This window comes from Papaver somniferum, chromosome 3 (assembly GCF_003573695.1).
Source record: "Papaver somniferum cultivar HN1 chromosome 3, ASM357369v1, whole genome shotgun sequence".
NCBI classification, from domain to species: Eukaryota; Viridiplantae; Streptophyta; class Magnoliopsida; order Ranunculales; family Papaveraceae; genus Papaver; species Papaver somniferum.
Window position 1 is genome coordinate 204,925,061 of NC_039360.1, and position 72,089 is coordinate 204,997,149.

Consider the following 72,089-nt stretch of genomic DNA (forward strand, 5'->3'; position numbering starts at 1 on the left):
ACCAGCATCTGAATGCGCCAACGAGCATTTCAGAACACGAAGGAATGATGAACCTATGCAAGATAGGAAGAAAAATAATAATAATAAAATATTTGCAAAGGCGCCAGGGGACTGGGCTCACCAGTCTGCCAGTCACGCCTTGACCAGTCCCGCGCCTAATTTTATATTTTATCATATTTTATTATTTTTCTCTGATCTCATGAAAATCCTTTCATTTGAGCAAATTTCCTTCGTTTCAAGGAAATTCCCTAATCTCATGATATTTCCTTATGTCACAGAAATAATAAAATTAGGAAAAGTGTCGCGGGACCAAGCCCACTAGCCGGTCGACCATGCCCTGGCCGTGGCGGTCCCACACCTCACGGTTCCTTATTATTTTATTATTTCCCTCATCCCATGAAAATTCCCTGATTTCATGAATTTTCCCTAAACCCATGAAAATTATTGTAAAATTAGGGAAACCGTGGGACCGGGCTCTAGCCGATCGGTCATGCCCTAGCCGGTCCCACACACCCCTTATTTTATTATTATTACTTGTTTTGTTTTCCACATTCCATGAAAACTCCCTGATTTCAACAAAATACCTTGGTTTCAACAAATCTCTTTGATTTTATGAAAATTCCCCAAAATCACGAAAATTACATAAAATTGGGAAGAATGCCCTGGGACCGTGCCCGTTGGCCGGCCGGCCATGCCCTTGGCCATTGCCGGTCCCACACTCCATCATTTCCTATTTTATTTCTCTCATCTCATGGAAGTTCCCTAATTTCATAAAACTCTCTAGTTTCATGGAATTTCCCTCAATTCAGAGAAAATACATAAAATTACATAAAACTGGGAAAAATGTGAGGGACCGTGCTTGTCAGCCGGCCATGCCCTAGCCGTGGCCGGTCCCACGCCTTGAAATTCCCTGTTTTATTTATTATTTTTCATCATCTCATGTATTTTTCCAAGTTTCAGCAAAACCCTGGATTCTGCATATTTTCTCAAAATGTTGCTCAAACGCGCATCGGAAAATATTGAAACCCTCAAGACTGAGACATGGACACTATGGTGACACGGGCACATCCCCTTGACCGACCAAGGGTGGCCCTAAGGATTGCAAACATCCGGTCCCACATGTTTTAATGATTTTAACCTAATTTTCTCAATTGCTCATATTAGGTTCAAACTCTTTTCAAACAATTGAGGGTTTGCTCAAACGACCATCAATTGGTCACACGGCCACCAAGAGACGGTCTCATGACCTCTTGGTCGGTCCCTCATCTTCTCATGACTAGGTTTTATTACAAAACAGGCTTGGGTAGGCCATGGGTACTAACTGTAGATAAATAACCCTGCCCGCCCGGCCCTTTTAATTTCATGGATAAGAGATGTTCCAGCCCGCCCTATACCGTCCCATTTAATAAATAGGTCGGGCTGCCCGGACCGGCCCAATTTACACCCCTAGTGCCATCCATGTATGAATGATGTTGCATCTGCTTCAGAAGTCTTATAATGGGATAATGAAGACTTATCGATTGTAGTTTAGTTACACTTTGATCGTGTTGATGTTGAATCAGTGTATCATCGTCGATATATTTGTGATGAAGCTGTACTCTTTGATTGGGAATTTTGGAGTACAATTTGATGGCTTCTTAGATATTTGAGCGTTGAAGCATATATTCCTTAAGCATCAAATGTCTTAGGTTTGATCATTTCGACCCTGAGTATCTTCTGTTGATTCAGCATTCTTGTCATTGCGGTAGTGGGATTCAACACTTGTACAGACATCAAAGCTTTCTAATTTTGTGGTACACATGAACACTCCTGCAAGGCTATGGAGAAATATCCAAATTTTTCTTTGTCGTGCTTGAACATCATCTCGGTAATGAATGTCTTAATGAGATGCTCGATTCGGAGAAATGTCGGATTCAACCACTTGGTAAAATATTGCTGAAGTGTGATTACCCACTTATAGCGTCTTGCAATAGCAGAGATGCTAGTAGAATTGAGTCCCCATGCTAGAATAGCATGTGAGGAAATAAATGACATGGACATGGGAGGAATGAGACTTGCCTGAGTGCAGGACCTTTTAATGAATGTCTATGCATCTTTTGCAGGTTCTTGTTTCAACCTCGTTAAAGTTCGAAATTCCTCCAAGTGCTCTGATGAAGGAACGTCCGCCAAATCTTCTGGATCAGAACTTTCTTCGTTGGAGAGATGTGTAACCAAAGGCGCTTTGTAAGTACCCATCTTTACAGCGTGGATCCACACTCGTTTGAAGGACATGCCATATCCTGGATCTTCCTGATTATGGGAAACTTGGTTTCTGTCTAGGTTGAACTTATGTTCACTTTGAGAGTGATGTAGCCATAAGTATTTCCAAGCGTTCCTTCAAAGTCTCTGATTGAGATGAGAGCATGAGTAGATTCTTTTCGAGTGATTCCTGTGGATCCGATGGTTTTCAGTGTAATGTTGTTGAGGGTGGTGCCAGCATCGACCAACGTTCTTCCAAATTCGTTTCTTCTGAGATTGACTGTAGTAAGCAGTCCCCAATCGTACATTTCTTGGTATGTGGATGGAGGCTCAAGAAGTATTTCAGGAATGGACTTCTTGACACGATGTGGTTCAGTGCTATGAACATGTCTCTCCTTTGTGCCTTCGACAGATAGAGCAATTCACGTTCGACCAAGGATTGAACTGCCTCTTTTCCGAGAGTGTAAAGGTTCTGATTGGGGAAGGATTCTTGTGTACTCCTTCAGTCCCCAGTTGAATCTATTGAGGATCAACCTTCTATTTGAAAATGTGCTTCAAAATATTGCAGTTGCTTGTTGGATGATTGATGAATCTATGAAGGCGACAGTACCTGGGATTCTCCATTTCTTCTTCAGTTGGCTCTCTCCCGATGAATGAAAATTTGATTGCACCATCTTGAACCCAGACTTCTAGTAACTCGATCACTCATTCATGAGAAGAGAGAAGTTTGAGTCTGTCCGACCATTTCCCTGTTCGTTGATGTTGGGTCAAGGTTTGTGCATTTCAAGATTGATTATCTTTCTTTGGTGCTTTCAGAGGAGCCGGAGAAGTGTGCTTGTGTTGTGACTTTGATTTCCATTTGCTCCCTTCTGCGATAACATTTGTGGAAGGTTGGAGGTTGTACTGTTTGTTGATCAGACGTCTGCTACCTCGAGTGTCTCACGGTTCTTCAGCCTTTGTAGCTTTTGTTCTTTCCAGTATAGCGGGTGCAGTAGTTGCCGATCTCTTTGACGCTTCATGAAGCTCTGAGAAGGTCTGGAAACGAATATTTTCCAATAAATCTCTGTAGACCGGGATCATGTCGTTGATACACAAGTCTACCAGTTGTTTCTCCATGACGTTTGGATCATGACAGTCCAGGGCCTGGACTCTGAATCTTTTCACATGGTCATTGGGGTGTTCATTTCTCCTCTGAAACATTCTTCAAAGATCAGAGAGAGTAATTTGCTCCGACACAAAGAAGTACTTTCTGTAGAAGGCGTTAATCATTTCTCCCCAATTATTGAAAGTTCCTAGTGCGATGTTGTTGTACCAGGTGTATGCTCTGCCTTTCAAGGATTTTGAAAATTCTTTGAGGCGAACAACATGGTTATGTTCATGTTCATGCTCACCCAAGGCTTCCAGGAACCGAGAAACATGCTCCCGAGCATTGCCTGTCCCGTCACACAAAGTGAAGGTTGAAGAGATATAACCTTTTGGAAGAGGAATCCTTTGTGTAGCAGCAGGGTATGGAGGCTGGTGACGATAGACATGTGATGTCTTGTCTTTTCCATGGTTCTCCAAGAGGCGTTCCAAATCCGAGTAATGAAATTTGATGATTCCTTCGCTGATGGATCGTCTGCATCTTTGCAGACTTCGCTGTCATCCACTGTATGAATTGGAACTACTTTCGGATCAGCATCTGAGGATGTTTCCTTTTCTTTTCCTTTTTATTGAGTCTTCTTTGACATCTTTTCAGTGAGAGTCTTGAGATAATTGAGTAACTTTTTTTGTGTTGCAGCCATGTCAGTTTGTTTCTTTGCAAGAGTCTCTTGCACCTTGATGAGATCAGCCATGGTAGGTGGTGGATTCCCCCTGACTTCTTCAGGGTGTCGGCCGAACAAGAGATGACCTTCCATGTTAGCGTGAGAATGAATAACATTACCACCGTCAGTATTAGAGGCCGGAATGGTATCCGGGATATCCTCATTGTTATTGTTGCTAGTGCTAGCGTCGTTTGTGTTGGAACCTGTAACTAACCCAGACCTAAGACCAATCATCTTTGTGAGAATGTGAGATTGCATCCGAGAGATTAATCTCCCACTGTGGTCGCCAATCTGTAGATGGGGAAAAACGATTTGCTGGTTTTTACGGAATTGAAGAGACGTCTGTGTGGAGACTCCTTAAACCGAGCGAAATATTGAACCTCACACAAATGCACTGCAAAAAGGGAGTGCTTTAAGTTCGAGAGATAAATCTGTAGGACTCCGGCCTAAACCAAGAACAATGGTCGTTCCAGAGTCAATTCGGTCACAAGAGAGGATGGGTTGATCTGTAGGAGGGAAGCTGAGGAATATGTGAGATCAATGGTGATCTGAGATTGTAGGTGTATTGTGAATTCAGCGGAAAAACGCTCTGAATGATTGAATTTTACTCAATTGAGAGTAATTGCTCAGACGATGAGTTCGTGTAGACGAAAGATTTTCTGTATGAACTTGCCGAGAAATTCTTTTTTTTAGACGAATGTTTGAGTATTCGAATCTTGTCCTTTCAATCAGGATTCAGAAACATCTTATAATGCCGGAGTTGAAAACACCATAATCCCATGAAGTGTGACAGTTGCTGGAATCAGAGAGTGGGGAAGTGGGAAATCATGTCAAAACCAGTTGCTCATCGTGCGGAGACTTGGTTAATTTTCCACCCACTACTTTGCTGACTCTTCCAACTGATTGCACGACTTGCTCACATTCTCATGGTGTGTATGAACACACGTGCCGAAGACCGCCAGACCAAAACCTTAATTAATATCCCCCCATGTGACACGATTGTTGTCTCGTGATTGTGGAGTCAGTTGCTGATTTTATGGGACGATGAGTCCTTGTATTGCTTAGTTGAACATAATTTGCAAATATTATGAGACTCATGAATTAAACGCATGTCTGCTGAGACGAGGCATCATTGAATAAATGTTGATAATTTAAGACAAGCAAACTGTATTGCTGAATTGATGGTCGAACCAATATCTTTAATATGGGCAAATATTGCTAGTTCGAGCAAATATTGCCGGTTTGAGCAAATATTGCCGGTTTGAGCAAATATTGCTAGTCTGAGCAAATATTGCTCGATGAATTGTTGGTAGCAGGACCAAATAAAATATTAATTTAAGATATTGACAGCTGGGTCGAGTATAATAAACAAAAGTGTTGATCGTAGGATCGACATAAAATTATCAGCATTTGAATCTGCTCAGAATTATGTTTTTGCAGAGCTCTGGATTCAAAACATTAATTTTAATGAATTAACGATTTATTGAAAATCAGCGAAGCAGGGACTGCAGAGACCGGCTACATGGGATGATGATTCGACCATGTAACACCCAGATGCTCGAATGAGCAAAATACCAAAGTCTCTTGAAGACCAGTCGGTGAAAGAATGATTAAATGCTGGTTTAATCATTTATTCAAATAATGCCCGTGTGAGCGTCAGATAATTTGGTCTCGGGCGGGTAGGGCCGGGAGGGCCTTGAATATTACAAACAAATATATATATTATACATATATATTGTTAAAAATAAAAAGAAAGTAGTAATAATACACAAGTTTTACTTAAAATTAATAATCAAATACGAGAATTGAGATGGGAATAAGATAAACCAAACTTCCTATAATTTTTCCTGAATTGAATCATCAGAAAAGGAAACTGCCTTAGATTTTGCTCAATATTTTCTCTATATGGTTAACAAAATTAGACTCCAATGGAATAAAAGTTAAGAAATACATATGAAAACTATGAGGGTTGACTATATTAAGTATATGTACCAAGTATACTCTAGGATAAAACAAATGAGAACAGTCACTTAGGCTAGGTAAATGGATAACACTAGCGGGCTAACATGGCGGGTAGCATTGACGGGATAATAGGGAGGGTATTGGGCCGGGCAAGAAAATTTGAATTGTGGCCTGTGCCCGCCCTCTTATTTAAATGGGCTAGGTCGGGCCAGCCCGTAAAGGGCCACGGTCACCCATGGGCTGTCATGGGACAGGGCGGACAGTACTGGGCCCCGGGCTGCCGGGCAAAATTTACACCCCTAGATGGCACTAACTCCCCCAACATACACTGGAAAACCTGAGGTGATTCTGTGAAACTTCATCAACGGAACTTCTCTACATCACGAACCTTGCACGACCAAGGAACTTTTCCCCTCACATCCAGAATGGAGACTGTCGCTGCTATCTGCCACAACATTATTGATTCCATAACGAAGCCACTGTGGATAATTTGGGTTGAAGTCCTAGTACACCTTCATCTTAGGAATGCTCAACTCACCAATCAGTTCGTGCATATAAAGGAGGAGCAAAGACTATGTCGATAATCTAGCCTTTTCGGTCTCTGGAGCAACTCCAATCATAGTATCAGCATCAACAAGGATATGTGGAGCAACTCCATTCATATTCTCAACATCAACAAGAGCATCTGGAGAAAATAAAGTCGTGATCTCAGCATCAACAACGGTCTTAGGAGCAACATCCTCATGACATGGCTTCATCAACTAACCATTCTCTGAAGTGTTACACATGAAGCGGACTTCTCCAAGAACTAATGATTGATATCAAGATGTGTAGACATGATAATATGTTCACATGAAAGTTTTTCCGGAGCTTGCACAACAGGCGGGCACAATCCCAAGTCTTCTAAAAGAAGTTCTCATCATCTCTACAAATGAGATACAACATACTTCAGCCCATGGGTTTACAAAAACGTACCAATGAGTGAGGAATGGGACAATACTTCCTCAACAAAATATGTTCGTCTATGTCTCTTCTACAACATACCAAAAGGGCGCATCAATCGGACATACGAGCTGAAAGATATGGCCTTTACCGTCAGGTCTACGAAATCTGAAAAATTTGTAGGAGATTATAAATTACAAATGTGCACGCTTCGTTGGCTGACCTCTACAACTCCAAATTGAGTGATTCTTTTCTCATGTGATAACTCAGTCTCTTATCTTCAAAAGTTTGGGTCAAGCATCGAATTCCGACGTCGTATGAGGTTCCTACAGCTTCCAGAGCATACAACATACATGCAGCAAATCTTGGACGGGATTCATAACTTCCACAGTCGATCGATGTCCACCAGGTCTTTCCATCAAGTCCTTAATCAAGGTACCTCCAACTTCGACCACCTAGGTCTTTGCATCAATTTTTCTACCCGGCTCCTCTATCTAGGTCTTGCCGGAAGAAGGGAAAACGAAAGGGAGAGATTTAACAAAATACTGGGGACTGGCGGTTCACTGATCATGACGATCAACTTCACCGTCCAAGACTCGTAGCGCCGGACTCTCCAGTGCTAATAATTTATCGTAAAAGGGATTCTGCCACCGGGACATGCAACCATGATCATTACATCATCTTCTCTTGAGAGAAACCTCAGTTATGGTCCCGTGACCAAGGTTTCAAAAGTGATGTTTCTACGACTAACAGAAACAAGATGGCACTGCAAGCACCATGCTCATGTATCAATCAAGATGTCCTGATCTCAAATGAATCAATGACATTAAAATCCTTCACCAACCATTCAAGACACAGGCGAATGGTCTAAAGACACAACATGAATGTTTTACAACAAGCTCGTCTGAGATGATTTTACACTATCCCGCACAAAGCATCGAGCTGGGAGAAATTGGTGAATAATCTAGGGATGGGTCATATACAATTCTCTTCGTATGTATGTCATATACAACATATCCAAAATTCACAGCAATTGGAGAAACGAGCAAAAAGATGTGGCCAAAATTTTAGATTACATGACAGCTGAAAATTTTCTGAAAACCTCCTGGAAGTTTACTATTTCGTCAATTTCAACCCTTAAACGTGCTCAAAAGCCGAAAATCTTCTTAAATAAAGCTTGGAAATTTTCTAAGGATGAAGAAACATGGGTAGGTCACGAAAATCTGACATCGAAAGAAGATTCTACAGCATTTTCAGTGAAGACCTGACTTCTGAATTTTCTGATGAGGAAATTCTTCATTCATATACATCCGAATCAAAAGCTACGCCTTCCGCGCGAGATCGGACTTCATCTTCAGCCGCTAGTTTCATTTGCTGAAGTCGGCGGCGTTTTGCTGATAAGCTGCAAGCCTTTCATATTCATCTTTCCTTTTCAGTTTTAACTCATCTCGTCCATACTTCTCTTCTGCATCCGCTAAGGCAAAGAAAGCGTTGATTCCACCACGGACGAATCCCAGATGATCGAGAGACATACAATGCATCAGCTTTCTAGCGTCTCTGAAAGGTTGATTCACCTCGGCATGAACATCTGCAGAAGTCTTCATCTTTGACTTGATATTTCCGGAGCATTCCCGGAAGGGCCAGAAGAGTGGTTGTAACCAGAAGTCACCACTATCTGAGGCGAAAGACATGGAGTCATGGATATACCAATAACAAACGCGTAACAAAATGGTAACAATCCAACTCTTACCTATTTACAATTTCACTAGCTGTAGTGATTATAACGTCAGTATTTAGAAAACTTGCTCGTTCCCCCAAACCTGCAAAGACGAGCAAAATTCATTATTCAAAATCATGACTTGATTTTCATAAAACCGTGAACAACCCACGTGAATTTTAACATCCGCTGGTTTTTCAAAAACTAGACAGACGTCCATTCTACAATTGTGAAAACTCACATACAGACATTATTTCCCCATGCATAATGGTCTACTTTCAACAATTGTTCAAAATCAAAACATGATTTTACAAAATATATAAATATTTAACGTGAAACTCACGTAAATTTGAAAAATATATCTATATATTTTTGCTCCCTAGCACGAGCATCTGTCTTTGAAGCGAGAGTATATTTTCAAAGATTTCTGAAAGCTCGAAGATAAAAAAAATTCATGAAAGCTCATAAACACAATTTTATTACTAACAGACGCACGTCTATTAAAAAAAAAAACTTTTCTCTCGTACGAGCATCCACCTTTGAAACGAAAGTTTATTCAACTTTGTGAAATCTCACATATTTTAAAAAATAAAATTTTGGTTTTCGTGAAAGCTCATAGACCAAAATTTTATATCATCAGACTGAGGTCTATTTTGTTTGTTCCTTAAACTAAAAAACGAGCGTCTGTTCCTAAAACAAGGGTTTCTTTTTTTGGGCCCGGACCCGTGTCCTAAAACGACCAAGGACCCGTCATCAAATCAGCGGTTCTATACCAATTTATGCTCTCTGGATGACGCTCTATTATGCCATTGGGGTTTTGCTCAAACCATGGTTCGCTCATTTATTCGAAATCCGGTAATATCTTATCTTTTAAGTTCAATTACTTATTTTTGTCAGTACCTAGAAAATCACCATTCAATGCTGACTGAGGAACAGTCATGTTCCTCACTAAGCAGAGGACTTAATGTAGATGGTGGATTTTCGACAAGGGGCAAAATTGTAAAACCAAAATTATACATACTCCGGATCCGACAATCATATGAGTATTGAGACTCATGTCTCTCAATAAAGCGTGAAAGCCCATGCCATAAAACCTCTGACTGAGAAGGATGTCTCTCGGAGTATATGTAGATGTGTAGTCTCCCAGTTGAGGACGCGGGACCTCTCATGAATACTGAGCAATTTCAGTAATTATTTCTGTATAGAATCGAAAGATTGGACGGCTCCTAGACAGCATGCCTGCTAGTATATAGCAACAACGTCTTCAGGATGCAACCAGGTTTTCCCTGACTATATGGGAGAAATATGACACTCCAGTAAGTTCATATTGCTCAACTCTCAGATAATTAGTGCTCCTAGATAGGAAGCCCTTCTAGTATTGAGCCATCAATTAATTATCTCTAATCGTAGATGAATATTCAACTATATTCTACGATTCTTTGAATGTTTCGTTACTTCAATTTATGGTTTTCCCAGCAGAATTCCATGGGTTAGTAATAAATATTCAACGTGCAGGCATCTGATCATCGAATAAACCCTGACTAAAATGGTGCAAGTGTGTTTAGCAATAATGCACATACCAGCATCTGAATGCGCGAACGAGCATTTCAGAATACGAAGGAATGATGAACCTATGCAAAATAGGAAGAAAAATAATAATAAAATAATTTACAAATTCGCCAGGGGAATGGGCTCACCAGCCGGCTAGTCATGCCGTGACCAGTCCCGCGCCCAATTTTATATTTTATCATATTTTATTATTTTTCTTTGATCTCATGAAAATCCTTTCATTTGAGCAAATCTCTTTCGTTTAAAGGAAATTCCCTAATCTCATGATATTTCCTTATGTCAAAGAAATAATAAAAATAGGAAAGGTGTCGCGGGACAAGCCCACTAGCCGGTCGGCCATGTCCTGGTTGTGGCCGGTCCCACACCTCACGGTTCCTTATTATTTCCCCCATCCAATGAAAATTCCCTGATTTCATGAATTTTCCCTAAACCCATGAAAATTATTGTACAATTAGGGAAACCGTGGGACCGGGCTCTAGCCGGCCGGTCATGCCCTAGCCGGTCCCAACCCTTATTTTATTATTATTACTTGTTTTGTTTTCCTAATTCCATGAAAACTCCCTGATTTCAACAAAATACCTTGGTTTCAACAAATCTCTTTGATTTTATGAAAATTCTCTAAAATCATGAAAATTACGTAAAATTGGGAAGAGTGCCCTGGGACCGTGCCCGTTGGCCGTCCGACCATGACCTTGGCCATTTCCGGTCTCACACTCCATCATTCCCGGTTTTATTATTATTTTATTTCTCTCATCTCATGGAAGTTCCCTAATTTCATAAAACTCTCTAGTTTCATGGAATTTCCCTTAATTCAGAGAAAATACATAAAATTACATAAAACTGGGAAAAATGTGTGGGATCGTGCTTGTCAGCCGGCCATGCCCTAGACGTGGCCGGTCCTACGCCTTGAAATTCCCTGTTTTATTTATTATTTTTCATCATCTCATGTATTTTTCCTAGTTTCAGCAAAACCTGGATTTTGCATATTTTCTCAAAATGTTGCTCAAACGCGCATCGGAAAATATTGAAACTCTCAGGACTGAGACACAGACACTATGGTGACACGGTCACATCCCCTTGACCGACCAAGGGTGGACCTAAGGCTTGCAAACAGCCGGTCCCACACATTTTAATGATTTTAACCTAATTTGCTCAATTGCTCATATTAGGTTCAAACTCTTTTCTAACAATTGAGGGTTTGCTCAAACGACCATCAATTGGTCATACGGCCAACAAGAGCCGGTCTCATGACCTCTTGGTCGGTCCCTCATCTTCTCATGACTAGGTTTTATTATCTGACGCTCACACCGGCATTATTTGAATAAATGATTAAACCAGCATTTAATCATTCTTTCACCGACTGGTCTTCAAGAGACTTTGGTATTTTGCTCATTTGAGCATCTGGGCGTTACATGGTCGACTCATCATCCCATGTAGCCGGTCCCTGCGGTCCCTGCTTCGCTGATTTTCAATAAATCGTTAATTCATTAAAATTAGGGTTTTGAATCTAGAGCTCTGCAAAAACATAATTCTGAGCAAATTCAAATGCTGATAATTTTATGTCGATCCTATGATCAACACTTTTGTTTATTATACTCGACCCAGCAGTCAATATCTTAAATTAATATTTTATTTGGTCCTGCTACCAACAATTCGTTGAGCAATATTTGCTCAAACCGGCAATATTTGCTCGAACGAGCAATATTTGTCCAGATTAAAGATATTGGTTCAACCATCAATATTCATCAATTCAGCAACACAGTTTGCTCGTCTTAAATTATCAACATTTATTCAATGATTCCTCGTCTCAGCAAACATGCGTTTAATTCATGAGTCTCAGAACATTTGCAAATTATGTTCAACTTAGCAGTACAAGGGCTCATCGTCCCATAAAGTCAGCAACTGACTCCACAATCACGAGACATCAATCATGTCACATGGGGGGATATTAACTACGGTTTTTGTCTGGCGTTCTATGGCACGTGTGTTCATACACACGATGAGAATGTGAGAAATTCGTGCAATCAGTTGGAAGAGTCAGCAAAGTAGTGGGTGGAAAATTAACCAAGTCTCTGCACGATGAGCAACTGGTTTTGACATGATTTCCCACTTCCCCACTCTCTGATTCCAGCAACTGTCACACTTCATGGGATTATGGTGTTTTCAACTCCGGCATTATAAGATGTTTCTGAATCCTGATTGAAAGGACAAGATTCGAATACTCGAACATTCGTCTAAAAAAAGAATTTCTCGGCAAGTTCATACAGAAAATCTTTCGTCTACACGAACTCATCGTCTGAGCAATTACTCTCAATTAAGTAAAATTTAATCATTCAGAGCGTTCTTCCGCTGAATTCACAATACACCTACAATCTCAGATCACCATTGATCTCACATATTCCTCAGCTTCCCTCCTACAGATCAACCCATCCTCTCTTGTGACCGAATTGACTCTGGAACGGCCATTGTTCTTGGTTTAGGCCGGAGTCCTACAGATTTATCTCTCGAACTTAAAGCACTCCCTTTTTGCAGTGCATCTGTGTGAGGTTCAATATTTCGCTCGGTTCAAGGAGTCTCCACACGGACGTCTCTTCAATTCCGTAAAAACCAGCAAATCGTTTTTCCCCATCTACAAACTTTTATTAATTTAATAATAATAATAATAAAAAAAGGGGGTTGACGAAGACACTATTTTTTTTAAAGCGATTGACAAACAACCTTGTTAGATATGATGCCAATCATAAAATTGGTGATAGGTGTTGTAAACATCTTAATATTTATCTCTTATTTATGCTTTCTTCGTGAGTTTTCTTGTAAATTATGTATCTTATGTTTGATTTTTGATATTATCAGGTGCAATGGAGTCATTTGGAGCGAAAGAAGAAGAAAGCATTCAATTAGAGCAAAAGTGCATAAAGGTCATTTTACAGGAGAACACTATCTGTAGTTATGCAAGCGTTAAAGGACAACCTTGTTTATGTTTCAAAAATAAGGGCTGCTATTTTGGTGTCCTGTATTAGTCTGCATGGTGTCTATAACAATTGTGGTTCCTACCTAGCCCTAGACTTCAGGGTTCTCAATCATTCTCTTCAGTCTCTTCTCAAATTCAGAGAAGTGAGAAAACGGCTGCTGCTGCAAAGCCGAGAGATAGCTGAGAAGAACTATGAATTCTGATGATTGAAGAAATCCAGACCAAGAAATCAGTAAAGAAGGAGAAGATGAATCTGTTCGATCCATGGGTGTTAGTGAAACAGAGATGGAGGTTCAGAGAGATCAAGAAATGCAGAGTTAGGGTTTCCGTTGGATTTTGCTGCTGCTCTCGATTGAAGATGATGGTGGAGAAGTTGAATATCTACAATGAAGAAATTAATCGTTGTGTTGATGAACAAAGATGGGTTGGTCACGAATTAATGATTTAGACAAATTTCACAGGGAATGAAGAATCGTTGATGCCGTGAACCTGAACTGCAATGGGGTTTTGAATTGGATTTGATGGTTGAGAACAAATCAGATGAATTTCAAGCTACTGATAAAAGGTGAAGCCGCAATGAGAGTAAGAGAAGATGTTCATGGGTTTTCGCCATTGATTCAAGTCACATGAAGGACATTACAGTGTAGGCTTGATGAATTATGGGTCACTGGTGTTGCTATTGTGGGCTTGAGGAACTGGTGATGTTGTGTGTGTTGCAGTTGGAGCTATTGATGCCATGGGTTGTGTCTGCCGATGATTTGTGTGGAGGAATGTTGAATGAGGATTTTTGTTGTGCATTGAACTCTATAATGCAGGTGGACTTATGAACTGTGAATGAGCTGAATTGAGGTTAAGAAGATGCAAATGGCTCAAGTAGTTATGCAAAGTTGCAGATGAGTACATGAAGTTGCATATGCAATTAAAGCTGAGATAGTGCTGGTCTGTGTTGAAGGGAACTGCGAGTAAAAGTATTGGAGTCGAAATTGTAGGTTATGGAACTGGTGGTTATGACTGAGCAGGTACTAGTTCAGAGAGCCTGAGATGAAATAATGTAGATGAAATTGATATGTTGAACTAATTGCAATAACTAGAGTTGAAGCCGCAGGATATTGGTGCAGTTGAACAGCAAAGGAATAAGAAATGTTGATGGGTATGAGCTGCTGAGGCAATAAATGATAAATGTTGTTGCAGGTGGTTTTATTTGTGACAACTACAGAAGCAGATGAAGTTGAACTGAAATGAAAAGATGATGTTGGCTGTGCTTGCAATGGAGCGATGGGGTTTTTCTCAGGGTTTGAGTAGATGGAGCTGGTGATTGCGTCAAGGAGTTATGTGGTGTTGGTACTGAAACAACAAAGAAGATGTAAATAAGATGTTGGTTTGATGGCAGAGAAGCTGGCACTGTGGATGTTTATGCACGGGTTAGATGAGGTTTCTGTAGAAGATGGGATTGAAGATTACATGGTTATGATGTTGTTGATTACAGGGTATGCAGTTGTGAAATGCAAGTGTTGATGCTAATGGAGTTATTATTTGTGAAGGCACTGGTGAGTGAAACTGACTTGGGGTTGTGGATTGTTTAGTGTTTGAGATGAAGCTACAGAAGAGGGAGATGCAGATGCAAATGGAGTTAAAGCTGCAGTCGGTGAGAAATGATGCACAATCATTGTGAAACATAGAGTTTAGGCCGTGCAACAGCTCAGGCCTGTGGCCAAGACCAGTCAGATGCTGACTAGTAATGATTCAGCTGAGTTAGACTCTGACTCAGTGATATTGACTGAGTTGACTTCACGTTTGACCGGTGACCGGGTGGATTTTTCCGGTCACCTGAGCTGCTTTCCGTCCAACTTCCGGCCACTTTACCAGTTTTCCGGCGATCACTTTTGGGACATATTTTCACATGGGTATTCCTTGCATATGGGCTTGGTGGACATCTTTCTATTGGACTTTGAAGACTATACCTAATTTTGGAGAGCTATAAGAGAAAAGACTTCTATAAATTTCATATCACGTATTTTATTACTTGGAATTTTGGAGGAGAGCGACGATTCTACTAGGGTTTTCTTTCGTATATTTTTCATTTATTTATTTTATGAAAATGATTATGATGAACTCCATTAATATGAGTAGCTAAATACAATTATTGGTTATGGGATAAAGTTGATTTCTCAACATGATATTTGATTCAATGCATTAGTTTTGTCTCACTAATTTATTGTTTATGATTCATGGTTTATATTGTCATATGATTTGATTGATTGTTTGTTTGGTTGAGTCCGGAATCAATCCGATTTGCATTCATTTCTAAAGCTATATTAGGTTTCAATACGAAAAAGTTGTTTATCCCTGATTCTAAGTAGCATAATTATGGGTAGTGCTTGTGGTGATATATCCTACTAGTCACAAATGAATCATAACCTTGGTTAAATCGAATTAGTGCTTTTACACGTTTGATTGTCTTGATTAGTCTTATTCCATAGAACTTAGTGCTTTTAGGGAGTTAAACTTATTTGTGCTTTTACACTTTAGGTTGCTTTCTAGGAAGAATTCACATATGCATCTTTTAATGTGGTTGTGATGAAATCAAGGAATTAGCGGGATATACTTGCGATCAAGGTATCCTAGGACTTTTAGTAAATGAGAGATTAAAATACCAATTCTAATCATTGATGAAAATACATGTTTGTGAATGATACTATCCTGTGGCCAATATCTTCCTCTTATTGATTATTTTCATTTTTTATTGCTTTCAATTTCTTTTTATTATATTGATAAACAAAATCCCCCTTGATTACTTAATAATCTGAAAATTACATAACAACAATTGCCTCTCTGTGGAAACGAACTCTTTCTTATCACATACTTCATTTATTTTAGTTGAGTGAGAAAGTGAAATTATTTTTGACACATACGACTGCGATCAAATTTTGGCGCCGCTACCGGGGAGGCATACGGCTTGTTATTAAGTTTTTAGTTTCTTATTTTGATTTTAATTTCGTTTTAATAATTGTGTTTCAGGTACCTTATTGAAATACAAACTGGAGGAAGCAATGGGTGATGCAAATCGTACACTCAAGGAGTTAGCTTCCCAGAAGTTGGATCAACAACAGTGGTGTATTGAAGCAACTTCCACTTTTGATATCAAGCCAGGGTTGATCAGTCAAATACCAAAGTTCCGTGGATGTGTATGGGAAGATCCGAACAAGCATCTTATGGAGTTTCAATGGTTGATGACAAGCATGATACCTAATGGGGTTAATGCAGATGAAGGAATGTTGCGTGCTTTTTACTTACCGCCTGGTAGTATTACAACATGGAATGGGTTGAAGAAACTTTTCTTGGAGAGATATTTTCCTGCGTCGAAAGCGACTCAAATTCACAAGGATATTTGTGGGATGAAACAAAGTGTGGGGGAATCGTTATATGAATGTTGGGAACGGTACAAGAGATTGGTAGCAAGCTTCCCTCATCACCAATTTAGTGACGCAATGATTATCCAATACTTCTATGAAGGTATCCAAGAAAGTGATAGGAATCTTATTGACGCTGCAAGTGGTGGTGCACTTATGAACAAGACGGGGACACATTCTAGAGAGTTGATTGAGAGTATGGCAGCAAATTCTCAACAATTTTCAAGTCGTGGATTAAAACCACCTACCAAGGGAGTTAATCAAGTTGACAAGATTATTGAATTACGTCAACAAATGAGTAATATGATGGCAATGATGCAATAAATTACAGCAGTGGTTGTAAAACCATCACACCCAACTTATGAGAACGTAGAGCATGTCAATGCTATATTCTCAACTCAGCCATATGGTATTTACTCCAACACTTACGAGCAAGTTGCAAGTACAAGTTCTATTTACAACCATCCGAGTGAGTTCCAACAACAAGTGCAACAACCGCAACAAGCCCAAAATTCAGAATTGGCAAAGATGATTGCTTTGGTGGAGGCTCTAATGTCCGTGGTACAACAAAATCAACAACTAGCGAATTTAAATCAGCAGAAAACGGATAATGCAATTAAGGAGTTGCAATCACAAGTTGGTCAACCACAACAATAACAACCTCAAAATCAAGGGTCCAATATGGAAGAGTTTTTGAAATCTATTATGCAAAGAACGGAGGGTGCGGTCAAGGACTTGCAAATACAATTTGGTTCGATGGCTGAGGAGATTAATCAGTTGCATGCACAAAATGGTGAGAAACTTCCTTCCCAACCTCTTAACCCAAGAGATGGTGTCAATGCTATTACGTTTGGAAGTGGTACACGACTTGTGCAACCTGAAATTACTGATTCGGGTAAAGAAGAAGCTCCAAAGGAACCAGTTTTGGATGAAAAGGATGCTGATTTTCCCCAAACTTCCGAGGTACCTATTTCCAACTCTAAAACTCATATTCCTACTTATGTTCCTCCTCTACCTTTTCCTGGAAAGTACGCTAAAGCTAATAGAAAGGTAGAACAAGATAGGGATATTTGGGATGTTTTTAAGAAGGTCCAAGTGAATATACCACTCATTGAAGTAATTAGGAAATCTCCTCGTTATGAAAAGTATGTAAAGGAATTGTGCACTAACAAACACAAGCTAACGGGTAATGAGGTAATGAGTGTGGGGGAGAATGCTTCGGCATATTTTCGAAAGAAACTCCCACCTAAATTGAAGGATCCCGGTAGTTTTACTATTCCATGCACAATTGGTAAAACACGATTTACCAAAGCTATGCTAGATTTAGGAGCTTCCATTGATGTTATGCCTACATCAATTTATGATGCTTTAAATCTTGGTCCTCTTAAGAAAACCAGTATAGTTATTCAACTTGCCGATAAATCTAATGTTTACCCGAAAAGAATTGTTGAGGATGTTTTGGTGTAGGTAAAAAGACTAATATTTCCAGTGGATTTCTATGTTTTAGACATGAGTGATGTGAATTCATCCTCGTCTACACCTTTACTGTTGGGTAGACCATTTATGAGTACCTCTAGAACGAAGATTGATGTCCACAATGGAACCTTGACTATGGATTTCGACGAAGAAGTCATACACTTCAACATATTTGAGGCGAAACACCCAATTAGCATTCAATCATATTTCCATAATGTGCTGGAAGATGGCTAAGGCGTAACAAACAAGGAGATAGTCGGGCTGACGACTTTAAACCAAGCGCTAAATGGGTGGCAACCCACATGATGAGTATTTCTTGTCTTATTTTTATTTTCTTGTCTTATTTTTATTTTCTTGTCTTATTTTTAGTTTTTTTTTTCTTGTCTTGCATTTACTTTTTCTGATTTCTTGTCACATTATCATGTAGGATTTCCCACCTTGACTTACTTTGGATGACTCAATTTACATTGAGGACAATGTAAAGTTTAAGTGTGGGGGAGTGGTTAAGCATTTGCATTGTAAATTTTTCATGAAATTTTCAAATTTTGTGTAAAATAGTGAATAAAAAACTTCAACTTGTGGTTAGTTTAGAGTCACATAGTATACATGTCGCTAAGATTATATTGAGATTCTCATAAGAGTGACTGAACTTAGAGATGACAGAGAATGTGATCAGGTTTCTTACTTGTATGAGAGTTAAAGTTGGATTTAATCATGCCAGTGGCAAATGACGTGCAGACTGATTTCGGTATTAGAATTGTGGTCCCCTATAGTGAAGACTACCTATGTTACATCATGAGAGGAACCGATCTTCACTTCTTTGTACCTGTCTAAATTTGTGCTTTTAGAGTGTGTGTCATCGAACATAAACTCCGGGTAGAATGGTGAGCTACCCAACCTCCCACCAATAGAAGCACTATTTTGATCTCTTGAGTGTTATTTTATCAATCATGATGGTGACGTCGAATTGATAACTTACATACCACTTGTAATCTTGTTCGCAGTTAGCACCATCCACTTTATCTCTCTTTACACCAACAGGTCCATAGAAACACCATCATTATCAACAAGGGTAGCATCACAAATTTGAAGGAAAGTTGAAGACGTTCAAGGTTTACAAGCAACGGTACAGAAATGAGAAGATTTCATATTCAAGTAAAGCAAAAAGACAAGGAGCAGAATTCTTACGAGTTGAAGACTTATGTACAAGAGCGAAGATTATCAAGATGAGAGTCCAACAAATTTATGATATCGAGACAATACACGTTGTGAAGAATCAAGTGGTAAAGTACTTACACCATGACCTTTGTACTTGCATTTTTGTTTTATCTTTATTCTTATTTGTTATTTTATTTTCTCTTGTCAAGCAAAAAAAAAAAAGAGAAGAGAAAAGAAAATTTCATTAGGTTCATTATTTTGTTGTATTTTTTGTTGTGTTTTTTTTTTGTTTTTTTTTGTTTTGTATTTATTTTATTTTTCTGGTCTCAAAAACAAAAGGAAAAGAAAAAGAAAAAAAGGAAAAAAAAAGAGACAAGAAAAATCCTTTGCATCATATTTTTGTTTGTTTAGTTCATTTTTGGTTTTGTATTCATTCAATAAATCCAATGGAAGAAGAAATATACATAATGAAGTTTCAAGCAACAAGGAATTAGAAGAAAGAATCACATTGTCAAGATTCTATGAAGTTCAAGAGTTATCATCAAGAGTTGAAGACCGAAGACGAAGATGAAGACGAGGATTGAAGACCGAAGACGTTTCTATGGATGCTGTGAGAGTGGTGCTAACTGCAGGTCGAACGGATAACGAGGTAAGTAAGCATATTCCCACCTTCGTTAAGTGGTTGATTTCCTTTCTTAGAGATTGTCAGAAAAAAGGGTTTTCAAAATGAATAAAAGATGTGGTTTTTCAAAATATTTCGTAGGGTTTGGCCTTCCTACCATTCAACGTGTCACATGATTCTCTCTTCATTCCTACTTGGACACATGTGTGACCCATGAAAAGATATTTATTATTGAGAGCAACTTCATAAAACCCTTTCTTGTGAGGCAGAGTCGAGACTTTCGATCACTCCGAACCCGAATTTCTTTCGATAAGGGATGGTTAGTTCTCTCTCAACTTTTAAGGATGAGATTGTGTTCATATACGTGTCTAACTTCTTATTACTAGTGTGCAGAATTTCTATGTCTTCTTAGGGCGTTGGATGCTATCATTACAGAGAACTTGTAAGTTGGAAAAATAGGTTTTGTGGGTATATCTCTAGTAAGCCCTCACGAGACTATAACTCGTCAACTAAGGACACCTAGGGGTTTAAAGGCTTGCTATACATGATAAGCGTGACCGTAACCTCAACGACACGGAGTTGTATGTATGTTTTAGAATTGTTTTGTTTGATTTGCTCAAGGACTAGCAAAGTCTAGGTATGGGGGAATTTGATAGGTGTTGTAAACACCTTAATATTTATCTATTGTTTATGCTTTCTTCGTGAGTTTTCTTGTAAATTATGTATCTTATGTTTGATTTTGAGATTATCAGGTGCAATGGATTCATTGGGAGCGAAAGAAGAAGAAAGCATTCAATTAGAGCAAAAGTGCATAAAGGTAATTTTACAGGCGAACACTATCTGCAGTTATGCAAGCGTTAAGGGACAACCTTGTTTATGTTTCAGAAATAAGGGCTGCCATTTTGGTGGCCTGTATTAGTCTGCATGGTGTCTATAACAATTTTGGTTCCTACTCAACCTCAATCATTCTCTTCAGTCTCTTCTCAAATTCATAGAAATGAGAAAATGGCTGCTGCTGCAAAGCCGAGAGAAAACAGAGAAGAACTATGAATTCTGATAATTGAAGAAATCCAGACCAAGAAATCAGTAAAGAAGGAAAAGATGAATCTGTTCGATCCATGGGTGTTAGTGAAACAGAGATGGAGGTTCAGAGAGATCGAGAAATGTAGAGTTAGGGTTTCCGTTGGATTTTGCTGCTGCTCTCGATTGAAGATGATGGTGGAGAAGTTGGAGATCTACAATGAAGCAATTAATCGTTGTGTTGATGAACAGAGATGGGTTGGTCACGAATTGATGATTTAGACAAATTTCACAGGGAATGAAGAATCTTTGATGTCGTGAACCTGAACTGCAATGGGGTTTTGAATTGGATTTGATGGTTAAGAAGAAATCAGATGAATTGTAAGCTACTGATAAAAGGTGAAGCCGCAATGAGAGTCAGAGGAGATGTTTATGGGTTTTTGCAGCTGCAATTAAAGCTGAGATGGTGTTGGTCTGTGTTGAAGGGAACTGCGAGTAAAAGCATTGGAGCCAAAATTGTATGTTATGGAACTGGTGGTTATGACTAAGCATGTACTAGTACAGAGAGCCCGAGATGAAATAATGCAGATGAAATTGATATGTTGAACTAATTGCAACAACTGAAGTTGAAGCCCCGGGATATTGGTGCAGTTGAACTGCAGGGGAATAAGAAATGTTGATGGGTATGAGCTGCTGAGGCAATAAATGATAAATGCTGTTGCAAGTGGTTTTATTTGTGACAACTACAGGAACAGATGGAGTTGAACTGAAATGAACAGATGATGTTGGATGTGTTTGCAATGGAGCGATAGGGTTGTTCTCAGGGTTTGAGTAGATGGAGCTGGTGATTTCGTCAAGGAGTTATGTGGTGTTGGTACTGAAACAACAAAGAAGATGTAAATAAGATGTTGGTTTGATAGCAGAAAAGCTGGCACTGTGGATGTTTATGCACGGGTTAGATGAGGTCGTTGTAGAAGATGGGATTGAAGATTGAATGGTTATGATGTTGTTGATTACAGGGTATGCAGTTGTGTGTGAAGTGCAAGTGTTGTTGCTAATGGAGTTATTATTTGTGAAGGCACTGGTGAGTGAAACTGACTTGGGGTTGTGGATTGTTTAGTGTTTGCGATGAAGATACAGAAGAGGGAGATGCAGATGTAGATGGAGTTAAAGCTGCAGTCGGTGAGAAATGATGCACAATCATTGTGCAACACAGAGTTTAGTCCGTGCAACAGCTCAGGCATGTGGCCAAGACCAGTCAGATGCTGACTAGTAATGATTCAGCTGAGTTAGACTCTGACTCAGTGACATTGACTGAGTTGACTTCACGTTTGACCGGTGACCGGGTGAATTTTGCCGGTCACCTGAGCTGCTTTCCGTCCAACTTCCGGCCACTTTACCAGTTTTCCGGAGATCACTTTTGGGACATATTTTCACATAGGTATTCCTTGCATATGGGTTTGGTGGACATCTTTCTATTGGACTTTGAAGACTATACCTAATTTTGGAGAGTTATAAGAGAAAAGACTTCTATAACTTTCATATCACGTATTTTACTACTTGGAATTTTGGAGGAGAGCGGGGATTCTACTAGGGTTTGCTTTCGTATATTTTTCATTTCTTTATTTTATTAAAATGATTATGATGAAGTCCACTAATATGAGTAGCTAAATATAATTATTGGTTATGGGATAAAATTGATTTCCCAACATGATATTTGATTCAATGCATTAGTTTTGTCTCAATAATTTATTTTTTATGATTCATGGTTTATATTGTCATATGATTTGATTGTTTGTTTGGTTGAGTCCGGAATCAATCTGATTTGCATTCATTTCAATACGAGAAAATTATTTATCCCTGATTCTAAGTAACATAATTGTGGGTAGTGCTTGTAGTGATATATTCTACTAGTCATAAATGAATCATAACCTTGGTGAAATCGAATTAGTGCTTTTACACGTTTGATTGCCTTGATTAGTCTTATTCCATAGAACTTAGTGCTTTTAGGGAGTTAAACTTAATTGTGCTTTTACACTTTAGGTTGCTTTCTACGAAGAATTCACATATGCATCTTTTAATGTGGTTGTGATGAAATCAGGGAATTAGCGGGATATACTTGCGATCAAGGTATCCTAGGACTTTTAGTAAATGAGAGATTAAAATACCAATTCTAGTCATTGATGAAAATACATGTTTGTGAATGATACTATACCGTGGCCAATATCTTCCTCTTATTGATTATTTTCGATTTTTATTGCTTTCAATTTCTTTTTATTGCATTGATAAACAAAATTCCCCCTTGGTTACTTAAGAATATGAAAATTGCATAACAACAATTTCCTCTTTGTGGAAACGAACTCTTTCTTATCACATACTTCATTTATTTTAGTTGAGTGAGAAAGTGAAATTATTTTTGACGCATACGACTGCAATCAATTGTCAATTCTGTTTTTCATAGGTTGGGTATTATTATTCAAAAGGGGGTTGGCGCCCATCTTGTTGCTAGGCTCCCAACACACCCTGTGTGATTATTGACTAAGTTTGCTTGCTTAATAAAAGCCCATTACTCGTAAACGAAACAAATATGCAGATTTATGTTCGTCCGATGGGTATGATTTCAGTGTTTTAGCCTTTTCAACTTTAGGGGAGTTGAGTGATGACATTACGGTCTTTTTGAAGAGATTGAAAAACTCCATGGCTTGCCACGATGTCAACAACAACTTAGGCAGTTCCCTTTTTCATAGGCTGGGTATTATTATTCAGAAAGGCATTGGGGCGCAATTTGTTGCGCGTCTCCCAGACAAATCTTTGTAATTGTAATAATAATAATAATAATAATAATAATAATAATAAGGGTGAGGAAAGAGAAAGTCCGGGCGATTTACAGGCGACAGAAAGTCTGCAAATCACTTCCGGAAATATCTCTGGATTTCTCCAGCGATTCTCCATCAAACAATTTTCACTCGACCCCCCTTGTTATACTCTTTTCATCGATGCCTTTTTCATGCACTGTTCTTCGGTTCTCTTTGATCGATTGGACGGTTACTGGCAGTTATCACCATGCCAAGAAGACGGAAGCGCTCTTCTTCTTAACCTGCAACAACATCCTCTCCTCTTGCGTCTACTGTCGTCTCTTCATCACAACCTCATTATAGTTCAACATCCAGCATTCCTGACGATGGCCGCATCCACTGTCCATTCAAAAACTACGACGACTATAACGACGGGACTAATGGAAGGGGTTATCTTCGAAGTTTGTTTCAGAGACATCTTACTGACAGGCACTACCCATCAGAACAAGCAAAACAGCAATGCCGAGAACGTTTGGCAACTTATAGGGTTACATACATTGCTTGGGAGAAAGTATTACAACAATTGCATTGTTGGTTATGCAGCCATTGTATGGTTTTACACACCTGGAAAAAATCCTGCAAACATGGTAACGACATCATCCCTGGACCATCCAATGGTGAAGCCGTGAGTTTTCTCATATCAGACATACCAATGCCCTCAATGGCAGTTAGTAATACTCCACCTACCTCATCGGATGCCCAGTATGTGTCCCTCTCCTTGGAGTTACTGAATGATGTTTTTCAAAGACAATTCATCACTATTTCTTCCATACCTGCACCTTGCAGGCTGAGTTTTTCCAGGACCCTTAAATCATGCCTAGATGCAGTAATTTCCAGCCCCAGCGAGATATCTCCTTGGATTAGACTCCTGCTACTGCCCATATGCACCCTCAACCGATACACTCCCAAGAATTCATCAGAGGAACGCTCTGGCACACGCAAAAGATTGCAAGATGCATCGATTAACCAAGCCTTGGTAACTTGGCGAGACCCAAATGGTTGTCTTACACTGATCAACACCATGTTGGACCAGCCGAAACGCTGTCAGTTAAGCAAGCCTAAGAGAAAACAAGCACAGACCTGTGCAAATCTGGAAGCTTGTCGTAAGAAACTTTCTGATGGAAATTACACTGCAGCCGTCAAAGTACTCTCCTCAGATGGTTTGGCTCCATGCAATGAAGCTACACTCACAGAACTACAGCAGAAACACCCTCTGGCTCCTCCACCAACCATTCCGGCTGAATCCATACCGTGTGATGCCATTTCAGTTGATCATGTGTCAGTGCTTAAGGCCATCAAAGGTTTCCACAAAGGTACCTCCTTTGGACGAGATGGGTTGAGAGCCCAACATCTCCTTGACGCAATGAGCGGATCAGCAAATGCAATCGCGGATGAATTGACCAATTCTATCACCAAGGTTGTTAACCTGTGGTTAGCAGGAAAGTGCCAATCTACACTTGCAGAATTTATAGCCAGCACCCCTTTAACTCCCTTGCAAAAGCCTGGTGGTGGCATTCGACCAATTATCGTCGGCACTATTTGGAGGAGACTGGTCTCCAAACTTGCTGCCTCTAAAGTTGAGAAAGAAATGTCGTCTTACCTTGGAGACTACCAGTTTGGAGTTGGCGTGCCGTGCGGCGGTGAAAGCATCCTTCACGCAGTTAACAGATTACTCGAAATCAAAGGAAATAGGTTTGATACCTCCATGTTACTTATTGACTTTATGAATGCATTTACATGGTGGATCGGACTTCATTAATTCGGGAGGTAAGAATACATTGCCCCGCTTTGTCACGTTGGGTAGAATTTTGCTATGCGACTCCGACCTTCGAGCGATGGACTCTCTATCGCTCGTTAGGAATCCTATCGCGTATGTCTAAGAAGTATTGTCGCGTATATCTGAATGGTATATTTAACATTTTAACATATATTTTTGCCACTTTGTTGTATCCATAGTGGATGCTAAATTGGCAAACTATAGAGTTCGACATGCTCATAGAAATATGCCTTAGATAAGACAATATCACTCGAGCGTTCGGTGCGGTCAAATCCAGAATTTCCAGCGCCAAAGGCAACGGTTGAGCCCATGAGTCCTGGACTCCTGGTACACATGAACATGAATAAATAAAATACTACAATCTCACTATAATCATTTTTCTGAGGGTATTTTGGTCATGCAAGAGCAAGTTATCCTGTTTTTTTTTTGTTTTTTTTTTTTCATTTTGATTTCGAAAAGCCGAGGAAGTTTATTTTCTTTTTGGTAGTTTTCCTCCCCTCTCTCTGTCTCTCTCTATAATCAGTTTTCCAGATTCTTTTATTTAATTCATTTCTATATACCAATTCGGTAATCTTCGTATTTTCATCTTCAATCTCACTTTCCCTCCTCCCTTGTTTTCCTTGAACAGCCCTGTTCATTTCAGATCTAAATATTCACCCCAAATACCATTTTATTAAAGATCCAGGAACGAGGTCTGTACTTTTGCTCCGGCCATTATTCCGTCAACTTGCCGGTGATATTGTCGGTGTACTGTTTGACTTTGATTTATTTGCAGATTGCAAAGTTAAGTCAATCTAGGGTTTTATTAAATCTGAGAAAACGCATTCAAGTATAGGGTTTCAATTGATTTGGGTTAAATTGCTATCATGCCGCGAAGTTCACGACACAAACAACATAAACAATCGAAACATAGTTCAAAGGATGTTAGAGAAAGGTCTGATTCTGAAGAAGATGTGACCTTAAAAAGTAGGAATGGTGGGGACGATAATATGGTTAGGGTTTCTAGGGATATGGCCTCAGGAGAAAAACGAAGACATTCCCAAGATGGTAATGTTGATTTTTCTGAAGATTATGTTGCTTCAAAGAGACGAAAGGAAGGGGTTGATTTGACTGATAATAGTGATCGGTGGAAGGGTGTTGAAGAAGATAGACGGAAGAAAGAGAAAATTGATCCAGAAACATTTACGAAAATTAAGGCCTTAGTAGATTCAAGTAGTCACAAGTCCAGTAGGAGAAATGAGAGTTTGAAGAAAGAGAACAATGCAGTAATTGAGAGTGATGAAGTTCAGAAAATTGGATGTATTAAAACTGAAATCAAGTATAAGTCGGAAAAGGATTCACGTAGGAAAGAAGTTTACGAGTATAAAGACGGAAAAGAAAGAGGGGCAGATAGGGAAAGGAAAGTTAGAGACTCGAAGAAGGAAATTTTAATTGATGCTGTACCAGGAAGAGGCAGTGAGGACGGTGAATCGGGAAGGAAACGTGGATCTCAGTCACTGCATGTTGAAGAAGTACGATCGAGAAAGCGAGAGGTAGAAACCGATGGTAAGTTCAATTGTCTTGTTGTTTTCTTTATGTGGTTACTTTTTGTTGTTAATTGGATCCGCACATAGGATGCATCATTTAGCAAGCAAGACGAAACCGTCAGTCTTGTAGGAACGGATGGAAATGCATTTTTTTGGAAGATATGTTCATTGTCCATTTTGTAAGAGTATTGTGTTGTAAACTCACAGAATTGTACATAACTTATATCTCAAGTTAGCAGTTAGCACATGCCCAATTTGTTGTTCAAGTGGTTAGGACATTATAACATTTGTTATTGTGTTAGGTTGTTTATCTTAGATTAGAAGAATATTGAGAGATTAAGAAATTCTAGAGAGATTTAGAAATTCTGGTGCGAGTTGAAATGATTTTGAAGTTGGGTATTTACAGAGGGGAAATTTCTAGTCGTTGGATGATACAAGTTTCCAGCATTGAGATCTACATCCAAGGTATCCTGTATGGTAAATTGGTGGGCTAGGCAAATCATTACCTATAGTTCTTTATTTTTTTTTGATTAAACTGGTAGTATATTTAAAAGTCAACGTTTACATTGTCTATACATACTAACTTAGTATCTCTTTTGATTATCATGATCAGAATTTTCTCTAAATCATTTTGCAAGCTTATCTGCAATGCCAACATCTATTAAAAAAAAAAAAAAATCAGTTCTAAGGAACCAACAAGTAATTGATTGGATGTCTTGTATAATCGACTTTGCTCTCCACGAGACCCGGTTACTTCTGTTATGAAAAGCATCTATGATCCCTTTACCATCACCAAGAGATATGGACTTCTTGCTTTCCCTCTCCTCAGCCCAGTTTACAGCATGCTTGAAGCTGATTGCTTTTGTGACATTTGCACTTGTTATTTTCCCTGAAGCACAAAGATTCCAGCCAGCTGACCTTATGCGAGTGAACTATACCAATACCATATATACTTATGATACGCTTAGGTGCCAGTCCAATTATTGTTACTTTTTCGTATATACTGTTGAAAACGTTCACCTGTAGATGTCTTTATTCTAGCTGCCAAGAACCTTGTTCTTGTTTGTGTAGCAATGCTCCCACCTAAAATATATTCACGTCCTCACTCCTGTATGTTTTAGTGGCCGTAACTCGCTTTCTTTTACTAGCATCCATGTTTAAGTACGCTGTTACATAGTAAATGGACTATCATTTGACGTAGAAAAACAAATTACGCTAGAACTAAAATTAAGTCATTTTGTACATAAGTGAACCTTTTTTCATTGTAAGCTCCATGCCTATCTTAGGAGGAAGTTACTTGGATGTGATTGCAACATTCTCAACGTTGGTTATTCAAAGCTACATAGTACATTGGTTGCTGGTAACTTGAATGCGCATACCGTAAATAATCAAGTATTCTAATTAAAGTTGATAATTTGGTATGTGCTGCTTCTGAGGCTAATTCATGCAGCCTGATTATTTATTACAGAGGACTTTGATTTTATTTGGATTTGTTAGTATAACATGATTAAGAGTGAAGTGCATCTTTTACGCTATGTACTATACCATTAGAGGGATAATTTGCTTAGAACTTTCCTTTCCCTCGCATGGCATTTAAACAGCCATGTGGATATTCCTAAAGTTGTGGACTCCTATACGGGTAATTAGAATAAGCCAGAAAAATTAGTGATTCGCTAAGACACTCAGAGCTCATTCCTTAAATACATAAAAATAGTATGACCATAACCATTTATCTAAAATCTACCCATGTCAACTTATAGTAATATGTATCAAACTAAACAGCTTCTCTGAGATAGACTAAGAGCTGTAGCCGTGCAGCACATAAGCAAATGAATGAAGGAAGTTAAGTCTAGTTTCTAGGAATTGGAAATCACTTTGTCTATCTTAGACTATTTTGTTGAAGTTCTTGAGGTATGCAAATTTATTTGAGTTTTCTGGTCACTTTACTAGTAATTGTGTATGTCTCTGTGTGTGAATAATGTTCCCCCCCAAAACAATGGCTCTCTTTATTTGTTTAGTATATGTTTGGAAAGCAGATCATGCGTAGAGTTGGATTAGCCAATAAATACTTGAATGAGTTGATCTTATTTGAGCTTTTGTGGGTGTGTAAATATTTAGAAAGAAGATTCCCCCAGATTTTTCGGCCAAATTTTGGTTTATCCGTAGTCAATGTTTTAGTAAAGATTAAGATGGACTGTTTTTATAGAACAGTCAATAGATGAATAGTGAACTGTTCATTGGAGAAGAATTTCTGTATCAATCAGTTTGCAATTGTAGGTATGTACATTAATGGCAGCCCCTTGCGGTCTAGTAGTCCTTATGAAGTTCATGGTGGGGACCGTTGAAAATATGGACTGGGTTTCATATAGACTCTACTTTTTGTTTCACTCTAGCTCTTTTTTCGTGATTTTTTATATTCTGTGCATCATTTAACATGCGGTGTCTGTATATTGGCCCCTCGCAGCCTTTGAAAAGAGATTCTTGATTTTATTTCATTTTTGCAGATCGTGAATTATACTTAGACTATATTAAGATATCTTCAATCTTTTAAATGTTATTGTTGTGCCCATTATGTGTTAGCTCAAAGACCATAACAAATTGTAGGCATCCCAGCTTCTATCCCCCTAATTGGTGATTAACATTTATGTTTGTTGCTTTGAACTCCAAATCTTTTTAAAAATGCGGTTATGTAGTAAAGGTAGTTGGGAATAGTACCTCTTTGCCAGTTTTCCTAAATCTTTTGTTCTCTTTGACTCTTGTTGACGTGTTATATGTCAAAAGGAGTGGTAAAAGCATAGATTTTTTTTTTGAGGAATGGTTTGGAACCTTAAGTTTTCTTATTTAAATATGTGCCATTGTGTTCATATGTTTTGTTATGTTTTCTAATCAGACTGGCAAGTACAAGATGATGTACGCAATCCTGACTTAGAAAAGGAATATGAGAAGCGGGTTAGGAGACGGAAAGATGGCTCTGTCGACAAGGATAAATATCAAGATGATATAAGTGAGTGTAACAATAGATATTTTTCCTCAAAGGATGATCGCAGTAAGAGTGGGCAGGATAAAGACGAAAGGTCTGGCAGGGATAAGTCCAAAGATGATCGATATGGAGATAAGTATCGAGAAGATGTTAACCGGGACCACAGACGAGATGATAAATACAGAGATGACCTCTCCTCAAGGGATCACAGTGACAGATATGACACTAGACATTTCAGGGACGACAGTAAGACTGAAGAAAATCGAATCAAAAGGTCTAGGCCACATGACCCTGAACCTGATGGAAGCTCGCATCACGATGAAGTAGGCATCAAATATGAAGATGTCAAGGAGAAGAAAAGAATCATGAAGGAAAACGAGGGTCACCATGGCATCAAATCTCCAAACTCTGTGGAGCGTCGTGCAGACATGGAGAAAAAACCTTCGAGTGGTAGCAGATTATCATCTGTTGCTGAGAGAGGAAGGTCTCAATCACGTCATCTTGATGTAGATTTTAATGTTAGCACTAGTAAATGGAATACATCCCCCAGTTCTAATGTTCATGCTGTGAAAGATCAATACAGGTAATGTTGATTCTCTTTATTGTAGCATATGTTTTCAAAATCAGTACATCACTATTGTTGCCAGAAAAAGTACTTTTTGAAACTCGTCTATGCGGATACAGTTTTTGTTTACTTTTCTGCATCATTAATTCCAATTCTGGTATTGAAACTCGTCTATGCGGGTACAGTTTTTTTTTTCTTTTCTGCATCATTAACTGTAATTCTGGTATATTTGGCTATTAAGGTTTCAATCCCTGTAAATGTTTCTATTATTGTTGTGTCCTTAGATATAACGCAAAGCAAGCAGAATCAAAGTATAGGGACACTGTATCTGAGGAAAGATTTCGTACAAATGTTGCATCTTCAAGAGATCTTACCGGTCCTTCTGGAGCTTTGAAGAGGACGTCTGAGCGTATTTCTTTGGAGAAACCCATTCAGAAGGATGAAAACTATGTGCGTCAGATGCCTAATGAGAGGCCTCGAAGATCTGATGCACTGCCATCTCCCAAGCTTATTATAGAGAAATCTCCCTCCTCATCAAGTTATGATTGTAGATATTCAAACAAATCTACTTTGAGGAGGAGCTTGGATGTTGAAGAAGTGGGAGGGAGAAGTATTGGTGCAAAGGACGTTAGGGATCTTTCTGCTAACGAGGAGAGGAGAATTCGGGATTTTCCTTCAGAGAAACCATCAGTTGATGATTTTTCTCAACCAGATGGAGATACATCATCAGTTAATAGATCAGGCCACTTCCTGGGAAACCCATCATCTTCTCTTCTTCCGCCACCACCACCTTCACTCAGGACTGTTGTTGGTAGCCCTTCAGTAATGGAGGAAGATAGTAGAGGGAAGCTCAATAACCGCTATAGGAGGTATGGTGATCCCAATGCTGGGAGGGGACTGGGAAACGCTTGGAAAGGGTTGCCAAGCTGGCCTTCGCCAGTAACAAATGGTTTCATTCCATATCCACATGGCCCACCTCCTGGAGGGTTTCATCCATTGATGCAGCAGTTTCCTGCACATTTCTTTGGGGTTAGACCTGCTATGGATTTAAACCATACGGGTCTTCCATATATTCCTGATGTGGATAGGTTTTCCTGCCATGGGCGTTCATATGTGTGGAGGAATCCGGATGGGCCATTCCCTTCTCATCTGCAAGGATGGGATGGAAGTAACAGGGTTTTGGGGGATGAGGCTCAGATGTACGGGATGCCAGATTGGGATCAGAACAGGCACCCATTAGGTAGCCGAGGGTGGGAGACAAATGCAGAATTGGGGAAGGGACAAAAAATCAGCGTTAACATGGAGCTGCCGTCAGCAGCATCCCAGAAAGAGGATCATCCACAACTAGTCTCATCAGAAGCATCTGCCGGACCTTCGGATCAGCAGCCTCAAAATGAGAGTAATCGTCCTGGTTCTTTTCAGGAGGAAAGCATTGAGGTTAAGGAATTTAACGCACATGCAAAAAATGTCTCTCCTGAAGTTCCCCGGACAATTCGTAATGTAGCAGATGAAGGTGCTCCTCAGTTTTGTGGTGTTTATCTCTGTAAGCTTGATACATCAGTAGATCTTTGCCATCCTGAGTTGTATGATAATTGCATTAGCTTGTTGGAGGACAAAAGTGCTTCTGTCAGTAACGGTACTGAAGAGCATGATTATATGGAGGTAGAATATTATATGAAAATTTCTCTTTCTCAATGCTGTCTTTAGCCTCTTTTATTTTTGAAATTATATGGAGGTAGAATATTATATGAAAATTCTCTCTTTCTCTATACTGTCTCTAGCCTCTGTTATTTTTGAAGTTGATCTGGGGGGAGTTTGATTCTCTTTTATTCTTTTTTTTGTCACAGGAGCGTGTTCAATCAGGTGTGAGGATCTCCAATGTCATTAAGAGTGCTTCATTCTTCTCCAAGATCGATGAATCTATCTTTCAGGTATTATCATTTATAATTTATCCAAATTATTTTTGTTTGAATATGCTTGAATTCACATCAATTCAAGTTTTAACTTACTGATAGAATAAAAAGTGTGTGCTAGTCATCGTTTTGTTTAGGTTGCGATGGTTTTTTTGCTTTGATGGACAGAATCTAAATGAACTTCTTAGTTAATGTGTTTCTTAGAATGTAGGGCATTCATGGCAGCTGCATAGACAATTCTATGTTTATCTTTTTTTTCAATGCCAGTGGTCTTTAACTCCTAAAGGTTACATAGGTGGCGTTTGCGTAACTGTAACTTTACTGCTGAAATTTTATGGTCTCTTGACACTTGAATCTAAGACATGGATTTGTCTGATTTTGTTGCTTCACGTGTCAAAGTTGGACTTCAGATAAAGCCTTATTCGCTGTTAAGTGATTTTACTTATAAACATTTCAGCTGGTATATTCTTTTTTATCAGGTTTCCCCTATGATTGGCTGACTTAAATTTGTAATTCCAAATTTCAGACTCAAAAATTCTGAAAATTAATGAACAAGGCTCTGTTCCTCATTAGAGAACAGATTAGTGAACTTTTTATGCAAACCTTGGTGTGAAAAATAAGGAGTTACAGACGGCATCCGTGTAATGTTTCTACCATGTCTCATTCTTTCCATGTAAAAGTTAATGTAGTGTTTTATACACATTCCAGTGATGTCAAAAGTAATCACAGTATTCTTGCTGATGACTTAGACCATTTATTTTCAGAGAGCGATAGGCTTTTACAGGAAGCAGGCTGATGAGATGAAAGTCATACAGCGATGTACTCTGTTCCCCACATTGAAAGATTTGGAAGACCCAACTTATGTAAGGGAGAAACTAGAGCAAATTCCAACCACTGATGAGGAGGAAGATCTAACTGCTGAAGGGGAGAATCTCGAGCATATTCCTACCAATGAAGAGGAAGAACTCAAGCTGGTTCCGGCCATGGAAGCGAAAGTACCTGAGTCGGTTTCAACTACTGATCAAGTTCAACTTGAACCTGTTCCATTTATGAAGCTGGAGAAACTCGAGACTGTTCCAACTATTGACAATAGGGAACTCCAGCCGGTTCCAAACACTGGCCATGATATGTTGGAGCCAATTTCAGCTTCTCCAGAGGAGAATGTTAATCTAGTTACAATTACCGAAGAAGAGAAACCTCAGCCAAGAGGAAGTTGTACGGCTGATGAAGAAATGCAAGAACCAGGTTCAGCTTTTGATTTTGAGAGTTTGGAACCTGGTGTAGCTTCTTCAGCTTCTCTAGAGGAGAATGTTAATCTAGTTACAATTACCGAAGAAGAGAAACCTCAGCCAAGAGGAAGTTGTACGGCTGATGAAGACATGCGAGAACCAGGTTCAGCTTTTGATTTTGAGAGTTTGGAACCTGGTGTAGCTTCTGATCAAGACATGATGGAGCTACTTCCGACTCCCAAGCTGGATACATCCGAGAAACATACACCGAATCTCAATCTGGAGAATCTTGAGGACCAAGTACTGGCCCCCAAACAAGAGAAACGGGAGGTGGCAATATCAGAGTCGGTGGAGGAGATGGGTCCAACATCTTTTCAGGATATAATGGAAGAGGAACCTTCAACTTGCGACCCGAATATGGAGCCATGTGCAGTTCTTGTTAAAAAAGAACAAGAGCCAGATACAACTTCAACCCAGGAGACAGCAGAGCCCATTCTCGAGAAAGCAAAGGAGGAGGAGGTGGTGGTGGTGTCGGATCGTTCATCTATTCATGGACAATCTTCAATGGCTACTACAGAACATCCATTCATCGAAGAGGAGATCGTTAGGGCAAGCAGCTGCGAAGGAAGTCATGTTCCATTGGAACAAAAGTCATTTACAGATGCTAATTGTGGTTCTCCTTCCACAGGGTTTATTGCTGGTTCTTCAGAGGGTTGTGAGGCATTGATGCCAGAGTCCATTGAATGTAGGTTAGTAAGTCTAAGTCGGATACATAATTTTTCTGAAAATACACATTGAAACCTATTCAGCTGTGTTCTTAGAAATCAATTCTCATTCAGAACTGTCTGTGCTTCCTTATTCATTCATCTATTTTGCTGATGAAATCACCCAACCATGTCTGTTGTTTTCCTTTCTGCAAATCAAATGGTTTAGTCTGAGTTTTTTGTCATGAGCAGTTTCGTGATACTTGCTGGCCAGTCTTGCAAGACTTGTCAGTTATGATCGATTATGGATTTCTGCTTCATGCTCGCCTCATTGTTCCTGGCAGGTGAGTCTTTCAAACTTTATTTTATTTTCGTAAGGGATGTACACATCCAATCCTAAACTGAACAAGATTCTTGGAAGGAGAAAGTAGAGCTTAAAAAGATACTCCCTCCGTCCCACTATTAGATGACCTACTTGGTTCAAAATTTTGTCCCACTATTAGTTCATCCATCTCATTACACAAGGGGATATTTCTAAAACTGTCCATTTGATTTATTATCGTTAGTATAAGAAATATGTATAATTTGGTATCCATGTTATATTAAGATAATAATATCCGAACCATTTACAAAAATAAATAACTAATAATATCGGAACCATTTCCAAACCAGGGATTGAATAAAAACTCACAAAAACAAGAGTAGGCTTCAGACGTACGTGCACTCTTAGAGAAAGTGTTAAATTGGCATCAGTAGCTAACAATTGGTCTTAAAATGTCATGATGTCATCTATGGCCGCGTAACTACTAAAATTAAATGGATAATTAATCGATATAACCTATTCGAAACCCGGAAGAGACCTCGAAACCATTTTCACACGATGGTTGGTGGAGATGATCCTCTTTTCTGCTGGTGGTGAAGATGGTGGCTAGGGTTTCTTCTTTGAATCGGGCCGGATCTGCGTGTGAGTCGGATGCGGGTTTGGTTAAGTCGGGTCTTTTTGACTCGACTTTCCTTGCGCTGCTTGTTTAGGCTTGTTTTTCTGGTTTGTCTTGAATTTTGGTTCCAAGTATATATTCGCTGCTGCTGTTGCTAACTTAGATTGGAGTACTCCGTGGCTGGCTGGCTTGGATTAGAAACTCAAGATGGGTTAGTGGATTAGTGGTGGTAGCAGGTGGTGGTGTTTATTTATAGGTTTGTTTGAATAAAGTTTTTTTTTCTTTTTTTTTTTTTTAGTAAAGATTAGTATAGGACTTGATACTGTTCCTTCAAGTGACTTGCTTAGAGATCACTGGTCATTGGAGTCGGTTGTCCTTAGGTAAATGTATTTTGTGACACAATGCAATTTTGCTCTTTCGAGCTGTTGTTCATGGTTGTACCAGCTCTTTGAGCTTCAATACTAATACATATTATATCTTTGCTCAAAAAAAAAAAGATGACCATATTTTTAAACTATCAAAACATGCATATATTTGATAAGTGCAGAAAAACGGACCTATATTTATAAACGAAAAAATAACATGCCTACATTTCCATATTGCCCTTTTCTCTAAAGAAAAACTAAACGTTTAAGGATTTTAAAGCTAATATTTTAGTGGTATATTTCTCTTACAAAGCTTTACGTTCCTACGAAAAATGAGCACAGTTCAAGACGTATAACACCACCAACCGTTCAAATTAAAGTTAGTATATATCAGGGTTTGGTCTTTCCAAACGTACTCATTTTAGGTAGGCATGTAGTTATGAGAGTAACATATCCCCGAATTATTAGTTTCAAATTCGTTATCATCAACACGTGAGATAGTATGAAATTAAAAGTATGAGTGGATCCTCCCTTACTAAATTTAGTTAAATCTAACAAGTCTTTTTTATTTTATTTTATTTTTACAATGGCTAAATACCCTCATTTAATTATATTTTAATGATTTTAATTGGTTGGGTTAATTGAGTGTTAGTTACTAGACTATATAAGCTAGATTAGGGTTGTGTTTGTAGATTAGAATCTGCATGTTTCAAAAAAAACAAAAACAAAAAGAAAAACAAAACTAGAATCTACAAGGTACGGGATAAATTTTCTAGCCGATTCCGGAGACGGTTGGATATAAAGTTTAGCTTTCTAGAGTAAGATTTGCAAAAATACCGAAGCTTTTTCAAGAAAAGAACTGGTCGTATTTGGGATAAATTTCCGAATAGGATATAAACTTTTTCTACCAACATGGGCTGGATAAACACAATATTTTCCTATCCAATTCTAATGTCAATAGGAGAATATTATTCATACTTAAACCGTCTTGGTTAGAACAAATATTTTCTAGCTATATTTTACACATATGAAGAACACCTGGTCTATTGTGTACGGCGTTCTTCCTATGTTAGAACACAATCAAAATTGTCTAGGTCAAAATATTATTTTCACAGTTGACTTTCATGTTTTCGGTATACATAAAAATAATCGGCCAGATCGATTTATTATTAACGATTTGTTCTTAATTAACTGCAAGTGTTCTTGATTGATTTGTTCTTGATTAAATTTAGTTAGGGGTGAAGGATAATATCGTAATATAGTTTAACTTAAAAGTAGTATAGACCATTACTATTGTTAGAGCGTAGCTCGGTTGAACCGACCAAGCGTTGGTATGTCAAGATTGGTTGTCATATTTTAGCGAACCAAAACTCATTTAAAAAGTCGCTTGATTATGTACTAAAGTCAACTTCGTATAGGTTAGCTTGAAAGTATTAGGATATGAGACATTACAAGTATTACGTGAAGACTTGAAGAATGTGAAGAAGTGCGGAGCTACAACGACAACATCATCCTTCCACTTGAGGTTAGTAATATTTGACTTGAACTGTTTCATTCCCTAAGTATCTTTCAAGTCGTGCATATTGAAAACATAACTGCGAAACTATGAATGATTATACTCTAGTTAGACGTAGTATTAAGGAATACAATACGAAGTATAACACTTATCTTTTGAACTTCGTATATAAGACATCGACATAATCGTTTGAATGTTGTTGTGATTGTGTATGGATAGAGGTGAAGATTTCATCCTAGGAAACAATGTTTTACATTCGTTCAAAGGAAGTAAATTCATGAAATTGTTTTGTGAATCGAAAGGCATTGCATATCTTTTGAACTACCAATATGTGTGATTAGTATAACCGCTCATGACTTGCTTATGTTCTTGGTAAAACTATTCACAAGACCTGAATTTTGTTATGGTATGACTTTTATTAGTGAAACCGATCTTAAGTAATCACCTGAGATTGTATGATCGATTTAGTGTTATTAGTATGACCAACTCTAGGCAAAGGGGAATGGTGCAACCGATCACAAGAGGGGAATCGATCCTTATAAGAGGTGCAACAAGTTTCTAGTTATTGGGAAACGATCCTATGAACATGTGAAACATGTTTTTAGATATTGGGAACCGATCCTATGGACATGTGCAACAAATACAAGTTAGATACCATATATATGTAGGAACCGATCCTACTACCTAGTCAACCGAATTTTGGAAAGATAGTATGACTAATTCCAGTACCCACATGAAGGTAGAACCGAAACTTGTTTTGGTAGAACCGTGAAGCCCATGTTTGGTGATTTGATAGGATAATCAATCACATAGTTCTTGGAAGTCAGATGAACCAATTTTGAACTTGTTTGGAAGTGTGGCAAATCGATTCCAAGATTGTAAGTATGAAAGATGACTTACAAAGTAAAGATGTCGACATACTTTGAACATGTGTAGTAACACTTATCTTTTATTGTTCAAAGATATTCCTTAATAGCTAAAGGAGAATCCCGAATCGAAAATAAATTGAGAATCTTTTAATTAAGGTTTTAATTTTATATTTGGAAAATAAAAATTAGTAATGTGCATTTACTAGTTGGAGATTTACTAAGAGATTTCGATCATTATTTGGACAAAGCATTTCCAGGAATTATGGAAACCAAATTTGGAAATATATTGCATATCTTGAGAATATTTTCGGTTTTGGAAATTTCTTGGTGTCCAAACTTCCTTGGTCTATAAATATCAAAGTTTGTATTTCGAGCAAACTTATCCTCAGAGCCAGCAAAACTACCTAGTTGTGTTGTTACTGGTGGGCCGCCTATTCGGAGAGGAAAGTAACCTAATTAGGCGAAATCACTTACGGCCGCTCGGTTTAAAGACTTCTTCGGGATTGAGAAGCTTTATTAGTACCGTTGGTAGGAAACTAGATAATTGCGGTTTATCTTTTGTTTTCGATTGATTTAATTGACTAACGGTTGTTGAACTTTGATTGCACCTAGTTTGTTTATGCTTGAGAATCTTCTCTTCTGATATAAGATTCACACAAGCTAGATCGAAGTTTCGACGGGTATCTTTAGACTGTTTATAGATCTAAAGACGTCTTGTGATAATCCATTGTTAACAGACTCCGTTCTATGAATACTCAAAAGTTGAAGATGTTACTACCAAGGTAGTTGATCTCGGATTTCGGTTTGTCTCGGTCCTGAGCGAGACACTGGTACAATATTATCTTGGAGAGATTCCGTTTCCAAATTTCGGTGTAATTTCGGTTCCAACTTTTATACATATAATTTCTAAGTATGTTAAAGATACAGTGAAATGCTATTAAATTAACCAAAACAAACAAATATTCATTAAGAAAACAAAAAGTGCAAACACTAAGCACTAATGTTCAAAGGAGACTTACGATAAATTACCATGACGTTTAGATAATATGAACACAGTAATGAAAATGAAACATTTAAAGTTTAGGTGGAATACTATTAACTCTTATGCTAAAGAGAATTGCAAACTAAGCACCGGTTTAGTGGTTTTCTTTTAGAGGCTTGTCATGCTGTTCGTAATGGGGATGGATATTTGTGATTTGGATAAGAATATAAAAAAATCAATCCTCAAGTGAAAGATGGTTTATCATCTGTTATGTTTTGAGTTCGGTTGCTAGGGAGGTGATTAAGGCAACAATTACAGCAACTGGGTGGGTAGAAATGGCTACACAACCTGATTGAAGAAATGGATTCTTTTCTTGAATCATATATACAGATTATCCATCTCGTATATTTCCTTTACACTTGAATCAATGCATGTGATGATTTCTTTAACTTGATACCATCGTCTCGGTGACCCGTATCGGCTTGATTTCGGCTGAGTCAAGCGAGATTTCCGTCAACTTTTCGGCTCGGCGAAATCAGCTGTTTCGTTAAGTTGTAAGCCGAAAACGAGAATTTCGGCGGAATCTCGGCCGAGATGGCCGAGATTGACTATATTGGTTACCACTTCGTTAATACATGATCCAGGAGTTGCGAAAACATCTATGTCGTTCTCTGATGGAAAAGAGGATGCTGATAAAGAGTTGGTAAAACCCGTAAAGCCTATAAAATCTCTATCTTCTAAAGTACTGATATTAAGACAAAGTCAAATCTTCTTAAACATGAGATCATAGACAAATACATTCAACTGAATATTCTATCTATAGAGAATATGGAACTCACTGTCAAATTAGAAGCTCTTGGTAAATCTATTACTCAAAATAAAGAGACACGTCCTACAACTCTGACTAATGATGTTGTTGTAATTTCTTCCGATGTTTAGGAACCTAAAAGTCTTTGCTCGACTTTTACAGATTGTGATAAAACCGGTTTAGTCACATCTGAAACAGATCAAGATGATGGTAGTTTGCCTAACTACATCGAGTCAGAAGAGGATAAGAAACCATCTTCTATTTCTACTGATGATCAAACGAAATCTTGTCCAAAGGAAACTTTGAACCGATTCCGTGTAAGTAATCTTAAATAATACAACTTTCGGTCACTTGACAGGAAACTTATACTTCTTCAACATACGGTGGTAAAAATATTTGAAAGAAGTTTCTTGTCTTAAAAAACTGAAATGCCATTCCTCAGTAGAAAGACATATTATACCACTACCCGATAAGATCAACTCAAAAGAATCATAGGAAAGAGTTGAGAATCGCTTATTGAAAAAGGTTCCTCCTCACCCATATCAAAACAATTCTTGTTTTGATGAAGAACGATTCCATAAAAAAGGGAAAGAAAGAATCTCTGCCAAAGGAAACAATCAGGAATTTCCGATAATTGTTTCAGATAATCATGCTGATGTGCACCATAAGGAAATCCTTATAATGAGAAAATATTATGAAAATCTCATTGATATAATTAAGAGAGATATATCGATCTCTGAAAATTCTCACATCAGTACATCTTCTCCACATGATCATATCTCTGGAATTAGAAAATATCATTATTCTGGGAGAAAATATTTTGGGCAGAAATTCCCAAGGAGAAACATGAACTATGTTTATGATGGTCGTTGTAAGATAGAAAAATCTTACCCCGATACAACTTAGTTGTATCAATACTGTGCACTATCATCCTTTTCCGTGCTCATATTTATTGGATGGGAAAAGCACATAAAATCAAGGGCACAGGTTCATGATAAATTCTATTTTCAGTAATAAGAAATATTTAGAGAATATCTTCATTTCAATAAAAAGAGAAGTTCAAAAATATGTCGTGAAGTTTCGGAAACCCTGTATTTCTAAAAACTAGATATACATATATTCTTAGCAAAATAAGAAAAATCTTCTCTTAGGTATATTACCTTCCCTTAGTAAAGCTTTTTGAAAGTATGTCTCCTATAACTCGCAGTGTTACAAGGAGTAATAAAAGGGAAGCACGGAAGGTGAGAAACTGTCAAGGTTTTGTCTCAAAACGAAGGATCAGGAAGATTGTCTCAAGAATCGGTTCTGATCCTAACTCTAATCAATCTCAAGAAGAGTCGTGTCTTTTTGCTCTCAATGATTCAGATCTTACCAAGTGGTTTCCCACAGATGGTATGCGTGAAGTTATGTATAGGTTTGAAGAACTCGTAGGAAATCTCTTTACTTTAATTCAAGATCGGGGTGAACTAAAAGATAAAATAAAAGAGATGGAAGGTGAACTTGGAAATTTGAAGCTTCAATTAAAGATCTCGAAAAACATAAAGTGGTTGCAAACAAGTCTCTTGAGACATGCTTCAAAAGTTTGAACACTGAAGAAACCTCAGTGAAAAGCAAGAGCACCACTAGAGATTAAGTTATATGTTGTAATACTTAATCCAGGAAAAATAGACATCAATTTTTGATTTCCTTCTCCTTTCTTCTTCTACGCTTCTTCATTCATGATCATCATGGAGTAATACTCCCATCTGGATTTCGCCCATAGCCAGATGGGGATTAAGGGAGAGGAATTAACATTGTTTGTTGCTATGATCCGGTTCAAAAAAATAATAATTATTTAATAAAGCTTTAAGCCGATTTTGCATCTGGCATTCATCATTCATGCACTCATTCATCCATCTTTTCATTTCTTGTGAAGCTTTTTTTCTTTCTTCTTCCTCTTCGTTTTGAGTTGTTCATTGCATTTATACAATATATACATACTTATCTTCTTCTCTTCCATCTTTGAGCATCTCATAAATAAGTTTGGTTTGTTTAGTATTCCCTATTGGAAGCTACTTGGAAATTCCGGTGAAGAAGTAGTTTCAATCCGGTAATGTGCTGTTTTCTTTGATTGTTTAAACTTCCGGGGGTATTTGCACTGAGTAAACTAACTTTCCTTTCAGATTAACATTGATTATTGCTCCTCCGTTTGATTTATTGGTCTGGTGTGTTCCTGTTCTATCTATTTATGTTTGAGTTAAACTTTTCTTCGTGTTTTTAGAGCTGGCACGTTAATCACTTAACTAGAAAGGATTCTATTAATATTAAAAGATGAAAACATAGTTCATACCAAATTATGAAATGCTACTAACTACGACACTAATAATTTAAAACAAAGTAAACTAAACCCTCTCTAAGATTTCATCTCCTGATGCTTGGTTTTGACTCATTTAGTCCCAGACGAATCTCTTCTTTATCCTTTTTTTATTCCTCTTCGGAATCTTCAACCTCGATCAAACCCCCATCCCTTTCCTGTTGATAGATTGATGATTTTTCATGCACATAAGCATAGTCCATACCAGGTGGATACTCAGTCAAAAAATAGTTGGCAGTCACCGGAACTCCGGTAGTTAATCGAATTTTCAAATCTTGGATTGCTTGCTTCCCCAATATCTCTTTCTCCCCCTTGCTTAAATTGCATAGAGCTAGTCGCTGTGCTTGGGCAGGGTACAAAAAAGCTTCTCGGTTACATGTGTTGCATCTATAAAACTGCATTCGGTGAAGTTGGCCTTCTTGACAGCGTATCACCTTAGTAGACGAGATTCGAGCACCTAATGGAATCCTAAAGTGATTACAAGCCATTGATCTTCAAATTTCTCTGTTTTTTCTCTGCTCTTTGTTTTGCTTTTGGTTTTTATCTCTTTACCGGAAGGAGGTTTTTATAGTTTGTACGAACCTTTGAACTACTCACGGTATTTAATCTCTTTACAGTTCTTGTACGTTTAAGTCTCTATGGATTCAGACGTCTCTTCTTCTTGTGCTCCTCATCTTGTCAGTTCTTTTCCGATTAGTGGAAAATTGCATTAATATTCATGACCAGTTTTACTTCTCATGTCTTCTGAGCTCCCGGATTCATGATAACCTAATAGTAGCATGTATCTTCTTTGACTTGCTTTCTCGTTTTTTATTCCCAATTAAAGTTATGAGTAAATTCAAATCTTGGCTCGCCTTATCTTGAGACATAGCCCTTCTCTATCTCTCTTTCTCCAACATTGAATTTGTTGCTCCCCGTCTAATCTTCTCAGCATTTAATTCCCTAGTTCTGTGACATGCATTGCAGCACTTGTCTGAATTGTTTTTTGCCTCTCCAAGGAATTTACTGAATATCTTTATGCTGCTGAATGATTAGACATACTTTTGTTGTCGATTTTTGATTGGTCGAGGTTTTTTTTGAATTAGATTTTTTTAAGGTTAGTTTATCGAGGTGTGTCAGATGTTGGAATTTAGTAAGCATCTTATTTAAATCTTGGATTGCAGTACTCCATCTCCTTCAATGCTATTTTCCGTCTCTTGCATGTTTTGTGTCTGTGTATCTCTTTTCTTCTGATCCTCTTCAATATGAGTAGTTATGATCTTTACAAACACTTAAGTGGTCTTTATGTTTCTCAAAGATATGCTAACTACATGAATGTTGGCATTTTACCAACTTCTCCTGCCTTAATGAGGGAGTTTGGCATTAAAGACAACAACATCCTTGGCAGAATTTTCTCAACCCAAACGTATAAAACTGAAGATATTAGAAGTGTCCTGCGGCATTTTTGGGGTCTCAACATCGGATTTCAAATTCGAGACGTGGATCCAAACCTTTTTATCATTACTTTTCGTGAGGCTAAGGATTTAGAATGGATTACGCTGAATGGTCCCTGGTATCCTTGCGGCAATGCGCTTTCTGCGAGATCAGCTTATCCTGGTATGCAAATCTCTTCTGATGTTGTCAAAGAAATACCCCTATGGGAAAGTATCTCAAACTCCAAGCATGAGCATAGAATAGGAGAACGTATTGGATTAATTGCCAGTAGAATAGGTATTGTGAGTCGAGTTGAAAAGGGAAACTTTAATTGTGAACCAAGAGTGCTGGTTTGGGTGAATATTGAAAAGCCTCTTGTGATGAAATTACTAGTGAAAGTATATCCTTTTCATGTTAGAGAGCTGTCCTTCACCTACCATAATCTTCCATAGAAATTTTATTCCTACTGCTTTCGTTTTGGTCATAAGATCACGCAATGTGCCATTCTCCAACACAGGCCTTTAGAAGATATATATATATGATATTTCTATGCACTATCCTAGTCCTGTGGATGATATCTATTAGTTAGACAATACTGCCATCCAGATTTGGAATCCTCAAGATAATACTGATGCTCATGGAAACATGGAGCCGGTAGAAAACTTCTTGAATATTCCTGGCAATAGAGAGACTCTTTCTAATCTTTTCGTAGAAGTGCACCCTTTAGGTGAGTTAACAAGTGATTTACCAGGTCAAGTGGATCGTAGCTATGAGGTTCTGGGTTATATATGCTGAAGACATGCCAGAAGCCTCCAACTTCATCCTAGGAAAGAGAACATATCCCTTTAACTTACCGGATAATTTCATCCCTATTCATGGTGATGACTCGGAATCGGTGGATAATGGCAACTTGGGTAACTCGGAGCTCGACGAGTTCTATCTATTATGGCTCGGGAAATTGAGGAACCTATTTCCGGTACCGAACTAGAACCTTCTTATCCTATCCCTGATGATCCAAGATTATAAATAGAACCGGAACATGAGTTAGTTGTTCCCAGTCTAGAAGTAGAACCAAAACTAGAGTTAGTGAATAGGATACTCTCTTTCTCATCTTCATCTTTTGAAGATGCCCATGAGCATCTTGTCTCACCAATTTCTTCTGAGTCCTTTGCATCTTCATAGCATCTCATGATATTGAAGCTATCTCATGTCAGCAAACTCCACTTACTTGTCCTGCATTTCCTAAATCATTGCATAAATCGGCTTTTAAACTCTCAGTACCGGATTTTCCATCCTCTTCCTCTTCTGAAGGGCTTCAAATCCTGGTATCTGATTCTGAAGATCAACTTAAAATTAATTAATATGGCTCTAATCTTAAAGAACAAAATCAAGCAACAAATGGGTTCTCACCGATTCCTTTTTTCCTTAATTCTCCATCTGAGCAAAAGGGCGAAATCCAGGTAACCCTAAATCCCTAGCTTTGCTTTAATTTCTTAATTTCTTTAATCCTAAATTGAATCTAGTATTTGCTTCAATTGGCTTGCTTCTAGATAGCCCAGTAATCCTCTTAGTTGTCCTTTAGCTTTGTTTCTAAACTCATCATGAAAATTATTGCTTGGAACACTCAGAGATGTGGAAACCCTTTTACATAAAATCATCTCAATCAACTGATTAATGGGGATAAACCTGAAATTTTATTCCTCCCTGAAACTAAATCAAACATCTGGTCAATACCTTGCTTAAAGATTATCCTAATATTCACATTGTAGACCCAATAGGTTCAGCTGGAGGTTTAGCACTGGCTTGGGTAGATGGATTTTCCTTTGAAATTGTTCATTAGAATTTAAATATGATTAACATTCTAGTTCAGACCAATCCGGAGTCAAAAAAATGGCTTCTTACTTGCTTTTATGGAAGTCCATACCCTCATAATAAGAAAGAGGCATGGAATTTTTTAACTGATATATCTAAACAAATTGATAACAACTCCATGCCATGGATGCTTTTAGGAGACCTGAATGTAATTTTTAGTCAAGAAGACAAATTAGGAGGCTCACCCTTTAAGAACTCTAATAGTACTTTTTTTCATAATGTTTTGTCCAATGCTGGTCTCCTAGATTTAGGATTCAAAGGTTATGCTTTTAACTGGAATAACTAGAGGGAAGACAATGTTAATATTCAAGAAAGACTAGACAGAGTTGTAGCTAATGTAGAATGGAGTTCAAATTTCAGTAATGCTGAGCTCACTCATCTAGTGGCAGCTGGATCTGATCACTGTCCAATTTCTCTAAACCTTAACACTGCTGGTATTAAATCTTCTTATACCTTTAAGTTCTATGACACATGGCAGAAAGAAAGCTCATGTGTTCAAACCATTAAGGAATCCTTGGATCATATCGTTAGAGAAAACCCTACTCAGTCTTTAATTCAAAACCTTCAACCTCTACAAATCAATTTAGATTTTTGGAAAAAAAAACACTTTTGGACTTCCTTCTAAACAAATTAAATAAACTCTAGCTCAAATTAGTAACTTGAATAACTACTCTTCTGTTTACAAGAAGGAAGAAAAACCTAGAGATAAACTTTCTTTGTTAGAGAATCTCTATGCTACCCAAGAAGCCATAGCTAAGCAACAATCCAGAGATAATATGGTTCACCTAGGAGAGAAAAATACCAAATACTTCCACACAAAGACAATGAAGAGAAGAAAATGGAACAACATTGAATTCCTTAGAAGAATTGACAATGAAATTACTTTTAAGAAAGATGAAATGCAAAAATCTCTTTTAGATTTCTTCCAAAATCTCTTTTAGATTTCTTCCAAAATATCTTTTCTGCTCCGTCTCCTCTCCCTGCCCCTAATCCTAGTTTATTTAATAGAATATCTCCTTGTGTCTCCATAGAAGATAACCTGTTATTAAACTCCATTCCTACTGCTGATGAAATTTGTCTAGTCATCAAGAAATTAATCCTAACAAATCCCCTGGACCAGATGGGTTCCCTGCTAGTTTTTTTAAATTAAATTGGGAGACAGTGGGTGAACAAGTAGTGTATTCTATACAACATTTTTTTGAATAAGGTGTTTTGCATTCTTAATTCAACAAAACTTTCCTCTTTCTCATTCCTAAGAGTAGGCATCTGATTGATCTTAATGACTTTAGACCTATTGACCTTTGTAATACAATTTACAAAATTATAGCAAAATTTTTAACTAATAGGATTAAGCCCCTTCTTAACTCTATCATATCTCCATTCCAAGCATCTTTCCTCTCTAAAAGACAAATCTCTGACAATATCATAATTGCTCAAGAGATAATTCACTCTTTTAAGAAAAAGAAAGTGAAACATGCTGGGATGGGAATTAAGATTGATATGTCAAAGGCTTTTGACAGAGTGGTCTGGGACTTCTTAATTTCATCCATGAAAGCATTCGGCTTTAATACCAACTTTTGTAATCTTATTTATCAGTGTGTTTCTACCTCTTCCATTGCAGTATTACTTAATGGTAGTCCTGGAGAGTCTTTCAAGCCTTCTAGGGGTCTTAGACAAGGATATCCTTTGTCTCCTACTTATTTATCATTTGTATGGAAATCTTTTCTAGATTACTTCTGGCGAGTGAGGAAGAAAAGCTCATAAATGGTGTTAAAATTACTCCTAAGAATAACCCCATATCACACTTATTTTTTGTTGATGATTGTCTCCTCTTCATAAGAGTTGACTTTAGAGAATGTCGTAACATTTTATCTCTGCTTGATTCTTTTGGTAAAGCCTCTGGGCAGTTAATAAACTTTGAAAAATCTGGGGTTTTCTTTAGTAAAAAAGTACAACCTAAGCATCAGAGAATGATTAGTAAAATCCTAAAAATTAAGAAAATTAATCCTAAGGATTCTTATTTAGGAACTCCTCTTTTTATAAGTAAAGTTAAAATCAAACTCTTTGAGAGTTTGGTAGAGAAAATGGATCATAAAATCCAAGTTTGGATGGGTAAGATTTTACCACAAACTAGTAAACTAATTCTTAATAAGTCTTCTCTGGAAAGTATGGCCAGCTATCAAATGAGTTGTTTCATCTTACGAAAGAAAATCACCAACAAAATTGATTCTCTTCAAAGAGATTTTTGGTGGGGCAAGGAAACAGATTACAAGGGTTACTATCCCAAGTCCTATTCTTGTCTCTGTAAACCCAAACATAAAGGAGGTCTAGGTTTTAGAAATGCTCATTTTTTAACTTAGCTTTGATAACTAAGTTAGCTTGGAGAATGCTGACATAACCAAATGCTTTATGGGTAACCCAATTAAAGCCTAGATATTTCATAAATACCTCAGTCTTCAAATCCAAACATCCCACTACTAGCTCTTGGATTTGGAAATGTATCAGCAAAGGCATACATCTTATTGAACAAAACAACATTTGGGAAATTGGAGATGGAATTAGTACTAATATCTGGACTGATAGATGGATATTAAAGTTGGAATCTAATCTCAGCAGTTTTAGAACTACTAGTAACTCTCACTTAACACTTGTGAAGGACCTGATTGATCCTCTCACTAAGAAGTGGAACTCAACCTTAATCTTTGAAATGTTTCCTGAACCTATTGCTAGGAAAATTTGCAGTATTAGAATAGTAAAGGATAAGCCTGATACCCTTAGATGGCTGCTCACAAAATCTGGGGTTTATACAGTTGTTTGAGGGTGAAAACAGTTTCTGCTGGTTTCGGTAATTTCGTGTGATGTGGGTGAGAAACAAATCTAAACCCTAAACAATGTACTGCAAGGGATTACATTAGATTCGAGAGATCAATCTGTACAAGTCCGACCTAAACCAAGAAATGGTCGTTCCAGACTTGCTTCGGTCACAAAGTGGAGGAGAAGGGTTGGTTTTGGGGAGGGAAGCGAAGAAAGTGTTGAGACCAGAATAGTTGATTCTGGAAGAGTAGTTGTTTTGTGACTTGTATCAGAAAGTTGGAAGCTAACAGATGGGAAAGCTAGCAAACGTTTTCTGAGTGTTGTATGCTCTTGACCAGAACTTGTTGTTCGGTGGAAATAGGTAATGCCTATTTATACAAGTCGAAGTGAAACGTACTTTGGTCTCATTAAGAAATGGAAAAAAGGTGAGTAAATGGGAGGAGGTGGTAACCGGTAACGCTTGGAATTGATGTTCCATAAAAGAAAGCGTTTCACCATTAGTCCCTGTATTTATTAACCGCTTCATCCTTATGAACTTTCTTATAACGGGCGAAGAGTACGCCGCACGCTGTAAACCGCCAAACCAACAGCCAATGAGCATCCCCCAGTTTGTGACATACGTTGATATCTCGAGTGTTTTCGTGGAAAACATGTAGCACATTGTTGTTGTCTGGAAAGTTGAGCTTGGGAGACTTGTCGGCTCGGTGGTGACCTTCGACGGTCGAGATTTTGCATCTTAAGAGGAAATGTGGTCGTTGATTATCGCAACCCTTCGTTTGGTTGCCAGTGGCATGAAAGCATGATCAGTATGGCTTTAATATGGCCTAGTTTAGGCGCGGCCAAAAGTTAGGGCCAAAGGTTGCCATGCGTTAGCTGGTAACCTTGGACGGCTAAGATCTGCACCTTAGATGAAAAATGACTGTTGATTGTTGCAGGCCTTCATTTTGGTAGACACATAGGGAAGGCCGACATGGTATGGCGCGGCAAGGTGGTTGGCATGCCATTGCACATGTGGCATGACATGCCTTGGCGCGGTTTGGCGTGGCCAAAACTAGGGTTTTGGGACAAAGTTTACTATGCGTTGTCTGGCGACCTTGGACGGCTAGGATTTGCATCTAGGATTGAAGGGTGGTTGTTGATCGTCGCACGCCTTCGTTTTGATAGCCGCTTAGGGAAGGCCGGCATGGCGCGGCAAGGTGGTTGGCATGCCATTGGCACATGTGGCATGGCATGCCTTGGCGCGGTTTGGCGTGGCCAAAACTAGGGTTTTGGGCCAAAGGTTACCATGCGTTGTCTGGCGACCTTGGACGACTAGGATTTGCATCTAGGGTTGAAGGGTGGTCGTTGATTGTCGCACGCCTTCGTTTTGGTAGACGCATAGGGAAGGCCGGCATGGTATGGCGCGGCAAGGTGGTTGACATGCCATTGGCACATGTGGCATGGCATGCCTTGGCGCGGTTTCGCGTGGCCAAAACTAAGATTTTGGGCCAAAGGTTACCATGCGTTGACTGGCGACCTTGGACGGCTAGGATTTGCATCTAGGATTGAAGGGTGGTCGTTGATCGTCGCACGCCTTCGTTTTGGTAGCCGCATAGGGAAAGTCGGCATGGTATGGCGCGGCAAGGTGGTTGGCATGCCATTGGCACATGTGGCATGGCATGCCTTGGAGCGGTTTGGCGTGGCCAAAACTAGGGTTTTGGGCCAAAGGTTTCCATGCGTTGTTTGGAGACCTTGGACGGATAGGATTTGCATCCAGGATGGAAGGGACGTTGATCGTCGCACGCCTTCATTTTGGTAGCCGCATGGGGAAGGCCGGCATGATGGGGCCAAGGCCAATGGCGCGGATGGCTTGGCATAGTGGGGCCAAGGGTTTGGTACGGACGGCTTGGTATGGTGGGGCCAAGGCAAGGTGCGGTTGGCTTGGCATGGTGGGGCCAAGGGTTTGGCATGCCATTGGCACATGGTGCGTCTAGCATGGTTGGGGACAAGGGTTTGGTACGGACGGCTTGGCATGGTGGGGCCAAGGCAAGGTGCGGTTGGCTTGGCATGGTGGGGCCAAGGGTTTGGTATACCATTGGCACATGGTGCAGCTAGCATAGTTGGGGCCAAGGCAAGGCGCGGTTGGATTGGCATGGTGGGGGCCAAGGGTTTGGCATGCCATTGGCGCATGGTGCGGCTAGCATGGTTGGGGCCAAGGCAAGGTGCGGTTGGCTTGGCATGGTGGGGCCAAGGGTTTGGCATGCCATTGACGCATGGTGCGGCTAGCATGGTTGGCATTCCTTGGAGCGGTAGACGTGGCTGGCATGGTTTGCCATTGGCACAATGATGCGGTTTACATGGTTGGCATGCCTTGGCGCGGAGATGTGGATGGCATGGTTTGCCATTGGCACAGTGGTGCGCCTGGCATGGTTGGCATGTATTGGCGCGGTAGCATGAGAATTAGGGTTTGGCATAGATGATGTCGGTCAATGTTAAGGGTTCTGACGTGGAATATGACACATAAAAAAAAGGTACCCTGGTAATTCTTACATAGGCATGCTGATCGATTCAATAAATGTGCTAATGGTCATAGTGACATCATGTGAGATGTGCGGTTTTACGATTTTAACCCTAAGCTAAAAACCACCATCAATATTAAGTCCCCTGCTTAGCTCGGAACGGGAGCATCGTTGCGAGGTAAGCATAAGATGGTGACAGGCTAGGAAAAAAATCTAAATAACAAGTCGTGAAAAGATGGTCAGGAAGGTCCGACTAACCTTTTTCGAGAGGTAAAGAGAGTTTGTGCTTCCCGTGTTGGCGGCCTTGCATAAATTGTACTGGTGGTGCAGACCATGGAGTGGTGAGATGAAAATCGTCGGCTTAGTCTGGACATGCATCACCTTGGCTGGGTTAGGGAACGCGAAGGCGCTGGATTAGCAAGTTTTCGGTGTTGGTGCGGCTTGAGCGGAGCTGCTGGCATTGGTCGGCTTGGAATGGGAGCCGCGGGATTTGGTTGGCTTGGAATGGGATCTGCAGGCATTGGTCGGCTTGGAATGGGAGCCGTTAGCATTGGTCGTATTGAAATGGAGCTGCTTGCGTTGCTCGGCTTGGAGCTAGCTTGAGTTCCTTGGAAGGATGACGACTAGCTTCAGTTCCGTGGAAGGATGACGACTGGCTTCAGTTTCATGAGATGATGGAAACTTTGTCTGAACTAGGGTTTGGCATGCTGAAACCCTAATTAGCGCCCTTTACTAGAATCGCTAGAGAATTCTCGTACGAACTCGTATTTTGACGGTCCTCACTTCTATTCTGAACGGAAAAGAATCTAATATCTTCCCTCGCAGGAATATTTAGGTTTTGAGCTCGTTCGGGAGGTGAAAACAGCTCGACAGTAAAATTCAGGAAGAATTGCGGGCCCGTGGAATGATGGAATCTTGCTTTAGTTCTGTGGGAAGATGATGACTTGCTTTGGGAAGATAACAACTTGCTTCAGTTCCCTGGGAAGGTGACGACTGGCTTCGGGAAGATAACAACTTGCTTCAGTTCCCTGGGAAGGTGATGACAGGCTTCGGGAAGGTAACAACTTGCTTCAGTTCCTTGAGAAGGTGACGACTGGCTTCAGGAAGATAACAACTTGCTTTAGTTCCCTGGGAAGGTGACGACTGGCTTCGGGAAGGTAACAACTTGCTTCATATTTTAGCATGTTGCAACCCTAATTAGCGCCCCTTGCTAGAATCGTTGTAGAATTCTCGTACGAACTCGTCCGCCCCTCCATTCTGAACGGAAAATAATTTCTTATCTCCCCACGTGGGAATATTTAGGTTTTGAGCTCGTTCGGGAGGCGAAAACAGCTTGACAATAAAATTCAGGAAGAACTCAGGAGGGATGTTGCGGGCCCGAGGTGGCATAGTCGCGCCCAATCATCCGTTTCATGGAACAAGAAGAAATCTTTTTTTTGTTCAAACTCTAGAAACTCCGTCCTCATGAAAAGAGATATTGACCTTCTTCTATTTTCTGTTGCTCTCCCGGATCCGTGCTTTCGTCTGCAGTGTCTCTCCAGTGGATTCCAAAATTTATCAAAATCAATTGCATTCTTGGGACGGATGGATGTGGTTGTGTTTTCGGTCCATCCTTGATTTTAGGTTTTTCAGTGCCTGGACCCTCTGATCGCGATGACAATATGTTGTGGATGCTTGTATTGGTCGAAATCTTCCGGAGACACTAGATGAAATAGATGAGTTGGGAGACGTTTCGTTGGTGATGTGATACTATCAAGTCTTCAAGGACTTGGTTCCAAGTGGCATCCTTCGAACCATCTTCCGAATCTTGGACTATCGTGTGGAATGGGATGTGGTGAGCAGTCCCCAGTTATGCTTCTGTTAGATCCGATGGCTTGGCCGAATATGTGAATATATCTTTGTGGCGTGCATTTGGAGTCTTCGGTGCACATGTACGGCTTCATGTTGAGAAATTCATGTGGCTCGTAAAACTTCGACAATGATGATGTTGAAATCAGAAATAACCTGGTTGAGGGGAGTGAAAGCATCCCATGTTGTTAGTCCCCTTGTGTAGCTTACTTTCATTGCATCGCTTTGAATCCACGTCCACGGGATTTGACATAAGCTTATCGTACTCTTCTGGATGTGACGCTAGGGTGATCAGACTATCACATGATGAAATATCCTGGATAGTGAAGTGGTAGGAATGAGAGAGTTATGTTGTTTATCATGGCTCCCTCTGTTTCTTCAAGAAAATGTTTCAGCCACGTCTCTGGAGTTATCTCATGAGTCTTTGATGGTCGTCGGGATGGACTGCGATGAGCAGTCCCCAGTCGCATTTTTCTTCAATTTCTGAAGTTGTTTTCCTCTGAGCAAGATTGGGATCCTCCGCGGCCTTGTAAAGTGTTGAAGGCGTCTTCTGGACAGATAGGTGATGATTTTCTTGCGCTGTACCTTTGAAGAGTAGATGAACTTGTTGTGGCTATGACCTTTTGGTTGAACGTGTCTTCTGAGCTTTGACAGTGAAGGGATTCCGTGTATATCCTCAGTATCCAAGTATGGTTTACATGTTTCCATCTTATATGGTCAGTGGGTTGACCATGATAAATACATCACCATCGTGTGTTCGTACTGGTGATTTTGTTACTTCTTCCACGTGGAACTTAAAATATGGAGGAGTGCAAGTTACTTTTGTAGTGATTACTGCTGTGGTGAAGCTCTAGCTGGTATCAAAAAATGAGAGGCAACAGTTCTTGGTAGAAGATGTAATCAGAAGAGACTATATTGTCGTGGTAACAAAGTAGGTTGGCTGGAATTATATGGGCATCCATGGAAGTAAAAGGATTGGATGGACGCGTACGCGAAAAAACTGTCCATTATCACGAGTTTTGGCGAGATGGATCAAAAGGCCGTCATGACTATGAAGGTTGGCTGGCTGTGATGATGATCCCTGACATGGGGAGCGTGGTGGTACAACCCTTTGCAGGAAGAAACGGCGTTGAAGCAGCTTCGGCTCTTGGAAAGGATGTTGAAACTTAAGGAGCCAAATGTTGAAGCTTCGGCTTCGGATTCTGGAGCATCTTATGGAGAGAACGTTGAAGCGGAGCGGCATCTTGAGCGAGCGTTGAAGCGGAGTGGCTGTCGGAGCGAACGTTGAAGGGGAGTCGTTGCTGGAGGACGTTGAAGGGGAGCCGTTGCTGGAGGACGTTGAAGCAGAGCGACTACGTTAATCAGTATGTTGTCAAACTGTACACCCTTCAAGCGAACAATGGTTAGGAGTCCCCAGTTCCATCTATCAATCGTGCTTTCCTGGAGAGGTTGGGGTTTGGGAACGACTTCTATGGTTGGAAACAGCTGCTTCTCCGATGCAGTGCGGTTTAGGGATGCGAATATGTCTTGACGTTGCGCCTACAGAATCTCACATAAGTGTTTCATCATAGACTGCACGATTTTGTGGGCGAAGTCCCCGGAAATCATGCAGCTCCTGACAGGAAGAGAGTCTTTGTGAACTCAGGGGGGTTGCTGATTTTCTTTGCTTCGATTTTGGAGAAGTCGTTCCTGATATTTACGTGTGGTGAAATTAGATTACTGATTCCCTTCTACTGGGCGTTCAAAAGGCAACGTTGGAAGGATGCAAGTTGTTAGCGCTGGAAGGATGCAAGTTGCTGGCGCTGGAAAGATGCAAGTTGTTAGCGCTGGAAGGATGTAAGTTGCTGGCGCTGGAAAGATGCAAGTTGTTAGCGCTGGATCGTCTTGGAATGGGCGCTGGCTTGGCATGGACGGTGGCTTGGATTTGGTATGGTGCGGACTGTTGGCTGGGCATGGCGCGGACTTGTTCTTACGGGCCCAGTTGCCTCTTTCCATACGTAGCTCAAATAGGAAATCATTTCCTTATTCAAATTCCAAAAGTGTTATGCGTATGAAAAGGGTCGGCTCTCCTTTTTATCTCGTATCTTTGTTCTCACATCCTGGTGTTTAGCAATAGCGCGGTAGCAATAAAGTGGGCAAGAGTATTCCAGCTATGTACTCCAGCGTTTCTCTTTCAATTTGTTTTCTTGTTTTTGGGCAAATCCTATCCATAGGTATGCCTTCCATGAATGGGTAGGTAACTGATTCCACAAGGAACTGGGCGTTAGGGTTTCTCTGAGATCTAAAAATTGCAGGCCAAGGTGACCGAAGGTCCTTCTGCGGACGTGGTCAAACAACAAGAAGCGGAGGTCGAAAGGTTGTCCAAAGAGTTGGAGCTGAAACAGGCGGTCCTCCAAATGACGAAGGACGCCTTCTTCGAGAAGAGAAAAACACCGTTGAATGACTTCCTTTGAATGCACTTCTATCTTCTGAAATTCTTCTGTTTCATTTTTTTTGAAAGGAAAATGAAACACCTGTATTTATGGTTTTGATTTTCTGGATTTTTGGGTTGATAAACAAGTGTTACCTATGAGGGTTTTGGATTATTATTCGAGATGAACTGTTTTAGGATGATGCCGTTTTTGGTTATGATTGTAAGTGACACAAACATCCCTGGGAAGATATGGAACCGTGAACGTTGTGTGTCGGTAGACGACATGGGATGAAACATAACATTGCTATCGGTTTTATCATTCCCGTGAAAACTTGAAATAGTAAACCATGTATTTTGTCTAGGCAAGACTTACTAGGTTTTTTGGATCTGCTAACAAAAAATGAATCAGGTGTAAGTCCGAGTTTTGTGAGAAGCACCGCAATCGTGGAAAGTCCCCAGTCGTCCTTGAGTCACTTGATAATCAAGTCGTCAATCCCTGGGCGGATCGTTTGCTTTTAACCTATGGGAAGTCCCCAGTCGCCTCTTTCCGTGTCATGACTGGTAATCGGGTCGTCTGGTAACTGAGTCGTCGATCCCTGACTCGGATCGTATCGTGTCGTCTGGTAGCTGAGTCTTCGATCCCTGAGCGGATCGTTTTCCTATATCGTCCTGACGTCTGGGTCGAAGTATGAGACCGAGGATTGAAAATTGACATTGTAACCGAAATACCAATCTCCCACGGTGGTCACCAATTGTTTGAGGGTGAAAACAATTTCTGCTAGTTTTAGTAATTTCGTGTGATGTGGGTGAGAAACAAATCTAAACCCTAAACAATGTACTGCAAGGGAGTACTTTAGATTCGAGAGATAAATCTGTACAAGTCCGGACTAAACCAAGAAATGGCCGTTCCAGACTTGCTTCGGTCACAAAGTGGAGGAGAAGGGTTGGTTTTGGGGAGGGAAGCAAAGAGAGTGTTGAGACCAGAATAGTTGATTCTGGAAGAGTAGTTGTTTTGTGACTTGTATCAGAAAGTGGGAAGCTAACAGATGGGAAATCTAGAAAATGTTTTCTGAGTATTGTATGCTCCTGACCAGAACTTGTTGTTCGGTGGAAATAGGTAATGCCTATTTATACAAGTCGAAGGGAAACGTACTCTGGTCTCATTAAGAAATGGAAAACATATGAGTAAATGGGAGGAGGTGGTAACCGGTAACGCTTGGAATTGATGATTCATAAAATAAAGTGTTTCACCATAACTCCATGTATTTACTAACCGCCTCATCCTTATGACACTTTCTTATAACGGGCGTAGTGTACGTCGCACGCTGTAAACCGCCAAACCAATACCGAATGAGCATCCCCCAGTTTGTGACATGCGTTGATGTCTCGAGTGTTTTCGTGGAAAACATGTAGCACGTTGTTGTTGTCTGGTAAGTTGAGCTTGGGAGACTTGCCGGCTCGGTGGTGACCTTGACGGTCGAGATTTTGCATCTTAAGAGGAAAGGTAGTCGTTGATTATTGAAACCCTTCGTTTGGTATCCAGTGGCATGAAAGCATGATCAGTATGGCTTTAATATGGCTTAGTTTAGGCGCAGCCAAAAGTTAGGTCCAAACTTGCCATGCGTTAACTGGTAACCTTGGACGGCTAAGATCTGCACCTTAGATGAAAAAGTGGTTGTTGATTGTTGCAGGCCTTCATTTTGGTAGCCCCAGAGGGAAGGCCGGCATGGTATGTCGCGACAAGGTGGTTGGCATGCCATTGGCACATGTGGCATGACATGCCTTGGCGCGATTTTGCGTGGCCAAAACTAGGATTTTGGGCCAAAGGTTACCATGCGTTGTCTGGCGACCTTGGACGGCTAGGATTTGCATCTAGGATTGAAGGGTGGTCATTGATCGTCGCACGCCTTCGTTTTGGTAGCCGCATAGGGAAGGCCGGCATGGTATGGCGCGGCAAGGTGGTTGGCATGCCATTGGCACATGTGGCATGGCATGCCTTGGCGCGGTTTGGCGTGGCATGCCTTGGCGCGGTTTGGTGTGGCCAAAACTAGGGTTTTGAGCCAGAGGTTACCATGCATTGTCTGGCGACCTTGGACGGCTAGGATTTGCATCTAGTATTGAAGGGTGGTCGTTGATCGTTGCACGCCTTCGTTTTGGTAGCCGCATAGGGAAGGCCAACATGGTATGGCGCGGCAAGGTGGTTGGCATGCCATTGGCACATGTGGCATGGCATGCCTTGGTGCGGTTTGGCGTGGCCAAAACTAGGGTTTTGGGCCAAAGGTTACCATCCGTTGTCTGGCGACCTTGCACGGCTAGGATTTGCATCTAGGATTGAAGGGTGGTCGTTGATCGTCGCACATCTTCGTTTTGGTAGCCGCATAGGGAAGGCCGACATGGTATGGCGTGGCAAGGTGGTTGGCATGCCATTGGCACATGTGGCATGGCATGCCTTGGCGCGGTTTGGCGTGGCTAAAACTAGGGTTTTGGGCCAAAGGTTACCATGCGCTGTTTGGCGACCTTGGACGGATAGGATTTGCATCCAGGATGAAAGGGTGGTCGTTGATCGTCTCACGCCTTCGTTTTGGTAGCCGCATGGGGAAGGCCGGCATGGTGGGGCCAAGGCAAGGTGCGGTTGTCTTGGCATGGTGGGGCCAAGGGTTTGGCATGCCATTGGTGCATGGTGCGGCTAGCATGGTTGGGGCCAAGGGTTTGATACGGACGGCTTGGCATGGTGGGTCCAAGGCAAGGTACGGTTGTCTTGGCATGGTGGGGCCAAGGGTTTGGCATGCCATTGGCGCATGGTGCGTCTAGCATGGTTGGGGCCAAGGCAAGGCTCGGTTGGCTTGGCATGGTGGGGCCAAGGGATTTGCATGTCATTGGCGCATGGTGCGGCTAGCATGGTTGGCATGCCTTGGCACGGTAGACGTGGCTGGAATGGTTTGCCATTGGCACAGTGATGCGGCTGGCATGGTTGGCATGCCTTGGCGCGGAGATGTGGCTGGCATGGTTTGCCATTGGAACAGTGGTGCGGTTGGCATGGTTGGACTGCCTTGGCGCGGAGATGTGGCTGGCATGGTTTTCCATTGGCACAGTGGTGCGGCTGGCATGGTTTTCCATTGGCACAGTGGTGCGGCTGGCATGGTTGGCATGCCTTTGCGCGGAGATATGGCTGGCATGGTTTGCCATTGGCACAGTGGTGCGGCTGGCATGGTTGGCATGCCTTTGCGCGGATATGTGGATGGCATAGTTTTCCATTGGCACAGTGGCGCGGCTGGCATGGTTGGCATGCTTTGGCGCAGTAGCATGAGAATTAGGGTTTGGCATAGATGATGTCGGTCAATGTTAAGGGTTCTGCCGTGGAACATGACACATAAAAAAAAAGGTACCTTGGTAATTCCTACACAGGCATGTTGATCGATTAAATAAATGTGCTAATGGTCATAGTGACGTCATGTCAGATGTGCGGTTTTACGATTTTAACCCTAAGCTAAAAACCACCATCAACAACAGTGAAATACATGTATAAAAATCTCACTGAAAGGATAGTAAATCACTATTACTTAGGTCAACCATATTCCTTCTGGAAAATCTTATGGGACCTTAAAGTTTCCCAAAGAATCAAAATATTTATTTGGAAATGTCTGTTGGATGCTCTCTCAACTAATCTAAAGCTTTCTTCCTTTATGGAAGACATTCAACCTAATTGCTCTTTTGGTTGTAATATGGTAGAATCTGTGGAACACATGCTCATATCTTGTCCTTATGCTAAGTCTGTATGGGCTGGCTAACCATCCCCAGTATCTCACAATATACATAGTTCTTTATCCTTCTTAGATGTTTGTAAGGCTTGGATAGGAAACAAAGACCCTAATGTACCTGTAGAAATCATTTTGACTAAAGCTTGGTTTATTTGGAAAGAAAGATGTAATAGAGTCTTTGAACAAAAACAACAAACTAGTACCCAATTAGGTCTGGAAATACAGAGATACCTTGACTACTGGTATAAGGATGATATCCAATCAAATCCCTCAACTAGTACTAAATCTAAGAATCTTGGGAGGATACCCCCAAGGAAAGATCAACTTAAACTCAATATAGATGCAGCTTGGACTTCTTTAAATTTGCCTGCAGGTTTCTCTTTAATCTTTAGGAATGATGCAGGAGATTTCAAGTCTGGAAGAGCAGGACCATTCTCAGCTTCTACCCCTGAAGAAGCGGAAGCCTTAGGATTACCACAAGGAGCGCAATGGGCAGCTGAGGCAGGGCTATCAAACTTTTCAGTAGAAGGCGACTGCAAAAACCTCTTCGATTACCTGAATGGAAGAGAATCTCAACTGGAATGGCAGAATCAATCTATCCTGGAAGAAGTTAAAAACATTTTTAATTCATGTCAAAAAAAAATTGGATTTTCATTTTGCACCAAGAACATCAAACAATGTGGCAGATACTCTAGCAAAGGAAGTAATATCCTTTAGCAATGCTCTTAGCTAGGAGAATGTGCCTCCTCCTTGTATTAAATTATCTTTAGAAGTAGATAAATCAAATGTTAGAGTGGTTTCCAAAAACTCAACATTAGATGGATATACTCTCGGAATTGTAAGGGTTACTAGCTCCCAAGTTAGTTCTTTTGAAATGCACTTAACTTATAAAAAAAAATGAATAAAACTATCTGTTTATGAATAAAATTATTTGGTTTATAATTTTTCTTGTGATAGTTTATGATTACATAGCATGTGCTTGAATGCTTTATCTTATTGCTATATATGTTTATGGGATGTTTGATTTCGGTTTTCATGACCTTAATATTCGATCTCATATGTTGTGAACCCTTATGGTTTGGGTGACTTTTTGGTTTAGCAGGATTAAGTTCTAGCCCATGTTGGTAGGCTTTATCAAAGGATCATGAGGGGTTCTGATTGAAACAATATGTGAAAAAGTCACAATATGTTGAATCGTTTGGTTTAGCATAAAAGCATATGTGTTTCGGGGTTTTCAATTTTTGCTTGCAATAGTTAAAAACCGGTTTTCAACATTTCTCTGGTAAAGGTTGGTTGTTGTTATTCTTTTGTTTTGCATAAGGATGGAAACATAATGATATTTCGATATCAATTCACCCTGGAAGAAGATGCAAACATATTGGAGAAGAGGATGCGAAATTTGAGGTAACGACTTTGTTAGTTAATCGTTTTCCTGTCAAAGAAAAGCCTAAGTTTATTGCGTATATTTATTGCTTTTGCTTAACAAAATTTCGGTACAATTGATGTTTTATTCCATTATTTGTGTATGGATGTGTGTGTGAATAGCATAGACTAAGGGGGAGTAGCATATCATATGATACTTATAGTTATATGGACTACAAAGGAATAACAAAGACGCGCGGATTGATAAAATCTACCTATCTTACCCTTAGGGGGAGTATTAGCTTTGTTATAATAATGTCAACAACGGCATTTGTGGATTGAATGTATACAGGTTACTGTGCTGTTGAATTCGGGAATCAAGCGTATGTGTAATAAATTTTTGTAATTTTTTTATCCATATAATGTAAGAGTTTTGTAAAATTGACAAAGGGGGAGATTGTTAGAGCATAGCTCGGTTGAACCCACCAAGCGTTGGTATGTTAAGTTTGGTTGTCATATTTTAGTGAGCCAAAACTCATTTAAAGAGTCGCTTGATTATGTACTAGAGTCAACTTCGTATAGGTTAGCTTGAAAGTATTAGGATATGAGACATTACAAGTATTACGAAGACTTGAAGAAGTGAAGGAGTAAGGAGCTACAACGACAACATCATCCTTCCACTTGAGGTTAGTGATATTTGACTTGAACTGTTTCATTCCCTAACTATCTTTCAAGTCGTGCATATTGAAAACATAATTGCGAAGCATGAATGATTATGCTCTAGTTAGACATAGTATTAAGGAATAAAATACGAGGTTTATTGCTTAACCATTAAACTTTGTATGTAAGATATCGACATAATCGTTTTGCTATTGTGATTATTTATGGGTATGAGGTGGATATTTCATCTTAGGAAACAATGTTTTACATTCGTTTAAAGGAAGTAAAGTCATGAACTTGTTTTGTGAATCGAAAGGGAAATCGCTGGGATTATTGGTATTGTTATTCATTGCATATGTTTTGAACTACCAATATATGTGATTAGTATAACCGCTCATGACTTGCTTATGTTCTTGGTAAAACTATTTACAAGGCCTGACTTTTGTATTGGTATGACTTTTATTAGTGAAACCGATCTTAAGTAATCACATGAGATGGTATGACCGATTTGTTGTAATTGGTATGACCAACTCTAGGCAAAGGGGAACCGATCCTAGTAAGAGGTGCAACCGATCACAAAGGGAAATCGATCCTTGTAAGAGGTGCAGCAAGTTTCTAGATATTGGGAACCGATCCTATGAACATGTGCAACACGTTTTTAGACATGGGGAACCGATCTTATGGACATGTGCAACAAATACAAGTTAGATACCATATATATGTGGGACCGATCCTAGTACCTAGTAAACCGAATTTTCGGAAAGCTAGTGTGACTAATTCCATTACCCACATGGAGGTAGATCCGAAACTTGTTTTGGTAGAACCATGAAACCCATGATTGGTGATTGAGTGTTCTTGATCAACCACATAGTTCTTGAAAGCAAGATGAACCAATTCTAAACTTGTTTGGAAGTGTGGAAAATCGGTTTCAAGATTGTAAGTATGAAAGAGGACTTACAAAGTTAAGATGTCGACATTCTTTGAACATGTGCAGTAACGCTCATCTTTTATTGTTCAAAGATATTCCTTAATAGCTAAAGGAAAATCCCGGATCGAAAAATAAATTGAGAATCTTCTAATTAAGGTTTTTAATTTTATTTTTGGAAAATGAAAATTAGTAATGTGCATTTACTAGTTGGAGATTTTTAAAGAGATTTTCGGTCAAGGTTTGGACAAAGTATTTCCAGGAATTATGAAAACCGAATTTGGAATATATTGCATATCTTGAGAGTATTTTCGGTTTTGGAAATTCCTTGGTGTCCAAACTTCCGTGGTCTATAAATATCAAAGTTTGCATTTCGAGCAAACTAATCCTCAGAGCCACCAAAACTACCTAGTTGTGTTGTTACTGGTGGAGCCGCCTATTCAGAGAGGAAAGTAAACTGAAAAGGCGAGGGTACCCAAATATACCTCAAGCTAAAAAATTTCCTACATATAAGTCCTTTCTCCGAAAGTGATTGTCTATGGAATGAGTCGAGACAATACAACTAATTGGTTCACACTTCGTGTGATCGTCTATGGATACGAGATCGAGACAATACAACAACGAAGTATGTTTACTTGATACAAAGGTTCGGACTTAACCAAACACAATAGGATTGCTTATAAAGTAAATAGGAATTAACGTTTGTGTAATTTACTTTAATTATAATAAAACAATTATAATACAGAATATAAAAGTAAATGACACAACAAGATTTTGTTAACGAGGAAACCGCACATGCAGAAAAACCTCGGGACCTAGTCCAGAATTGAATACTCTCAGGATTAAGCCGCTACACAAAATTACACTAACTTCGTATAGTTGAGACCAAGTAATTAACCCTATAGTTCACCTAGTTCCTTCTGTATTCCCACTCCTCCAACTTATAAATAAGTCACGTACTTGGAACAATTCCTTTGGTTCGTATTCCAAACAGTAAAAGAACAACAAATTTGTTTGGTATCAACTCTATTCAACCAAGTGATATGAGTCGGACAAAGGCTATTCCATTTATCTCAACATAAACTCCTTCATCAAATCCTTAGATCTATCTTATATTCAATCACCAAAAGGTAATCGATTAAGATTAAGCCAACAACACCTTTTAATCCGAAGAATCGTGTTGATGCCGATCTACTCAATTAATCAATCCAATCTACCACAAGGATAAACCGATTATTAATTGGATCCTCTTTTACTGAAACAAGTATTGTGCACACCAAAGATTATAAAACCCAAGTCAGATCTTCAATATCTTATTTGTCTTAAAATCTTCTTAACTTAAATAAAAACCTGCACACAATCACTTGAATCTCTTGTGATCAATCACGCACAGAACGAAGTCTGTTAACAATGGATTATCACAAGATCGTCTTTAGAACTAACAACAGTCTAAAGATCCCTGTCGAAACTCTGAACTAGTTTGAGTGAATCTTATATCAGAAGAGAAGATTCTCAATAATAAACAAACTAGGTGCAATTGGATTTCAACCACCGTTAGTCAATCAAATCAATCAAAAACAAAAGATAAACCGCAATTATCTAGTTTCCCACCGACGGGTCGCGCTAGAGCTTCTCAATCCCAAAGAAGACTTTAAACTGAGCGACCGTAAGATATTTCGCCTAATTAGGTTACTCTCCTCTCCGAATAGGCGGATACACCAGTAACAACAACAAAAGAGTAAATCTGTTGTTACGAAGGATTAGTTTGCTAGAAAGGAAAACTTCAAGTATTTATAGACAAGGAAGTTTGGACACCAAGGAATTTCCAAAACCGAAAATATTCTCAATATATTCATAAAAGCACAAATTTGGTTTCCATAATTCCTGGAAATGCTCTGTCCAAAAATAACGATCGAAATCTCTCGGAAAATCTAATTAGTAAATGCACATTACTAATTCTTTAATTTCCCTACAAAATGAAATTAATAACCTTAATTAAAAGATTCTTAACTTACTTATGCTTCGATCCCTGGATTCTCTTCCCTTAGCCGTTAAGGAATATCTTTGAACAATTACATAAATAAACATTCACAGCACGTGTTCAAAGTTTGTCGACATCTTAACTTTGTAAGTTCTCTTTCACACTTACAATCTTGAAACTGATTTGCCACACTTCCAAACAAGTTTAGAATTGGTTCATCTGACTTTCAAGAACTATGTTATTGATCAAATCAACATTCAATCACAATCATGGGTTTACAGTTCTACCAAAACAAGTTTCAACCCTACCTCCATGTGAGTACTGTGCATAGTCACACTAGCTTTCCAAAAATTCGGTTGATTAGGTACTAGGATCGGTTCCCCACATGTATATGGTATCTAACGTATATGTGTTGCGCATTTCTATAGGATCGGTTCCCCTTTGCCTAAAAATGTGTTGCACATGTCCATAGGATCGGTTCCCCTTCCTGCTATAAACCTTGTTGCACCCCATAAAAGGATCGATTCTCCTTTCCTTATACGTAGTTGACTCTAGTACATAATCAAGCAACTCTTAACATGAGTTTTGATTCACTAAAATATGACAACCAAACTTGACATACCAACGCTTAGTGGGTTCAACCGAGAAATGCTCTAACATAACTTAATTAGGCGAAATCTCTTACGAACGTTCAGTTTAAAGACTTCTTTGGGATTGATAATCTCTATTAGTACCGTTGGTGGGAAACTAGATAATTGTGGTTTATCTTTTGTTCTCGATTGATATGATTGAATAACGGTTGTTGAACTTTGATTGCACCTAGTTTGTTTATGCTTGAGAATCTTCTCTTCTGATATAAGATTCACTCAAACTAGATCGAAGTTTCGACGGGGATCTTTAGACTGTTTGTTGATCTAAAGACGTCTTGTGATAATCTATTGTTAACAGACTTTGTTCTATGTGTGATTGATCACAAGAGATTCAAGTTGATTGTGTGCAGGTGTTTATTGAAGATCTAATAAGATTTGAAGACGAAGAAGATTTCTGATTTGGGTTCATAATCTTTGGTGTGCACAATACTTGTTTCGGTTAAAGAGGTGTTGATGGTGGTTTTTATCTTAGGGTTAAAATCGTAAAACCTTGCATATGATGTGACATCACTCTGTAAGGAAACAAAGCCGTGAGTGCTAACCTCTCCGCTGGCATATTTATTGAGCCGTTCAATATATCTACATGAAATTTATCCAGACTGGCGAATGTAGCAACCATCCCAGATGTTCTGTAAATTTCGGCTCCTTGCCTATATTCACTTAATATAAGTTCCTTTGAATGCCTTCTATGTTATGTTCCTCGGCTGAACCCTTAATGTTGATATGGCATGACGATTTTTGTTCACTCGCAGCAGAGTAGCACAAATTTCCAAACATCAAGGATAAGGTATTTGCATAAGGTATTCAATCAGAAAAGCATGCTTCTCTCTGGCAATACTTAAAAGAACTCTGTGTCAACACATAGAATTCAATCAATTGCCCTGACTAACTTGCAGAAGTTAGGGTTTCGCGCCTCGTGCGGTATACTAGACCTTGCTTGACGAAAGTAAGCCTAGGAAAACTAGGAAATTAATCCGCCATGGATTAGTAGGTGAAAAACCCTGCCCAGAATCTGAAAAACAGGGAGCCGCAGCAGCAAAGGGAGGCGTGGCCATGCCAGCTGGCGCCACTTTCCATTGGCCACGCCCCATCCTAAACCGGCCCTATTTCCTTCGACCAATCAGGTCGCTTTAAACTCGCCACGCGCACATAAATTGTGGTTGGTCCCATACTTGTCGGCCCCACTTCCCATCGACCAATCAGGTCGCTCTAAAGCTGCCACACTCTCGCCAGAAGTGTAGCCACGCCCATGCCTGTCCGGCCCTCTTTTAATCGACCAATCAGGTCGCTCTAAAGCCGCCACACTCTCACCAGAAGTGTAGCCTCGCCTTATGTTTGTCCGTCCCCCTTTTCTTGGCCAATCAAGTCGCTTTAAACTTTCCACCATACATTAAAGGCCAAACGCACCTTGTCGCGCCACCATACTAACTGGCAAGCCAAACGCACCCTTCCACAATAACATATTGATCGGCATGCCAACATGCCACTCTGCCGCGGTAACATTCCAACATGCGACTCTGCCGCAGTAACATGCCAACATGCCACTTCGTGGCAACCTGCCATAAATAGCGCCCCATGTGCTAACTTACCTCCTTTCGTGGACAACGCCATGAAAAGCTTAAGATTGGGGTTTTTTGGTCAAAAGCACGCCTATGCATTAACCAAATCTCTAATTTCCAGTCGTGGCATAAATTATGCCACTTCGGCCCCACAACATGCCACGATCCATGTGGGACCCAGGAAGCCCTAGGGTTGGCGCCACATCATAGCCACCCACGACAATCCCTACTCATGTGATCGTTTCCACACTATGGACTTTCCATAGTTCCTTTGTCATAGCCACGGCGCCGTTTGCACAAAAGTATCGCGATGTCATATGCCACACACACTAATTAGGGTTTCGATATGCCAAACCCTAATTTGGGCAAAGTTGCTACGCCAACCAAAGCCAAATAACGTTTCCCAGAGCAGTGGGATTGATATGGAAACAGGGACAATGTTGCCACATGTGGGTCCAATACCACGGCGCCAAACCCTAGCCTTGGCCATGCTACAGGCGTGGCGATGCCACAATGCCACTGGCATGCCGCTATGCCACGGCTACTAGCATGCCGCTATGCCATGGCTACGCCACTGGCGTGCCACTAGCATGCCACTATGCCAATGGCGCCACTCCGCTATACAACAAGATGCGGCCATAATCAATGGTCATCCTTCCTCATGAGATGCAATCTCGACCATCCAAATTCTCCACCGAACTTACAGACTTGTGGCAAGTTTCAGGCGACCAGCTGCCTAAATCTAGTGGCCATGGCTACGCCAGGCACCACTTGCACCACCGTGCCACTGGCATGCACGAGCTATTGCTAGCCATGCCACATTTCCACTGGAATATACCAAAACGCCACCACGCCGTCATCAGGCACCAACACAAGGTAGCCATAATCAACGGATACCCTCCTTCGTGAGATGCGATCTCAGCCACCGAACTGACAAACTTGTGGCAAGTTTTAGGCGACCAGCCAAAATGAGCCTAATAGCATTATATGATATTTTCCTGCGGTAAGTCCCTTGAATTTGACTTGCCGCACGTAGCGAAGTGTTACATATAGGGTTGCACATGGGCGGGTTTGGGCGGGTATTAGCTAAAATTAACCTCGCATCCACATATTGCGGGTTTTTATTTTCATAACCAACCCCGCACCCACAAACAACGGGCGGGTTTTGTTACCCACCAGCTACGGGTTGGGTGGGTTTGGATTTAAACCCGCTTTATATTCAATAATCATTCACACACATCAGTTTTAAAATTTTAAAGGTTTGCCGAATCAAAAATAGAACTGGCCAATCTCCTAAAGGACGAGTCTCTAGCAACTGTCCCATTCCTTGTGTTGGGAAACAAGATTGACAGGCACGATGCAGTCTCGGAGAGGGATCCGAGGTATTATTTAGTCTCATGCGTACCACAAGCAAAGGAAAAACTGATTTTAATGCCTCAGTTGTACGACCTATCGAGGTCTTCATGTGCAATATTGTCCGTAAGATGGGTTATGGAGATGGCTTTAGATGGGTATCCCAATAGCTATAAGTATAGGAATTTAGTTTGTGATATAGCCTGATAGTATATTTTCTTTTCTTTTTATTTTTGATTATTATTGTTTTAGCGGGTTTTTCGGGTGGGTTTTGGCGGGTATTAGATAAAACCAACCTCGCACCCATAGACAACGGGTTTTTATTTTCATAACCAACCCCGCACCCACAACGGGAAGATTCGGATTAAAAAGCCATGGGTTTAGCGGGTACGGACGTGTTTGGGCATGATGGGCGAGTCTTTTGCATCCCTAGTTACATATTTTCCACGAAACACTCGAGACATCAAACACGTCAGAAACTGGGGGATGCTCATCAGGGTATTGGTCTGGCGGTTTACAGCGTACGGTGTGCAATGCTCCCGTTACAAGAAAGTGTCACGAAGTGGGACAATTAGTGGTGGTAAAATAACGGTGTAAACGAATTCATTTCCTTCATCATGGAAGCATAATGTCTGACGATTAAACGAATTCACTTCCTTCATCATGGAAGCATAACCTCTGACGGTTACACGTTACTCTTTTCTTCCACCACTCGATCGTTTCACTTCCTATGAGACCATGGTACGTTTCAATATGACTCGTATAAATAGGCTTCACCTATTTTCACCAAAAAACAAGTTTGGGTCGGCAACAACACAGTATCTAGAAATCACCTGGTAGCTTTCCATTCTGCTAGCCAGTTCTACTTTCAGATACAAGTCATAGACAACCATACCTTCAGAATCAACTATTCTGGTCTCAACACTCTCTTCGCTTCCCTCCCTAAGACCAATCCTTCTCCTTCACTTTGTGACCGAAGCAAGACTGGAACGGCCATTTCTTGGTTTAGGCCAGGATTGTACATATTGATCTCTCGAATCAAAAGTACTCCCGTGCAGTGCATTGTTTAGGGTTTAGATTCGTTTCTCATCCACACACCCAAAATTACTAAAATCATCAGAAACGGTTTTCACCCACAAACAAGAGGATCCAACTATAATCGGTTTATCCTTGTGGTAGATTAGATTGATTAGTTGAGTAGATCGGCATCAATACAATTCTTTGTGATTCAAAGTATTGATTGCAATATCTTGATAATTACTTTGGTAGTTTTTATTAGATAGATCTAAGGACCTGACAAAGGAGTTTATTGGGATAAACGGAAGAGCCTTTTGTCGAACTCACATCACTTGGTTGAAAAGAGTTGTTACCAAAAAGATTTGTTGTTCCTTTACTGTTTGGAATACAAACCAGAGGAATTGTTCCAAGTGCGTGACTTATTACAACTTGGAGGCGTGGGAATACAGACGGAACTAGGTGAACTATAAGTTTAGTTGCTTGGTCTCAACTATACGAAGTTGGTTTGATTTTGTATAACGGCTTAATCCTGAGAGTATTCAGTTCTGGACAAGGTCCCGGGGGTTTTCTGCATTTGCGGTTTCCTCGTTAACAAAATCTTGTTGTGTCTTTTACTTTTATATTTTCGTAATTATAATTGTTTTTATTATAATTAGAAGTAAAATACACAAACTTTAATTTCTATTGTGTTTGGTTAAGTTCGAACCATTTATCAAGTAAACATACTTCGTTGTTGTATTGTCTCGATCTTGTATCCATAGTCAATCACGCAATTTATCTTGTTGTCGTATTGTCTCGATCTTGTATCCACATACGATCACACGAAGTGTGAACCGATTAGTTGTATTTTTTCGACTCGGTCTATAGACAATAATCACTTTTGGAGAAAGGACTTATAGGTGGAAAAGTTTTAGATTGAGGTATATTTGGGTACCCTCGTCTTTTCAACTATCCAATAGGATACCCCCAGTCCCAATACCCAACATGCATAATCCAATGCAACCCTAAAAATATGTCTCTTTTTTTCATGGGAACTGAACAACTAATCCTTACTTTGGTCGGATTTGTACTGTTACCCTAAAGGAGAATATTTTAAGTGGCACGGTTTATAAAAGGTATGACAAAAAAAAAGTTAATTTCAATAATATCTCGTATATTTGAGATCTTTTAAACAATTTTTTTTTCCTTTTTATTACCGTCTTTTTCTATAATTCGTTCAGAAACAAAATTTATGAGTTATTTTGTAAAAAGGTCGTCTAGTTAGGGTATGGGTCCTAGAAAACAATGCGATAGGGTCGTTGACTCACAGAAGACCAGGCAAATCGTCTAAACTTTTGGCTAAACTAATATATAAAGAAATTAATTACGATTGTGTTTCTTTTCTTTAAAATCGCGTTATCTGTTAAAGGAGTTTCTTTACCTCTAACTGAAAGTATCACATATTCCACATCCTTCTTTTTTTATCTTCTCATCGAAGCTTGTTCGTCGTGTTTTACTTTTCATAGAATTTCAAGGTTTTTAGAGAAACAATTTATTTATTGTTGTGAATTGTGATTGATTAAGTAGTTGATTCTGTGGTTAGTTTTAATGGGATGAGTGGTCTATTTACTGTGTGATTTAATTGGAATTTCTTGTTGGGTGTCTGAGAAAAATTATGCTGAGCTCCTTGAAAAACTTAGCAATGGAATGACTGGATGGAAATCAATATATCTGAACATAGCTGGTACGAATGTCCTAATAAAGTTAGTTCTCGATCATGTGTAGAATCATGTTATGTTAATGTTGAAATTGCCCAAAGGCTTAATCAATAAAATTGACAAGTTTAGGAGGAATTTCGCGGAGGAGATAAAGATGCTAGGAAAATGCACAACATCAATTGGACCATAGCTTGTAGTCCTGTGGTTAATGGGAGATTGTGGATTAGGGATATGGAACTAAATAATTTAGCTTTGCTTGCAAAGATGGAATTGGAGGATTAGCGAAAATTCCAATTCTGATGTGGCCAGATTATTAAGAGTGGGTGCTCTACTGGTTGGAGAATCTTATTGTAAGGGAAAGATGTTATTAAGAGCACTCTTAGGTGGTGCATTGGTGATGGGAGTCGTATTGATTTCTGGAATGGCTCTTGTGTTACTAACTTAACTTTGTTTGTGATTACTAACATAAATGCTGAGACAATTCCTAAACTTTTAGTTAAGGATATCATAAATCCTTGGTACTAGACAGTGGGACTTAACTACAGTTGATAGATATATTTCTGAGGAGCTAGTGAGAAAAATTAAATGTATTCCTATCCCTTCTAGTGGCGGTAGTAATGATACTGGTTGTGGAGTCATGGGAAGGATGGCAGAGTCAGTGTTAAAGAGGCGTATTACTTTTTAATTTCTGGGAAAGTTGGTATTAATAAGAGATATTTTGTAAAAGGATCTTATGTTTATGGTCTAATTAGGGTCTGGGTCCTAGAACATTCCGTTGATGTGTTAGGGTCGTAGACTAACAAAGACCGATAGAAAATTGTTAGTTGATTTTTTTTCATTTGCTAAACACCTTGACTGTGAGTTGACTAGAACTAAGTCATTGACTATATTTACAAAATATTTAGCTCTCTTCCATTTTCATCTTCCCCATCTGATACAACGAATGCTACAAAAAAGAAAAAAAATTAGATTGCATCTCATTTCAAGAACACGAAACACCGATACAGAAGATGGTGGTGGTCAAGCTCCATTTGATTGAACAAGATGTTTTACAAATATTCACTAAATTACATCTTACTTGAGAAGGAAATCTATTCATAGTCTGCTCAACATTCAAATTGGGAACAAAGGTTGAAGAACATTTAGTAGAAAGATTGGGTTGTTGCACAACATCACCCATTGATACTGATAACATTCAAGAAATTGAATGTCTACATGATTACTGAATAAGGTTTGATAATCAATTGATTAAGAGAAAGATTAATTTTGTTTATACAGGACAGACTGCTTTATATCTCTGGACTCCCATAACTCTCGTGTGTTGCACAGACTCACAACCCTCGGCTCACACATGTGCACAACGCACTCACTCTCATGCTAATACCCTTCCTCAATCTCAAGTGGGCTGTAAAACAGAGGACTTGAGATTGCAAACTCTCAGCTCACACTCTCAGTACAAACAAGCACAAAACAACAGAAGTAGACATAACTAAGATGACTACATGGCGCAGACCAACAAGAGTGTAGGTGTAGGAGGAGAAAACATGAGATGCACTGGTCACAACAGGTTACAATTAGTTTTTGTAGATAAAAGCAAAGATTGTTGATGCAGGAACAGTTGCAGAGCATAAGCAAAAGGTAGTGGCTGCATACAAGGAACAAACTAGAATACCAAGATGAACAGTTCTCGCCAGCAAAATATTTGAGCATGAAAAGCAGGTGATTCTGCAGTACACGCACTCCCAGAAATGCAGCAAATTGAAGCAATAACCAAAAGAGAAACTGCAGGCACCATACATGACTGGAAGAGAAAGGTCGCCAGCTAAGTAGAAATGAGTGGGAGACAAACCTTTACAAGCCGGTACGACACAGTTTGGTATTTCAGATCATAGTGGTAGATTGATTGTAATAGGAGATGCAATAGTAAAATGAAGAAAAAGAACTGTTGTAACCAGCACCACCTTGAAAATCTTGGTAGAAGCACTAGCTGGTACTTGAG

At 39.6% G+C, this 72,089-nt stretch overlaps 1 protein-coding gene across 2 annotated transcripts; it reads left to right on the forward strand.

Annotated features, from left to right (window-relative positions):
* Nucleotides 1–25,991: 25,991 nt before the first annotated feature.
* LOC113358470 lies at nt 25,992–34,669 on the forward strand. Of its 2 annotated transcripts, none has more exons than XM_026602061.1 (5): nt 25,992–27,067; nt 29,939–30,611; nt 30,878–32,255; nt 32,441–32,524; nt 33,271–34,669. In XM_026602061.1, exons 1-5 carry the CDS (start codon nt 26,389–26,391, stop codon nt 34,531–34,533), a joined length of 4,077 nt encoding a protein of 1,358 aa, XP_026457846.1. In that variant the 5' UTR covers nt 25,992–26,388; the 3' UTR covers nt 34,534–34,669. The 2 variants fall into 2 exon arrangements, with proteins under 2 accessions (XP_026457846.1, XP_026457847.1); XM_026602062.1 differs by lacking the exon at nt 25,992–27,067 and adding an exon at nt 27,463–27,513.
* The last annotated feature ends 37,420 nt before the right edge of the window (nt 34,670–72,089 follow it).

Excerpts from the sequence above, each read along its gene's own strand:
- LOC113358470 (XM_026602061.1), top strand. The coding sequence starts at position 26,389 with ATGCCGCGAAGTTCACGACACAAACAACATAAACAATCGAAACATAGT. Across the intron at positions 27,068-29,938 it reads GCGAGAGGTAGAAACCGATG|ACTGGCAAGTACAAGATGAT; the intron begins GTAAGTTCAATT and ends TTTTCTAATCAG. Across the intron at positions 30,612-30,877 it reads GCTGTGAAAGATCAATACAG|ATATAACGCAAAGCAAGCAG; the intron begins GTAATGTTGATT and ends TTGTGTCCTTAG.